We start from the raw sequence: 72089 nt of genomic DNA, 5'->3' as shown, positions 1-72089 counted from the left end.
GCTACGTATTTAAGACATGTGGTTTTCAATTGCCTTTCAGGAGGCCTTTTTTCAATTTTTATTCTTTCAATTGCCTTCCAAACTTGAATTTTTTGACAAACGCAACGTATAAATTGAAGGTATAAGAAATGGTAAAATACTTCATTTTGAACTCAAGTACTTGGTAGCTTTCAAGATTATGCTGAAGTTGATTAAATTTTTCTAGAATTGAAGATAGAAAATAAAACTTGAAGTGCTTGCAAAACCTGGAAACTTCAACGAAAGGCGTGAACCAAGTTAGCAATTCCTGTGCTCGAAAAGCCACACCACATTGTTGCAGTGCAGCTTATATCAGAAGTATTTTCGCTTAAGAATATTTCCATGGAAAGTTTGAAGCTTTTTAAAACCGGATTTGCAGATTTAGATTAATTCTCTGCCTTGGCCACGTGATGGTAAAGTTTGGATTAAATGTGTCAAATTTAAGAAAACTTAATCTTAAAAGTTCTTCATTAATCGGCCCTCTAAGTGGATCTACAAGATTCAGCCGCATTTTTGATAATTGATTGTAATAATTATGATTGTTAGTAATATTTTTTTTGTTTATTGTTTATGGCTCGTGTATGTTTTATTGCTTCATATTGTAAGTAAAGGTCGTCGGACAACTCAGAATGCGACAACTCAGCAAGTGCTTCAACTCAGCAATTACATTTCAGCTACTGCCAAGCCAGCAAATGAGATTTACGTGCTCACGTCGAACTTGCTTGATCATCTTTTGCCAAACTGAACTTGCTGACTTGTGACATGCCAAGTAATGGCTTGCTCAGTTGTTAAGTTGTTACTTACTCAGTTTCATCATTTACCAACTTCAGTCACTTGCTGAAATGTTGCTAGCTTATAGTTGCCACTTGCTCATGCAGTTGTCACTTACTCAATTCACAACTGCTGACTTGTAGGAGACTTAATTAAACTGCATCTTAGAATATTGCACTTGCAGCAACAAAAATAGTCGAAAAACACAACTGCTAGGCAGGCTCTTTATGACAACACCTTTAACTTTTTAAAATGCCTGATAAACAAGGCCGCTTGTGTTGTTTTTTCCATTAGAATATTCATTGCCAAGCAAGAGTGGTGTTATTTTTTTCCTCAGAAATGATACGTTGATGTGGCAATTAAAAGTTTCAGTAAACAAGGAACTATCATACTGTAAGACTTATCAAACTATGTTTTATTATGGGCCTTAGGCATCAGGGGCGGATCTACCGGGTGGGCCTGATTGGTACAGGCACACCCAGATTGACAGTGGGTCCACCCAAAATCAGATTCCTAAAAAAGAAAACATATTAATGTTTAACACTAGAACAACCAAGTGACACTAAATTGTCTGTGGCATCACTATTTCACAGCATTTGTAAGAGATATTCGGTAACACCAAGTTTTTGTATGCTGGCCCGCGTTGCATTACTGGTGAAGGCCCACCAAGATATTTCCTAGGCCCACCCATAAACTACTTTCTGAATCCGCCACTGTAAGGCATGTAGGGCAACAATGACAATTTATCTCCTCCATCTTTCCTGCCCTGTGTTCAAGAACTCAAAACGATTGTGACGCAATAACGAGTTGGCGTCCATATTTTTCAACCCCCTGAAGTATATTTCTACTTAGTACACGTTTATTAATCAACCCACTAGGATAGTGTGGGCTAAATATCGCATTTGAATAACCTTGCGACGCCCACCAAGAACTACAATCTAATTGGTCGGTCGGTGGAATCGTATACAAAGAAAAAATACGCTTCCCGAAAAATATTTTTATGTTTTCATGCTCTTTAAATCGCAAGAAAAGTATTTTGGTTAAGCTTGGACGATGACGCTTTCCGCAGGCCGTACATGGCGACGTAGCACGTTGGTGACCCCTGACTAAAAGTAGCCTAGCAGATTTGATAGATCGCGATTGTAGCATGTTTTCGATCGGTAAGTCGTCGAAACAAGGCGAGATATCAATGACCACAGTTGAGATTTAATTTGTCACCAATTTCGATGCATTGTTTTCAGTGCACATGCCAATCTCACTGCGCTTGGTAGGCTAGTTACATAGTCCAATAGCTGCAGTGCCTGGGTGGAATAATCTGACTGCTACCATCTTATACGCAAGAAGAACTGCACACATTGCAGTAAGCTTCTAAAATATTTCAGTTTTACAAAGTAAAAGTGTTGCAGACTTCAATAAACATAAAGTAGGTCTAATCGATTTTCTATTGAAGCGGTTTAAAACAATTGTTGCATCACACGTACTGTATGTGCTGGTTCAGCTGCAGCTCAAACAGGGTATCTTTGATGTCTTACTCTTGTTCGTCATGAAAAATAAGTAAAACACCATTTTGATCGGAACTGAGTCATACTTTGATGATTTTCATTTGCTTTGGTGTTTCTTAAAATTGTATTTACTTGTAATATCTTTAAGCAGTGGTGGCTGTTGTGGTGTTGATAAAATGATATCATTCAGCCATTTGCTAACAGAGGTTTTAAGATATCACCGTCCTTGAGTAGTTATGTTATGTCACGTGATTCTAACTGTGGGGGTTTCCTTGTTTTGTCTGTTTATGTTTTCTGCCCTGCAAATCTTAAATATCTTGACAGAGTAACAATAAAACTTTCAGCAATGGATCTAATACAACCATACAGCTCTAACTTGACTCACTAAATGGTTATTTGTAGAAAGCAGATGAAAATGTCAGTAACTAATGGCAAAGTAGTTAAGTGCGTTGCTCTTGCAAAGCTATAGCCTATTATTATCAGTTTTCGAATTGACGGGTGAGCATGTAAGCTTACGTGCACCAATTGAAATTGCACATTTGTATCACTAAGTCTAAACACTATATTATATTTGTATACACTACGTATGTTAACCTTAGCACTGTATTTTGTTATTATTTTCTATTTAAATAAGAATAAAACAATGACCATGCTTTGATATTTGGTTCATACCCAATGCAATTCGCTCATACCAAGAAGCTTCTTTAAGCAGTCTATTGTGCAAAGCTCATACTTAAAACTCAGGTACTTTATGTTACATTTTTACAACTTTTTTAACTTGTTTTAGGCTTTTAGTTCAATTGAAAGTATTGTAGCAAAAACAGCATTGTGTTGTGACTTGTGATGCTAAAAAAAGACGGTAAATATTTTCTAGCTTGATACGACAATTCATCGGACAACTTTTTACCAAAACAGCGATTCAACGAATTAATTTTTGCTCTACAATTTACTGAAACAAGGTTTTATCAAACTGAATATTTTTGGGCGAGGTTGTTGACAACAAGTAGCCGGTTGGCGTTATTTTTTACACAAATTCGGTTTCGATTTCTCTCCTTATTGTTTCTTTTTTCATATAAAATTGACGTTAGAAAAACATTGGCATTAAGCTACTTGTTGTTTAATCAATTGTTGCAGTTCCGTTTTTAGAGGTGTCTAACAAAATCGTTGTGCAGATCCATAGTTTACCGAGGAAAAAAACAGTAATTTAGCTATTTACTGTACCCTACAGTACTTTTGATAGTGCAGCGGGTAAAGCGCTCGCTTTCCCATTATGCAATCCTGGTTCGACTCCCGGCTTATGCTAGTTGTTAACAAACACCGCTCACCTCTACTCAGGGTGTAATAAATTGGGTGGGCGTAGTTGCTGAAGTAAAGGCGGCCCAGTGAAAGGAACTGGCCATCCTACTCTCCTTAGTGCCGAAAGCTTAGTATAATGAGAACGTTATCTTCTCATCCCCCGATGCTTGGATTCAGTGCTTTGTAGTTTTTGATGCTTCAGAGCATTTGGTTCGAAAAAGGCAATTAGGTTACCTTGTTTTTTGTTACAGAGAGGCTGTTTACATTTTTGTAGTGGCCTGCAATAGATTTAAAATCGTTGGATGTGTATATGTAGCAGACTTGTGTAACTCATTTTTTTCATCAACAACACCGCAGTGGTGATAAGTGTTTCTTTACAAAGTTTCAAGAATTTGTGTAGGAAGTTTATGTTTAAGATATTTATTATGTATCAATTTTCATGAAAGCTTGTATTTCCATTTTTAACTTCAGAATCTGTAGATTTTGATTGCTTTTCTTTCTTAAAGTGGTCAATATCGCACAAAGTAAGTGAAAAAAAACTTTGACTCGTGTGTTAATAAAGAAAACTCTGCTATGGTTGTTTTCTTGCAAATACAAGGAACTTCTTATAGACGACATCATGTAAAGTACTGTAGCCTAATACCCCGCTCGTTGGAAAAGCTCCAAACAACATCAAAGATCTGTCAGACGTTCACAAGATTTAGCGGCATAATCTGAACGTCATGTTTTGAGGTGAGGTAATACAAGGAACAAGAACGAAAATCCCCGATTATATTTTGTTATTTTTTTACAGCAAATAATTGAGGTCGCCTGCTGCTGCTCTGCTATGTTTTAGCATCACATTATTATTGATTAAATTAAGCCTATTTTATCCGGTTCACGAATGCTGTTGCATAAATCTTGTAGTTATGCAAAAGTGCAAGAATTTCCTGTGACATTTCAGCGTAAAAACGTTTTGATTAAAGCTAACGGGCGTGGTTGGACCGACTCAAAACAATACGACATTTGTCTGTTTCAAGGCAAAGCAACACCAGCTTCAATTTTTCACAAACCCATGGTAAGTCTCTATACACCACCAGCGCATGGCACCTTTTGTTTATTAGTGGTCTCAGATAAGAAACTTGCAAGACAAGTTCAACACACCAAATACCAGATTAAAACAAATTCCTAAACATTTGAACAAGTTTGAAGCAATCATGCAATGACAACGTACATGGCTTTGGACCAGATTTCGTAAAATATAATTTAGAGGAAAACTCTCGCTTTATCAATTTGTGTAAACTCAAAGTACAGTATTTTAGGCCTCATTTTTCCCTGTCTGATGATCTCTGTTGGTTGAAGGTTGCAAGCTAGATAGGTTTTATTCAATATTCACGTTCCAGATTCCGTTTTTTGTTGCTTATGTCAAGTTAGTCATCGATTTCGAGATCGTGACACCGTGTTTAGCACATTGTAAAGCGTTTCGACTTGACCTGAAAACATTATGACAGTTAACAATTAATCTGACCATATTTTGTTCAAATTTGATGGGTATAAGCTAATCTTCTGCAGCAAGATATTATAATTGCCGTTCGAGTTCGACCGGCCCTTTGTCTAGCTTGAGTTTACAACGGATTCTTATAAGCTGCTTTCTATGCGAATTTACAGGCTTAAGCTGAACGCATTTCTGACGATTCAGTTATCAGCGGTTGCCAATTTGAATATTATTTTTCGCGTGATAGGTGCACCACCAAAATAGACGTCAAGTATTTTTATGTGTTGTCGTTTATGCTGATAAGTTACACGACACATTGTTGATATTTCAGCCTACACTAAAATGTCTCTTAAATACACAACCGAAAAATCTTTCAAATAGATATACAGATTCAAGTTTTTGTTTGTTTGTCGTATCCAGGTTACCCGGTGGTTGAAGATTTAGATTAAATGAACGGGAAGGCAAGAAAGCCAATCTTCGTGTCCACCTTCAGGCATGCCTTTAAGTGTCCTGTCAAAGACACAGTCGCATGCTCTTGAGCGGTGTCGAACCGGCGCCCTTTCGAGTGCCGTGCCGTTCCAGGGCTTTCACCGCTCGGCTAGGGCTCTCACCGCTGACCCCTTGGGGGTTCGTGAGAAAGCATTAGGGGGTCCGTGATTACCTTGATAAATTTTGGAAAAAACAAACTTTGTTCTATATGGACAGATGGAGCACCAGCAATGCTCGGCAACAAATCCGGATTTGCTGCTTTAGTAAAAAACGAAACTCCTCGCGTGGTTGTTACCCATTGCTTCTTGCACATGTAGGCCTACGCCTTAGCAGCAAAAAGTTTACTAGCAAGTCTCAAAGAAATTCTGACGAATTGCGTGAAAGTCGTTAATTTCATCAAAAGCAGAGCTGTAAACCACCGTACTTTTAAAGCGCTCTGTCAAGAAGTAGGGTGAGATGACGGAGTACTTTTGTATCATTCTGAGGTACGTTGGTTATCTAGAGAAGTTTTAAAATGATTGCAGCAGCTAAAAAATGAGGTATCAACTCTTTTGAAAGCAAAAGGAAGTCCCCTTTCAAAATTGTTCGATAGTAAAAGTTTTCTATAGGGCATGGCCTACTTAGCCGATAGTTTTGGTCATATTAACAATTTTAATCGTGGTATTCAAGGATCAGGTGTGACAATAATTGATGCAGCTGAAAAACTGACAGCGATTTCAGCCAAGTTGCCGGTTTGGAAACGCAGATTGGAAGCAGGGAATTACGCTAACCACGGCGCTAACTTTCCAATGTTGGAAGATCTTATCTTGATGGATGAAACTCAGAGAATGTACTCTTTTGATCTCTATGAGAGAAAAATTTTGTGCACACTTGAAACCCTGCAAATCTCATTTCAACGTTATTTTAATTTAGAACACCTGCCGAACGAAGTGGAAACATGGATTCGAAATCCTTTTGTTTTTGACTTGAACAACATTAGCGATGACGATCTCAGTAAAGATGACCTAATTAATTTGAGATCAAAAGAGTTATTACGCATTGTGTTTCATTTAAAAACTGTGGAAGAATTTTGGTGCTCACATCTGCTGCAAACCTACCCATTCTTGACAAAGCAAGCGATTATTGTTTTGTTACCATCATAACCACTTAACCTTTGCGTGGCAGGATTCTCAGCTCTTGTTACAATAAAAACAACATCGAAATCGCCTGGACAGTGGACGTTGAAGATGACATGCGTGTTGCATTGTCAAAAACTTAACCGCAGTTCAGTCGTTTAGTTCGGGAAAGGCAACAACAACCATCTCATTAAATTTGCTTACCCTGAAAAAGTTTCGGCATGGCACTTTGGGTCACCTTAATATTCAAATACTGCTGACATTTCTTGAACAATCCATTCATTTTCTTATTTGAACAACTGTTTAACCTGATATTTGCCGCAGGTGTCATAGCGGCAATGCAATATAACACCGTACAGCAGTTGAGTAGCATAATTATTACCATAGTCAAAAGTATGTTAATTGAGTTTCAGGCAAAATTTAGTTAGGGGTCCGCAGAATTAACAATTTGTCTAAAGGGGTCCGTGACAACAAAAAGGTTGGAAACCACTGGCTTAGACAAATGGAATGTTGTACTCAGCAGCGAATAAAAAAAAACACAACCTTTTCACACGTAATTTAAAGATTAAATTACTATAATTACATATTTTAATGACTCCTTTGCATAAATCTTACTTTAAGTTACAAGAAGATTAATGAAAAATCAGTGTTTTTTCTCGTTAAGTTCTGTTAATTTAGACCTGTCCCCGATTTAGACCTAAGCTGAAGTACTATCGGGTAAAATTACAATCTAAATTTTATTTCAATAACGAGCTGAAAAGGCTGCCTTTACGGTGGCAAAAGCTTTACCGATAAATTATACAGGTCTTCAAACCTAGATGACTTTAGTTACCGTACTTGATGTGTTCAATCGTACGGCTTCTTCCGTTGATGGATCTTGAATAACTTACAATTATCCGTAAAATCAAGAAATGGGAACAAAGTTTGAAAGACATCTTTACGAAAAAACGACTTTGTTAAAAGACACCACTTTATTACTCAACGAAACGTATACTGTGAACACAATCGTAACATACAGTAATTGCCTTTTGTATATATGTTTTTATGCGATTCAAACGTTTGCTGTTCTTACAGTATATAAACTCTAAGCAAACTAAGCCTGCGACTGACCGCAGCATTATGTTGATGGACCAGAGTCAGATTTGAACTCTTGTGAGGTAGCCTAAGTTACAGGAAAACCTTGAAACTAAAAAAAAAATGTTTGGTCACTTTCTGCAACCCAGCACTAGGCATACTTTCAAATGTGTATGCCCTCATTGGCGCAATTAGAGGGCACAACTGATTGGGTATGGAATTGTTTAAAACAACTTTTATTTCGTCGAAGCACCAAAATCGTATGCAGAAAATTGGTTAAAACTTCTTTTAATTAAACTGTTTAACCGCGAGTTGTTTTCAACCAAGAAGGTCTACAAGATTTCAGACTCGTTTATTATGACGTAATCGATTATAATGGCTTTCTCGTTGACGTCACTAGAATCTACGTAGTAGTAGGTTCATTCTTTAACCATCCCAGATTGGACATACCCGGACTAGACTGAGTCTTTCCAGACTGCACAGAACAGCTCCTGGAGAGCAACCAATGTTTGGCTTAATCGTTCAAGACACGCAGACCTTCTACTCTATTTGGTGTAGGCTACGTAGTATGTCTCTAAGTGAAACGTGGCTCAAGAATCCATACTTGAATTGTGTTTAGTTGAGCACTTTATGGATATTGCCATACGAAGGTTAACGGCAAACAAAACCAATGCAAAAGCATTTTGACTTAAAACAAAGTTTGTCTCTTTTCGAAACACTTTTGTTTTGAAAAGCCGAAGTGCAGTTTATGAATTTTGGAGTGTCACCATCTTAACCAGTAGATTTGACAGGCCGATCTAAGAAGTATTTTTAAGGCCAGAGACGAGATCACTTTAAAAAACTTTTTAAGGGGTTCGGAACCAAAAACACACCACGTATTCTTTGGTTATTGTGTTTTTGCTTCCAATGCTTATTTTTAATAAATAACTCTTGATTTTTGAGGAAAATTTATCTCTCCATTGGCATTTTTCTTTTTCTTGAAGTAGATTTTTTTTAAAGGTGTGTCTTTTCAGAGATATGGTTTGTTTTTAGGGCTCGTCTTTGATGTTATCGAAGTTATTCTCTCAACGTTCCTGAATTTTATTCCACTATAAGCTGTAAAAAGTCATAAATTAAAAGCGAAAAACTTGTCATTCTGATCAGTGAATACTTGTGAGAGTTTTTATCCTCGAATCTAAGAAGTCTTTTTGCTAGCTTAATCCTGGCAGTTATACTTGTAAAGACTTTAAACCACAGACTCAGGCCCGGTCATCTAGATTGACCTAATAAAGTTGTAGGTGCGTTGCTGCCTTTAAATCATTTCATGAATTATATGTAGTGGTCACATTATAATTTGCATTTAAATTAACATTAAATTTAATTTTCTACCTGACTTATGTAAGCTACTTCAGATAATATATTGTAGACTACTTAAATTTAATGCGTTATTTCTGTTTGAATAAATGAATCACTGTGCTTTTCATACAAACATACCGCGTGCAATTATAGACAACTGTAGAACTTAAATGCGACTATTTCAAAAGCTTCGTAAATGAATAAATAATATTTACAGGTCATCTAACCCTCATGGGAAAGATATAGCTTGGTAAGGTGGAATCTTGATCATTTAATAGTGGTATTATGCAATGTGCAGGTTTGGTTGTCTTGTTTAATTGCAGACTGACGAGTTTCAGACAAAACTATAGATTGCTGTTGTATTCAGAGTAACTTGGGGGAAAAATGACTAATTTTAGACCTGACCAGCCATTTTTTTGCTAGCTGTATGACTCAAATATCTAAAGTAAACTTTTAGAGAAATAAATGATTGCGATCGGGTATTACTGTATATCTAAAACCTGATACAAACGAGATGCAAAATATTTATCTCCTTTAATAACTTCATCTGACAAAGTTACTATTTCTAGTAGCTTGATGGGAATTTTCCTGGAACGGTTCTATCTCGTAAATAAGCCACATCCAATGTCGTACTTGGTAATTTCCAAAGGTCACCTTCTTCAAGCAACATGACGCACAATCTCCATAAAGTAACACACGTACAGTAAGCTGCCATTTTGATAAAAACTCAAACAACAGGTGAAGGTGTATAATATCAAAACAGGAAGTATTGCCTATTTTGTTTATTGCTTATCATTTATTGCTCACATTATTTTTCATCCCTTTGCAATCTTCACGTTTTTGATATTAGACGTTTACGATGATACAGTGACATTTACTCATTTTTTAGCATTTCCTAATTGGAACTGTAACATTTTTTGTATCTTGGGTTGCTTTAAATGTTACTGTTGTCAAACAACACGAGTGAAGTCACAACTTAATGCAATATAAATTAAACGAATTTCATTTGGCTTCAAAGTGAGTTAAGTGACTTATTGACTGGTGTTCTTATGCTTGTGTCTGCTATTCTACCAACCAGTCTACTATTTTTTTTCCAACAGTTCATGGATAGCGGCTTTTCAGCAAAAGACGACTTACAAAGAGCCAATCTTGCCATTCAACTTCTCCGTCAGCAGAATTCCTAAAAATTAGAAGTGTCATTTTTTCTTTATGATTTGATAAGCAACAAGTTAAAAGCCTTGTTGCAAAAAGAATTAACATCATAACTAAAGTTTACACAACTTTACATTTTTTTCTTGGACTTGGATTTTGCCCGATAAGCTGCATAAAACAGAAGGAAACTGATAACAACATAATCGACTTTCTGTGTTGATGTTGTCAACTAAATTGCAAAGCATAAAATTTACTAGAATATTGAAAATGCATTGTTTGTGTAAACCAGTTGTAGAAAAATGCGTTGCAAAGATATTTAGAAAAAACGTAAATACCAAAAACCCCATTACCCAAAGGTCAATCAAAAAGCCATGAACGTATATCGCTTATCTCTTATTACAGTGCAAACACCAAATAAACATAGCCCAGAACACGGAGATGTCAATCCTTTTTTCATTGTAGTCGCACTTTTTCTCAACACCAACTACATCAATGAGTAAGCACATGTTCATGTTAACCTTGTGAAATTCAATAGACTTCATCTTAAATCAGTTCGTCACAACTTAGTCTACTCATTATCACAGAAGTGCTGACTACTAGCTCATTTAAAGTAAAAGGTCCAAAACAATTAAACTTACATGATGCCTTGATCTGGTGAATATGGAAGAAAGTGGATGCTTTTTTTACCAAAACGTCTGATCCACTTCATCAGTGTTGAGGCTGATGTACAGTAAAGCATCTCATTGTCGTATTGTAGCAAGAATCTGTGATTGTCCAGACTGGGGTCCTGATTATAACTGATATTAACTTACTGTAGAACACTATTAATAAATTTAAAGTTCATCAAAGTGGTAATACTTATAATTGTCTGCGTAACTCTCACAGTTTTGAAAAAAAATCACACTAAACAAAACTTTGTCACCATTTTAGAAATTGTGAGTTTAAATAAACAAACTCTTCGAAGTCTTTTTACAAACGTACCACAATTTTAAGTGAAATTAATTAGTTGCACTGCGAATGTATGTGAATGTACCAACTTAAGTAAAGTTGCGTGATGATGCCCTTGCTTAACAAGTCCTGGATTCAGCGTTCCATTGGCTCTTCTCTACTTTGACCGCAACGACCACACCCACCACCACCTCAGGCAAAGCTCTGCTACTCGATTGTATCTCTATCTACAAAGTAAAAAGATAAAAACATGTTCAAGCACAGAAAGCTTGCCAAAAAGCAAAAAAATCAGACCATTGTTTAAGATTTTGAACAGTTATCCACACAACCACACTTTTACTATTTTAAGACAAGTTCAGAAACGTTACGGTATCAAACAGATACCCACAATCATATTTTCACCAGTTTTAGACAGATTTCAGAATCATAATTTCCCGAAAACATCGAACAATGTATCAAACAGAAACACTGCAACATTTTTCAAGCATTTTCTCTTGTTAAGTTTGCAAAAACACAAAAATATTGTAAACAAAGGTGTGAACTATGTCCATTAATCCGTCGCAAATTAAACAAATGCACCATAGGCGAAAACTAGGATAATAACATTCCTTGTTCTTCTTAAATGGTACTGCAAGGCACAATGAGATGCTGTATTTTAAAATAATTTTAATTAGACTGCAGTACCAGACAGACAAAATAGGCCAATTTTTAAGTTGTTTCAATCCACATCCAAATGAAATACATATTTCCAACATTAGCGATGCAAACTTTGTTATAGGCTACTATTGGGCCTAAGCCTAGGTGGTTGAAGCGGCCAGCTTTTTTTCATAAAAAATACATTCAGATGGCCCAATTGACTTAACTTAAGTAGCTGTCGATGGGCTTGCAAATTTGAGTTTTTTATTTTGAACATTGTCTAGTGCAGCGGTTCTCAACCAGTGGGCCATGGCTCACTGGTGGGCCATGGAGACTTTTTGAGGTGGGCCACAGACCTATTTAAACAAATGCTGGATTCATGAAAACATTTAGTCACAATAGTTAATTTTACACTTGTGTGTTTGTTTAGTAGTTTTTATTATAGTTAGAACGAATAATGTCGCTGTTTTTTGCTGCAGAGTGGTAATTTTCATTCTAATTATTGACATAATCGTTTTGGTGGCTTGATGCAATCAATCAACTCCACCTTCTATTGCATCATATACGGACATTGATTTTAAGTTACTACAACGATATGGTTCTCAAAAGAAGTCACTTGGTTTCCTAAGCAAAAATTTGTAACTTGAAAAAAGAAATAATCATTTTGGGAGATATTTTTAAAACACTTTATGATGTACTTAATAGACAACTTCGTGATTTCACAGAAGCCATAACTGAAAGCGTAGCCTACTTGAACTTCTGCAGATTTGTTTTTAGTATTTTTTTTTTGAATTAGTGGGGGACCAATTCATAGTAATTGAGGCTGTCAAAAGCGGAATATGGCATAAATTTTAAAAACCACTGTAACTACAAGATGCATGTGCTGTGTGCTTCAGGTTCAGCTGCAGTTATACAACTGATAAGGAAAACTTCGTTTGCATGAAACAAATCGTAGGCCACAGAAATATTTGCTTGATGAAAATGGGCCACAAAAGAAGAAAGGTTGAGAACCACTGGTCTAGTGATAGTTTCAAGTAATTTCAAAAGGTGGTCAACTGAGCTGTAGACAAAGATGACCCAGCCGTTTAAAAAACTTTCTGTGTTTCCATTTGCTATCTTGGCTTTATTTACAGTGGTACGGTAAGTAGCCTAACTCTTTGTTCTTCCAAACACGCTGATGATTTTTGTTGAAGGTCTGAAGCAAGACTGATTTCGAGTGATGGCAGTTTGTGCTTTCGCATTTAAAATGTTAAAACATTAAACTTCTTTTGTGGAATGAGAACTGTTCAAACTAATCGGACTTAAACATGCTTAAAAAATTTACGTCCATAGCCCAGTTTGAAAGTTTTTGAATGAAGTTCATCATAATGATAACAGCATTGGTTTTAGTTGTGTCTATTGCGATAACGTACAAAAGAATGTAATTTTAAATGGAGCCTTTCATAAAGGACAGTTGGAAGCAGCGAAAGACAACGCAGTTGTTGAGTCAGTTCTTCCACTAACTATACAGGCTACTTGTCGTAACTCGTAATACAATGTTCGCATTACAGCACAATAAAGCACAAAAAAATTAGAGACTCAAAAAAATCTTCTTTTTTTGTCACTAGCTATTAGGCCTACATGCTTCTTTGCTGCCACTTTATCATCCAATCGCTCTGGCACTTTGTCTTCAGACAGTCGAACATAATTCAAAAGTAAAACCACATCGCCACCTTGTAAACTAATCGAATATAAATTTATGCCACTAGATGGCTTAAATATTAAAACTCAAAAAACAAACATGGCATTTAAAGAAAATAAAAAGCTTTTGTTGTGAGTTTTGCCGCAACAGATTTTTTTGGAATTGATGTCTTGCTTCAATGGACTTGCATTACAGTAGCAAGCTGATGCTTACGGATCTTGGTTCTTTTGCTCACCTTGAAACCTTAGTCCGACAACCCAATTTTGTGAGCAAGAAATCGTAAGCATGGACGTCGCTACAACAACATCTGGACAGGAAGCCAAATGCTGCCGCCCAAGGTGAGGCCTAAACAGGATTGCCATATTGGAAGTTTTAAAGTCAAATTTCAGAAATTTCGCGTTTTTTAATGCGTTTTGCACTTTGACATATTTTGACTTTTTAGCACTCTAAATAATTTAAAAAACTCTGTTTTATCAATTCGCAGTAGCCTATTCACAAAACATCAGGTTTGAGAAGACAACTTTTTCAAATCCTGATGATGCTTTTCATAGTATTGCTTTTTGGGTTGATTATATCAACAACATAATTGCTACCATAGCCCAAGGTGTTGCGACCTGCCATGTTTTAACCTTAAAATCCGTTAAAAATAAGCCAAATTTCTGATATTTTGCATTAAAACCGTCAATATGGTAATCCTGTTTAGGCCTCAATTTGGACGGCAGCATTTGGCTTCCGGTCCAGATACTATTATAGCGACGTCCACGTCGTAAGATAAGAAAATAAAAAAAGCAAAAGTTCTACTCTTGTGGTGTGCTTCGAGGACAGCTCTCTATTCAGAGTCGCCTTGTAGGTGGAATTTTGGAGACTACACACACTGACGATATGTTTATCTGGCTAGTGGCTTCTGTATTTCACCTTTAAATCATCTACTGCTTCAGCTCATTATCATCATTAATGTCCGTCAAAAAAAGGCTGTTAGGCCTACATGTATTCTAGACTTGCGTGTTATGTAGGTAAGTAGGCTATTTTGTCATTGCGTCCTCTGGGAGCACGAGAAAGCAATAGCATTTTCTGCACCACTGGTCTGGTTGTGCACTCTGCATGTTTTTATCCTGGGTAGCATAAACATTAAGCTTATATCCACGGTGCAACCCGGTACAAATATAATCAAGTCTGTCCCAATAGCTCAGTTAAGCTTAGGCTAAGTAACGCATTTACACTACTCTCTATTTAGCAGCCGAGTGGTGAAAGCCATGGTTCGATGTTCGTGAGACTGCCGGTTCGACACCACTCAAGGGTACGTGGCTGACTCTTTGCCAAGACAAGTAAAGGCAAGCGGTCGATTGCAGAGTGGCGCCCCTTCGACTATAGCACTTGATTTCTCTCATGTATGAACATTACGTTGCTCTATAAAGCAGTGGTTCTCAACCCGTGGTACACGAAGGACTTCCGGGTGGTACGCAAGTATCTTGTGATATCAAAAAGGCTTTGGTTTATGAACAGCTCTAGATATGAGTTATGAACATTGCAAATTTTAACAACAAGTTAGTTGAAATTGGCCTGTCTCAACTGTTTTAAGCTCTTTTGTGAGGATTTTAAATTCGATTACACGATAGACCACGTTCATTCTGTCTTGACAACTAAACTTAGGATCGTTTTTGAGTAAATGATGAGTTTCTTAAATTCGTATAGAGAACTACATTTCTTAAAACCATCCGACGGGAGAATATTTTGTACCCAGATTGGCTTTTTGTAACCTCAATTACTCAGTCATTTCAAGAAGAACACTATCAGACTTTGAATGTGTGGATGTGTCTTTGGATGTTGAATCGCTGGTTAAAGATCATGAAGAGTTAGTGCTGCGGAAGTTAAAATTCTTGACAATCCTTGAAAACACAATGACACATTTTTCCAGAAAGTAGGTCATCATGCTCGTTGCTGAACGGGACATAATGGACTACTTTCCTGAGGTCATGCATTTTGTTGCAGATGAGAAACACATGTTGTTTTCAATGCATCAATATAATTAATTCAACGTTGTCCTTGGGTCTGGGGTGTATAAAAAGTTTATGTACTCAGTCTGGTCAGACAGAAAGAACGATACACAAGAGTTGTTCAATAAACTTGTGAGTTTACTCATTGCTTTCTTCTTTTCGCCGCTAATTTAACACTCCATTTCCTTGCTACTGATGTTCACTTTTACAAATGCAAGCAGGAATTCTCAACCTTAATGACCATCGTGTTAAAATAATTGAAGCCAACTTGTTCTACCCTGACATAACTGTTAATGTCATGTCTTCATATTTCTAAGCATTACCTTGTGATAAGATTTAAAAGTAAATGCAGTCAACTCATTCAGACCAGTTTTGTGCTTTGCTGTTGGGTCTATCCTAGCCGTCAAATCAATCACTTTTTATATTCACCATCTGCAGAAGTTGAATCAATGTAAAAAGTGATTGATTTTCTGGCTGGAATACTGTTCTGTAAAAATTATAGTATTTAAATGTTTATTCGAATTATTTTTTTCTGAAATAAGGTGGCACGCGGTGACTGCCAAGTGAACTCCTAAAGAACTCCCAAGTGGTACGTAATCAGAAAAGGTTGAGAACCACTACTCTAGAGAGAAATGCCTACGGCCCTTCTTGGGGCTGTGACCTGCTAAACTGAACTCCATTCAGCAGCATCTGGTGGATAAAATAATTCACAGAAAAGAATATGATAACAAGCAAAAACTTTACGCTGTTAATCTCAGTAATTGGGTTTGTGTCAGGGGTTGAAAGTTTTCAAAAGTATGCGAAAGTGCCAAAAGTACGGTTCCAAAGCTTTTTCCATCCGAGGATAAAGATTTCCACAATTAATCAAACGCTCAGTTCTACACTAAGAATACGACATAACTTGATAACAACAAATACTTTTGATACAACTCAGGTACAAAAATACAGAAAAGGAAAAAATGTAAAGAAATAAAATACGTAGGTTTTTGAATAGTTTGCCGCTTTATATTTAGCACTTCTCAGCACTCTCTAAATTTAGTTCCAGACACCTCAGGGTGTTAGCAGTTAGCACTCTCGGAAACTATGCCATGCGGAGCGTTCATGCTAATTCATTAAACTAATCAATGACTAGCTGGGCTTTTCTAGAGTTAAATGCAATCAAATACATAACTCCAGCTTTTGTCAAAAGAATAGTGCAATAACTTCCAATAAGTCCAAGCCACCAATGATGTTGGATTGTTGGCTGGTGAAAATTCTTAATATACATTTAATATAACTAGAGTTAAACCAACCGAACCAACATATCAAAAGATATTTTCACCAGTATCTTACTAGCACTTTCTGTGGAGTTCCGTGACCATGTGCCATATAAACTACTTTTTGCGCCAAAAGCACAAATAGAAATAGCTATAAGCTTAACATGACATCAATAGCATGCTAATTGCTAAGGCTATATCTCCACTTCTGGAAAAAAAATTTGGCTAAACAAAAACGTCATGAAGATTTCGTCATTGAGAAATGATTGATGTTATAAAGCGCTAGAGCCATGTAGAACTCCACACCTTTGTCAGGAGTGATTTCCAATTAGAAAGTAAAGGAACAGCGTTCTTGGCCCGCAACTGCAATGGTGATCCAAGTCGAACTTCACCAGCTTTAACACAACGTACATCAGGAGAGGATACGTACAAGATTGACAATAAAACAAATAAACTCATGACTATTCAATTCAATTTAAGATTGAATATGTTGTCCATACTTTCATCTGCCTTCTTAGCTTGATGAAACGCATTGTTTACGTTTAGGTGGCAAAAATAATAATAAAACAAGCTGCAAAAAATAGAAAATTTCAATTTCTATTTATTTTCGTCCATTCATAGTTTGCGTTTTTTCACACAAAGCCTTGAAAAGAACCAATGTCAGTTGTACTTGATACATATTTTCTTGCTCATACAAGTAGGGTATCTAGAAAATAAAAGAAGTTATTCTTATTTTGTGTAAAAGAAGATAAAAGTAGTTGTACTTAGTATTTTAATATTTGATGATATTCTATTTGAATAAAAGTATTCTGAAAGTCCCACAAAGGGTGAAAAGAGACCTTAAAGTATTTTAATAGCAGTAATTATATTTGTCTAAATGCGAAGCTTGTTGCTTGATATTAAGACCTCTTTTGTAGTGTTGATAGCATTTATTGACTGTATATTGCTTAGTATTTACAGGACGTAAATGTATGCTGAACACTTTATAAATAAACATACAAAGCTAGCTTAAACACGCTTTAACCGCCTGTCTAGGACTCGGAAAGACTTATTTGAAACGGAAGAAGATTATGCTCATCACTGAAATTAAGTTTTTGTCAAAATGTCAATAGTCAACCGCAAGAGGACGCCAATGGTTAATACATAATAAACGATTTCAATTGATCACAATCTCCTTTAAAGCTTAAGCTACTCTGCACTTCGAATGTTTCATAATATATTTATCATTCTTTGATTTTCGAAATATCTGGGGTCTGATATTGATGGGGTGGGTTTTGGGTCAAAATTTAACACCCAATTTTCAGATCATTATGACGTCATAAATATGTGAGACGCTGCGGTTGAAAATTCGAATATCTACCTATTGAAACTTTAAGTTCAACAAGTTGGTTGTTAAGACAGTTACAGTCGATACAAGCGACCCTAACAGTTTCAACTTTACATGGCAGGAGTCATACTAATTGATTAATTATATTAACAATGAATCAGGTTCTTCTTTACTTACTGTTCTAAACATTTTTCATTTAGAGTAGGCTACTCCTGTTAAAAAATAAGAGTTTGGCCAATCTTTCATTGCACTTTTGTCACAACCCTTTCTCTTTTTTTTCCGATGCAGTTTGCATACTTACAACAACATTTCAAACCTCGCGAGTCGCAGGTTTCTCATCCCTATACCTCCGGGAAGTGTTGCCAGATGGAGGAATCCGTCCTCAAATTGTGGACATTTTAAGGTTATTTGGGGGGAAATTTTTAATAAGAGATAATGGGGTTGTGCGATCCACTCGGTGGCGCTACAACTGGGTCCTAGCAACACGCTCGCAGTGATTGCTTCAAGCTTTAGCACGCTTTGCGTAACGCGCGTACAGCTGATATGGGTGGGATGGGAGTGCAGTGTTCTGTTGATGTGAGGGTAAGAAGGTGCATATTACAAAGCTTGATACATTTTAGGCTTGATTTAACGTTGCTGTGGCTATAAAAGCAATTAAGTAAACAGGCTTTTCGAACACATTGCATGACAAGGTATCGACTTGTGGTGTCAGGCAGAGAGGGAGACAGAGTAGTTTTTGTAGCTATAATCCTTTAATAATGTCCAGGGATTCAGAATAATGTCCTTGAAGTCTATGATTGTGCTGTCTCTTCCTTGTAATAATAAATTGAGATGATTTAACTCCGTAAACATGTTAGTTAAATAAGCAAGATTTTCTTCAAAATTATTAGCATTCATCACATCAATCAATTTTTTTTCAATCATGCCATTTTGTTTTTGGATTTGTTTGGCAGTTTGCTTCTTTTGCATTTCACTATCAATTTTATTCTGCATAAATGCCTTTACTTCTCTTCTTAGCTGAAATAATCGATTCAAAGCATTGCCTTTTGATTCAAAGCATTTGCCTTTTGATGACATTAAATAAAAACTCTTCTTTAATGTCATCTTTTATTTTGTAATGGACGTAAACTAGCATCTGTGCACGAGATCGAATTCCAGTGGACTCATCCACTGCAATGCTGAACAAGCCAGATTCTTTAATTTCCTTCACAACAGTCTTCTTAACATTTTCTGCCATTTCAAAAATTTGTCTCTGCACTTTTGTTGGATAGTGAAACTTGCATACCCTGCCATCACCTTTTATATAGGCTACCAAGTACTTATAGGCTACTTGCATACCATGCCTTAACCATTTATATAGGCTACCAAGTAGCCTACTTGCATGTTTAACTGTATGATGATTGATGAATCAACCATGTTTGATGGGTGTGCGGAGCACACACTCTGAATATACGCCACTGCAATATCCAGGGTTGCTATCGACATGGACTCCAAAATAAGGACAACAGAAAAATTAAATTTTTATACAAAATAAAACAAACGTTTTTGAACAAATCTCAGCATTTATACGAGCCATTATATATCACATGCCATATTGTTTGCCGGAAACAATGTGTTCCAGCAACTCATTGTTCGTAAAAAAATACCTTGTGCATCTCACGACAACTCAGGTCTAGGTTTACTTTTACTGTAGTAGGGATTTGGCTGTCATTTTACTAAGTTTATTCACTAATTGTTGAAAATAAGACAAAATAAGGACTCAAATCAAAAAGAAGGACATTTCCTAGCAATAAAAACAGTAATATTTTCTAAGATAGAGTTCTTCAAAATAAGGACAAATCTTCGAAATAAGGACGGTATGGCAACTCTGGCAATATCCCTGGAATGGGGTGATTTACCGATTAGGTCCGTGTTGTGCACCGTCTTCCTGGCGTTCAATTAAAAAATGGTTTTCGATTTCGCCATTTACTCGACAAACCTCCTAAGAAACTCGAGTTGCTAAGCGATTTGTTTCCGACGGCCCTCCCTACTGTACACTTAGTTAATTACATAGCACTTTTGCAACTTTATGAGAATTCTGTAACTTTATGAGATGTTTTTCTTATTTTTGTATCACTTTGCGTTCCAACCTTCTAAAAACAAACATGTTTTGATAACTACAATGCATATCCGAATCATATTTTAAGTTATTCTTTTGCCCACGCGTAACCAAGCGCTGTACAACGCATCGTCTATATGCTGCGCAAGGCTAGTTCTCGTCTAGAAGGACCCAGTTGTACCGCCGCTAGTGGTTTCGTGGTATCCTGTCGCACAACCCCATTGCGATGCTCACTTGAAATAAATCTTTTGATGGGACACCGTAAGACTTTACCGCTTGAATAAAGTAATTGATGTTTTCACGTTCCAGCATTGCACGCTTTGCCTGGTAGAACAACAAAGCAATTATTTCAAGAAATGACGACATCGTCAAAGTCAAACAATAACGTATATTTTATACATTTATCAATCAACCATAGCCTACAACAAAGACAATTTTATGAAACAGAGGTTAATATTGGCAAAGCGTTGACAGATTTTTTTTATTTGCTGAAACAACACCCAAACACTGGAGTGACAATCTTCTCAAAATGGCATCAAGGTAAACATGAGAATTATGTTTTAACGTAAAAACAACACAAAAAATACATCTGGAGAGTTGCTGCTTAAACAAAGTCGGTCTTTTGTTGTTGTTGTTGTTTTGCATGTGGCTGATACGTACTGTGCTAGAAACTATCCAGCAAACAAATTAGCATACTTTAGCGTCTGCAGAAGTTGATTCAATGAAAAAGGGGCTAGTTTGCTTGCTTGGCAAAGGTTAACCTTCAGTTTGTGTGATGAGAAAAGCGACTCGTGAAACTAGTGAAACTCACTTGTAATTTACTTTTACTTGGTTCGTTGGGAGTGTAAGCGCCTGGATTGACATGATTCATCAGCTGGAAAAGGACTTGACCGTCTTTTAGCCATTCGTAAAAAGCCTGAAATTGTCAATCAGAATTGTTTTTTTCCATTTTATGGCAACAAATATGTTAAATTTTTTATAAAACTGTTGTTTCCAGTATGTGCAATGTGGCTTCATTGCGTTGTTAATTTTTCCCACATAGAGCGCGAATACTATTTTGTTGCCGATTTTTGTTGTGAGTCACTTTACGAGGGAACGAAAGCAAATAGTGCTTCTAGGTGAACGCATTTCACTGCAATGGCTTTTTTAACGCCAAACAATTAACGAGATTTAAACAATGACTAAAATGACGTCATTTTCAAGCCACACTAATCTCTTGTGTCATTCATACAATAGTACTTAGTGCTGGAACCCTCCAGCAAGCAAAATCTGTCCTATTTACATCAATTTAACGTCTGTAACAAAGGCGAGTTTCATAAGCTGGGCTGTCGAACTGCTTGGTACGAACAAATTTGTTCAAACAACATTCAGTTTTGTTTGAAAAGAAGTTTTTAAATGCTTTCGACGTGCGAGTTTACACCACCATTTCTGCCAATGCATGGTGAATTTGTCATGCATTTGATGAATGCTTGCGCAGAGAATTTTGGAAAAACATTCTCTATCAAACAGTTTGACAATTTTTGTAGTCACTTTCTCCATTGACAATTCCGGCCATAAAAAATTAAGGCTTCAGTGAGAATTCCATTTTATCTAAAACATTAGGTAAAGATGGTCCCATTCTTAATTCAAGTGTCGGGTATGAGAAGATAAGGTTCTCATTGTAACTAAGCCTTCGGCATTAAGGAGAGTAGGGTGGCCAGTTCCTTTTTCTCGGTCGCCTTTTCTTCAGCAATTATGCCCACCCAATTTATTCCACCCTGGGTAGAGGTGAGAGGTGTTTTCAACAACCAGCTTAAGCCGGAAGTCGAACCAGGTCTACATTATTGAAAAGCCGACGCTTTATCCGCTGCGCCATCCCACCGTTTAAACTTTAAAACATTACTATTACAAAAATTAAAATGTAACCAAATACAAAAGATTTTACACCTTGAAATTTTACATAATTTGCGAGGATAATTTATAAACGCATAAAGACAATCAACAGAATTTTAACAATCAATTTTGAAAATCAATTGATGAAAATCGACATTTTATATTTCAATTAGATGTCCTCTATAACAATAAGAAATTTCTTTTTTTTTTTAAAACAAAATTGAATTTTGTACAATGCTAAGTATGGAATATCCATCTTTGCATACCAGACCGAAACAGGAAAATCCGGTACATAAACTTAAAAGCAATACAGAAACGCATGGGGCTCTCAGATAAAGAGCTGTCCTTGAAATCTTGTTTATCAAACACATGCTCTGAAAGGTAAAGAACTAAAAATTGAACAATGATTGCTCAATCTCAGCGTTTCTTCTGCAGAGCCCGGTCCTTATAGGGTTAAAAAGGTGAACGCTAACTTTTGTCATCGTAACTCAAATGTGACAATTCTTTGTATCTGGACTCTCTTGTCAAAACAATGTGGATGTGATTGTATCAGATATCGCAGTACAAAGGTCGACAACGTATGAAAGTATTGTGTTGTAATTAGCCTATTTGAACTCTTCCTAAACCGGTTTACTACAAAAGTGGATACATTTTATTTCTTTGTGTGTTTATTGAAAACACATAAAACGATTGTTTCAAAATTATGATACAGATAGTTCAACCTCATGTAGACTTAAATTAAGAAAAAAATTATGTTTTTAATATCGCATTGTTTCAGCTGCATTGCGCACATCTAAATTAATTCTGCGTTGCGCCTGCCTACTAGCTAGGACCTAGTATTAGTGCGTACACGCACGTATGCAAGCTACACAGCATTTAAACGTAACGACATGAAAATGGTTAAGTAAATTTTTTTAAGGGTTGATTATATTCTGACTATTCTGACTGAACCCGGCAATACATATTTAAAATGAAAACTGGAAACCCTTTCCTACCAGTAAACTGATAGATTTTTTTACGTTTTGCACTTGTCTGCTACAACCTACAGTAGTCGAGTTGCAGTATTTCGAGCGGTGACACAATAATGACTTGATACTTTTTAGCCCTGCACTTAATACAGGGTTATAGGTAACCTTTTATGTATAAATTTTTGTAACTTCTTTTTTCGAAACTACAATAGGTGTTTTATTTTCAAATCAATAAATGCAACGCAATTCGATAAAATTTCATGGTCGATGGTATCAAATAACCAACAAATTAAGATAGGTTTCTCCTTAGTGTTTGTTAAAACGTAAGCTACTGAAGCATGTACTGATTAACTATGACACTACAAGTATACACACTATACAAGCTTACAATCATCTAATTTCGTTTCTTTTCTGGTGTATAAGAAACAATACGGTGATCACAGGGCCGGATTTAGCTGATGGGGGGCCCGGGGCACTTTTAGATCGGGGGGCCTCGTGCAAAAAAATTTTTCGCGCCTACGGCGCGACAAACCACCTCTACTACGTCTACAGTACCATTAATCCAGCGCTGTACAGCATTTTGCAGAAACTTCAAAGGCTGGAAGAAAAAAAAAAACACAAAATCGCATTTTTTCCACGTAGGGGCCCTTTAAAATTCGGGGGGCCCGGGGCACCTGTACCCTCTGCCCCTCCCTAAATCCGGGCCTGGGTGATCAAAAGGTTAGGTGAGCCAAATTTTGAAAGATGCTACATTACCTGCTGTCCAGATACTTTTGGTTTTGAATTTACTATTTGACTAATCCAATCCACCAACTGTTTTTCATCTTTTTCTGAATACTTTACATTTGGTTCAAATTTGTCTTCTTTTTCAGGCGTCTCAGAAATGCGGTTTGTTCTCTCCAGCAATGACATAGTTCTGCACAAACTGAACTGGAATGCAACACTTGCTGCTATTCAAGGCAATCCCAAACTGCGACAGACAACCTGCAGAACTGAACGATTTGCAGATGCTCTTGCCCACCAACGCTAAATAATCAGCGGCAAATATGCAAAACACTAGTAAGATGTTGTGCTTACCCCTGCAGATTAATTGTTTTTACAAAATTACTTTTCAAATATTTGCATTACTGTACAGTGTACATTCACGCACTCAACCTTTCCTAGTTAGTAAAAAATACCATAGGAGCCCAATCTAGGGTTTCTAACTCCCAAAGGTCCACGAGAATATTTCCAGAGGTACTTAATTAGAAGTAGGCTTTCGCATGTCCCTGTCTAATACCACTTCTGGATTGAGATACTTATTTCATTTGCAACAAACAGGCACAGTCTTCACACTAAAGTTCAATATATGCAGCTGAATACTTTTATAAAGTGCTGGTTATATGCGTGGTCCTTTTGTATAAGTCATTGAATTTTAAAATCATCATGTTATTATCCTTTGTATAATAATTTTTAACGAGTTGGTCAAAATACTAGGCTACCATTTTAATAGATTGAGTTTCGCTTTTAGCAGTGCTGGTCGTTGTTTTAAATAAAACAACTAACTCTGACTCCAACACCACTGATAATTGCACATGCACAAAAACAAATAAACTGAACTAAACTGAATAGTTTCTGAAAGTGATTACATCACTCTATATTTTCGCAAGCGACCTGATGCTTGCAGTAATATCAACTTAACGCTAGATAACGTAATCTCTGCGGGACAGCTTAAAGTTAAATTGCAGGATTACGTGGGTGGTATTGGACAAAACAGCTCAGGTTTTTAATTCTTTCTTTCTGCGCACAAGTCTCACATCTTCAAGCTGACAGATTTATTGCTCAGCGGGCAATCAGCTTCATCGGGCATTATGAGCGGCAAGCCAGGGCAAGCTGAGAGGCTCCAACAACAGTGTAATGTTGTTTTATGCAATTAATAACGTTGCGCAAGCAACATAGCAAGGCGATCTTATTTTAAAAATTGATTATGCAAATTCGCCAGCGTACTGTTTTCAAAAATAATTCAACAGAAGCAGCTAAAAATAATTTAACGAACACATGCTTCATTCACTTTTCACATGCCATTGAATAAATTCCAGTTTTTACTTGCTAGATTTGATGCTATAAAATTGTGACGATTTCAAATAAGTTTAAAAACAATTCTTCAAAAAATCATGAGTAGTAAAACAAACTTTTGTGTATTATTGCGCAAGTAACGACAGTCCAGAACGAAGTCCTCCTCATGACATTCTTCACAGCACTGTCAGTGAGAGTGGTGTCACAAACTAATTAATTGCCTAGTGACGTGTTTGCAATGGCTTGTCAAGGCAAACATTAGCTTACAACGAAATGATAAACTCTGCACTAGAAGCCACTGATTTAATGTCTGGGAAGTAATTGTGAAAACAAAGTTTCAGATTTATAACCTTCATTGATCGTAGGCTATTGATTTTTCTAGCGCTGAAGTGGAAGGCGTAGGCTAAATCTTCAGGAAAAGAAATGTGCTTCTGCACAATAAAGCAAATATTGGACAGAAAAACAAAACAATAAATCCGATTTTAGATTTTGTTTCAATGTCCAATAGTGTTATCACATACATTCTTTTGCTGTTTTGTTCATGATTTTTTTCCTAAGTTGTCAAAGGATTGCTCTTCTGGGAACTTTTCGTTCTGTGTAGAAAATTACTGTATCTGACGCTATGATCATAACAGTGCTGATGCAAGGTAAAAACTAGGTTGATGGGCTATTTTCTTTTTGCAAAATTGCGCAAATATTCATGTGCATAAACTTCATATTCACCTTTCATCGATTGCATATTATTGTTTGTCGTTCTTTCGTTCAAAAGATGGCAAGCCTCCTATTTGTGAAGGGTGGTTGAATTTTTACACGAGCTTGTTTAAATTGAAGCGCTGTGATTCAGTCATGTGAGTCCCTGAGGAAATAACAATACGAAAGCACTTCAATGGAAGGTTCGTCTAACTGGGAAAGCAGCCTACCACAAGCATAACAGCTACTAATAATGCAAAAGAGAAGTTTTGATACGCTGCCTACTTGTTAATTGTTATGCCAGGCTTCTTTGATGCTTACTTCTGGTTAGAATATTGAAACCAGCAAGATGTGCTGTTGCCGTTGGAAGAATATTAACATTTTCTCGAGTTTTCCAAAATTATTTTGTCTGCAAAACCTCCAAACGTTTCACAACTTAGTTTACCTACTGCTCAGCTGTCTACTATGCAGCTTACTAACCTTAGCCTATTGTTGAAAGAAACAGATGTGCAACTACTTGCTCAGTTAATATATAAAATCTGCATAACAGCTTTAAAATACGATGTAGAAAACGCAATAGTAATGTTACTGTCTTGGATGATTGGATCCCTTCAGTATCTGAGACGGTGTTTTTAAAAAGAAAAAAAATTGTAGATTTAAAACTGGCTGATTTCTTTGACGCTTCATTCGCATATCGCTGAAATGTTCCACGCAAATTGCAATACCGTTAGCTTTTGCAATGGACATTTGCACTCTATTTGATTGCGACTGAAAAAAAGTCAACAATTCTTGTCTGTCGCAAAAGTTTTTCTGAAAGCATTGACAACACATCAAAATAACAGCCTAAGGCTGCATGTTACTCAATTAACTTTTCAACTAATCTTATTCGCTTGTAAGTGTGAAACAGCTAATTTGGTTTCTTTAACTTCACAAATTGGGCGTCTGATAACTTGTTTTGCAGAAGCTATAAATTTGGCCTAACGCTTTCTGTACTAGAGGATTTTAATACCTAAAGTATCTTTTTTAAACAGAACAAAAGTAGAAAAATAAAGATCAAGCAGCCTAAATAAAATCAACAATCCTGTAACCCAAGTGACTCTCTTCTGTTTCAGTGTGCCGCTGTGCACCAATGGCAAAACCATAAATCATCACACCTTGAAAGGAAACCAATTCATTCACCTTGCATTAATTCTTCACAGCCAAACGTTAATTAGATGTAGGCCTACTGTGATTAACGAACAAGTCACTGAGAGTTTAAGCGAGCTTCTAAATTCGTGATTACGAAACTTTCTTGTCCACTAACTATTCGACAAATAAGGAAAATATATCGCAAAGCAACACTGCGTGATCTTTTTCTCTATATCTGATCATACTTTGGGTACTTATAACTTTTTTGACGAAGTTGATTATATACCACTGAACATTTTTTCATCTTTTTTTAATCAAAGGTGGACACAGATAAGGCTTGGTTGTACAAAATAGCTGTATTTAATTATTCATGAAGACACATTTCATCTCGTAATTTAATTTCACAAAGTTTTTAGCGTTTTTTTGGACCACGTGAATTCCTTTTGCACTATTAACCTCCGCAATTTCTTGGCACTATACTCGCAAAGCAAAACCTTTTTCATTTTGAAATTATTCAAGTGTGTCGAGTGACGAATTGTGAGGAATGTTTTTGTTTGTTGGCGAGCCGACAAAAGCACAAGAGTTCTTGAAAGTTCAGCTGGAAACTATTTTGTTGCACATGGCTTTCTTCGGCGACTGGACTTCGGGTTTCTCAAACTAAAAACAGTAAAATTAACAAATTTTCACTTGGGTTGTTGCATGGCTACCTGGAGATGCGGCCTGATGCCCTGATTTGTTAGAAATGCATTAAAACAAAAATAAACCCATAGAGTTTCGGATTAAAAATGCAAAAAAAGTCAGCTTTGTTCAAAGAATTTGAAATAATGAAAGTGCTCAATGCCAAGCAGAAAAACCAAGCACAACTGATTGCATCAAATATGCCTACGGTTAGGCCCTACTACTTTCTAAAACCTCTGCAGCCTGTTTCACCCTTACTGGGGCTGGGGGATCATCAGAAGGTCCTTATTTAAATAGAATCTATTTTAATAAGAACCTTCTGAAGATCCAAGTAAGGGTGAAACAGGCTGTAAAGGTTTTAGAAAGTAGTAACTGTATTATTTTGATGAAATAATATTATGTTGAACTCTGGTAAGCTCCATTATTTGGTTGAAGATATGCCACGAGGTCACAACTTTTTTAAATGTTGCTGCCCTTTTCTGGTGCGATTTTTGTGTATTGTTTTAGTTTAACAGTATTGCTGTACGGTCGGCCTGATATACGTAAGACAATATAGGGCTGTAAGGCTGCAAGCAAGTTTAAAGTGTGTCATTCTACATGCAAACTTCCAACAATGAAAACATACAAAACCATTAGAAATCTGACTCTCGTGAGTCTTATTTGAAAAATCACTTTTTAGAGATCAGAGGCTCCCTGTAATGTGCATCATAAAATAAAAGTAAGAAAGAATGATGGCATAGGCAAGAGGCAAAAAGCTTAAAAATAGACACGAAGAAAACTCCCGTTTGTTCTTGCAAAGCAACACGAAAATCACAAAAAAGAATTAAGCGCGTACGTTTCTCTGTCGCCACCACGTGATTTTTAATAGTTGCGGATATTTGTCAAGTGGTGGAAGTAAAAACAGCTGAAAAAGTCTGTAAATGTGTTGAGTAGGGTTTGACTAGTCTGTATGGTTGAACTGAGAAACTCTCTTGAAAAATTTAATTCGTAGGCTACTGTTTTGACTTTGTAGGTAGAGGCTTTGGACCACTGACATGGGCTTGATCACCAGGGTTGATGATACATGAATATTGAATTTTATACTGGTAGTTAGGTTGCTCCTCCAATCTATCCACCAAATCGCGTCCACTGGATAAAGAGATGGCTGTCTTCGAAGTGTGTTGCTAAAACGTAAACGCTGAATGAACGGTATTCTTTTGATATTGCCAATGATTAATTTTTCGTTGTTCTCAGTGCAAAAAATGGCCATTAAGCTATCCCAGCGACGTTATTTCATTTAGCTTACCCATTTACCTTGTCTTTGATGGAAAGAATACTGAAACAAATCTTATTGTTTCTTGTTTTGTCATAAGTTACCCTAAGAAATGCCAGTCATTGCGTGTGATGCCTATAATAAGTTATTAATTTTTCACCATCAAGAATTCGCTAAACGGCAATAGGAAGTTGGCGAAAAGTTCTAAATTTGCAGAACACAGCCTTATTGAATAATTACAATTCATGACAATGACTTGCTTTCATGCTGTGAGTTTTACGCTTTTGAATAGGTTTGTAATAATTTATTGGAAATTTTGTAGTGATGTGACATGGATTGCCTGCCATGCAATGAAAACGCAGCTGGATGCGTTCGACTTCGCTGTAGAATGCAACTTACTCGTTTTTTCGGTTCGCTTGAAAATGAAACAAAAAAATTCAGCTTCGTTCACAGAATTGGAAATAATGTTAAACAATAAATATTATTAATGCTGCTAAAAGTGCTCAATGCCAAGCACAGCAAATTACATCAACAACGTTTAGCACCTAATAATTTTGCTTACTTGAACTCCATCAACATCATTGAGCTGTGCTAACGAATACAATAGACCATAACCCAACCATGTACGTTGGCTTTGTCGTACAAGTTGCCTTCCATCGATCGCCCAACCTGCGCCGGTCTTGAGCTCATCTGGAACGAACAAGTACGAAGACATTTACAACACACTTCTAAATCGTGGTTTATGACATTTTGACAAATTATCGGATGTCGCAACCTACTTGAACCTTTCGGTGTTGATCCAGTGGTAAGCTGCCATGAAAGACCTTACAAGAATTTTTAATACTTCAAGCGCAACAGGCGGGAATGATGCGATGTGTGAATGAATGTAAGGCGTGAAAGATCCGCCCCAATAGTTCAGTTGACTTCGTGAACGAAGAAGCCTCAAAATTAAGCAGCGCTGGTTCGACTTTCGGGGGTGTGCGCTTGAGCAACGCACGTTAAGGACTGCTCTCCTTTCAGCGGCATCTAACGGATGGAATTTTTTCCCGGCAACAAGACTTTAACAATCGGAAACGTTACTCCGTTAATCTCGGTGACCGGCCCTGCGTCAGTGGTTCAAAGCCTCCATAAGTAGCCTACGCAAAACTGCCAAGATTAAGCTCTCAAAAAAAGCTTTCCCAGTCCGAGGATAAAGATTCAATCAATCAATCTGCAGCTTCAACCTAAGTTGAATCCAAATTCAGTTCCCAGTTTCTGCAAATCCCATCGCTTCCCAGGTAGTGCAGAACGGGGTCTACAAGACAAAGAATCGCCAAGCATCCCGTCTTGTCGCAAAAAAAGTATCTGCCCTGCTGTGGCGAGTGGAAACAACTCCAGACGAAACAATATCCAAAGACTTTACCCCAGAAGAGTTCACAGCCGCTCTCCGCCTAGTGAAACCACACACGTCTCCAGGGTCGGATCAGATCTGCCCTGAGCTTGTGCTCCATGCTGGCCCTGCCTTCAATTCCTGGCTATGTAGATTCTTTTCTTTCTTCTTGCGCCACCTCACAACCCCAAAAATCTTGAGAAGAGCAGTAGTTGCCATCCCTAAGCCTCACAAGGCTCACAAGTCATCACAGGAGCCACGGAGCTATCGTCCGATATCTCTTTTCTGAGTTCCCTTCAAAATCCTCGGAAACGTTTATTTATACCCGCGTCAATCCAATCATCGACCAACTTCTCCCAAAGGAGCAAGCTAGGTTCCGGCGCAGAAAATTAACCGTGGATCAGGCCATACTCTTGGCCGAAGTCATCAAGATAGCATTCAAACTAAAGCGCATCAATATGACATAAATAATACAACTTTCTTGATCTTACAGCTGCCTACGCCCTCGTTTGGCACGACCTTACTTGCACATGGTCCATATGATCATGGAACTTGTCAAAAACCGAAGCTTCACCCTCTCTACTGATAACTCAAGGCGAAGCAGACTAAGACGCCTGAAAAAGGGCGTCCCACAGGGATCAGTCTTGGCTCCACTTCTCTTTAACATCTACACCCACGACCTGCCAAGCACGGTCTCCGCAAAATATGCATACGCAGACGACCTGACAATTCTCCACTCCACGAAGTCGTGGAAAAACGTTTAGCCAGGACATAAAAATCCTCTCAGCTTATATCCAGAAATGGGGACTGAAACTCAGCAAAACCAAAACTGTGGCAGCGGCTTTCCATCTACATAACATGGAAGCTAATCGTGAGCTGAATGTCCTGAATAAGGGAAATTAGCTGTCTTTCTGCCTGAACCAAAATACTTCGGGGTGACATTAGACAGATCGTTCACGTACCCTATATCGTCATCAATTCGATGTCACTGCACAAGAAACATTCATCGAGCGCTGCGCTGCTCAAGCGCTTAGCAGACTCTAGCTGGGGAGCCAGGACTGACACTTTGCGTGTAGCAGCCTTCGCCCTTATCTACTCCTCAGCAGAGTACAGTGCACCTGTTTGATGCCGCAGTGCTCACTGCCATCAACAGCACTTTGCGCACAGTGACCGGGTGCCTGGGTCCCACACCATTGGACAATCTTCCCACTCATGCTGGCATCCCACCTGCTGGGCTTCGTCGCGAAGAAGTCACTCTGTCTCTCGGTTGACAGACATTGGAGCCCAACCATCTCTATTCTAAGATCTCTGCTCCTCCAAGAGAGCACACTCGATGACTGAAATCAAGACACCCATTCGTGCCAGCCGTTCAACTTCTGATCAACGAAGCTGATGGACAAAGCATCTCTGCGGCTACTTGGGCGGACCATGAATGGAACTCTCAATGAAAGTTAGACACCACCAGACTCCATTCGTTTATCTCCGATTCCGACACCCGTCCGATGGGCCTGACACTACAAAGACAGGCGTGGATGCACCCAGGGGCTCTATCTACTTTTAGAATTCGGGGGGGGGGGGATTTTTAGACAGTGGGCTAAAATTGTCTTAGTTATTCCAAACCACTCTAATAAGTGGGGGGGTGATCACCCCCCTCACCCCCCCTTGGATACAACCCATGGATGCACCCCAACCCTCTCCATAAGAGCGTTGCGCTTTTCCGCTCAACCATGCACCAACCAAAGGGGAATGGCTTTGTTTGTTTGTTTGTTTGTTTATCTTTATCCTGCATTGCGGGAAAGCGGACTTGAGCGCTATGCATCGGTGTACGCCTTCCGACATACACCTGACCCACGCTGCAGCCGACGGCAAGGTCTGTTTCCGGTTGTCTACTCTACTTATGACTTAAATTTGGTACTACCCATTACTCGAAATCGATCACTGGGTAGAGGCAATTATCGTAAAGTTTCTTGCCCAGAGAAACAACAGCAAGTGCGGGTGGCTGGAGTCGAACATGCAGGCTCTCGACTGCGAGCCCAACGCGCTAACCACTCGGCCACGGCTGCCGACACTCGGCCACGGCTGCCGACTTGTGAATGTGTTGCTGAGGAACAGACTGTAAACCACATCATTAACGATTACACAATCTTCAAGACACCTAATGAAGTGGAACGTCAGTGTGTCTTGGATGATGAAACAAAAGACTGGCTTCTTTCTAATAGCCTTAGGTTTACTTTAGCTTACGTGAATGATAGAAATATATGTTTGAAGACATGACAAGCTTGTTGATAATCCGCGGACAATTAGAGTGAAATTTCACATCAAATCACGTTTTCTCATTTTTTACTGTTGCCTCAGGTGACATGAACTGTCATAAGATTACCAGATGGTGACAGTGACAGATGGTTAAATACGACTTTTAGAAAACTGAACTCCAACTGTTGGCACATGTCTGCAAAAACTTGATAAATCAGGCCGCATATTGTAACAGATCACCTACTGTGGTCGTTGCTCTTTCTTTTCTCCTATTTTCGCTTCAAATATTAGAATATTTATCTATAAAACACTGCCTGATGTCTGCCAATGGACATCAGGTCTTCCGACATCAGGTATGGTGTGGTCAGTACAGTGGGCAAGGCTTGGTGATGTGATCTGCCGTCTGAAATTCTCCGCACCTTTGTCAAGTAGCACTCTTTGTCAAGCCCTGGTTATTCTGATTGTTTTTTTTTATAAACTTGTTAAAGGAACTGTGATAATCGTCGTATGTACCAGATGTTAAGATCGTAAATATCGTGCAGCACCCGGCAAGTTAGTATTTTTTACATTGATTCAACATCTGCAGATTTTTTGTTACTGATATAGAAAGTTGGCTATCAGGTGGAGTGGAAAATTTCAGTGGTTTAGTGACCTCAGGACTACATTAAGTTGTGGCTAGATACTCAAGCCAATTATTCGCGTAGGTCTGCATTTTTTTTACTTTTGTTTCATCCTGGCCAAATATTTGAAGAAAAATTACTCTTCACTAATATTTCCGGATCACTGATTATGTCACACGAGGTCTATTGTTTTTAAATCTTTCTCCTTGATAGTAGAAATTTACCCCCCAAGGTAAGTTTCCCTCACGTGAGCACCTTTAAGTAGATAACACTGGGTCTTCTATTAAAACACATAGAGAATAATCAAGAAACTGAAAACACAAGGTAAAACATGTTTCAAATGTTTTAATCTGATTTGTTGAGGTTAGTTTCTTGCATCCTTATAAGGCTTTGACAGCTGCGCTTAGCTGCTTTTGAAATCTCTCAAAACTTTTGAATTGTTTATGCAAGCTGTGCTGGTTGGATTCTTGTGAGGAGACAAAAATAAACTCTTACAATGTGGTGTAGAGGAATTTTAAAGAGCTTAACATAACATTTGCATTAATACTAACACAGGACATCAAGCAGAACGCCAAGTTTGCATATGTTGAATCAACGTAAAAACGATTGATACAATAACTGGACCAATGCTATAATACGTTTAAGAACAAGGCGAATGTATGTTTAACTCAATTAGACCATTGGTCTACAACTATACGTGAATCGAATGACGAAACAAGGCGATGGCTGCTGTGTTAACACTTGAGTTTTGTGTTGAAATGTAATAAACTGTTTTGAAATCTGCAAATAATGTACTTTTCAAAATTCAATTTCAAACAGTTGTAGTCACGAGGCGAAAATATAAAAGTGAATTTTTACTATACCAATGGTTGATAAATAACTCAGCTGTTAAATATAGTGTGTTTGAGAAAAATTTGCCTATGCATAGGTACAATAATTTTGCTTTGTATTCAATTTTTTTAAACCTGTATTTAAATGGTAAGGTAAATTCTCGCTAATCTACTTACATCACAAGAAGGTCAGAAAAATAACATTTTTTTTACATAAGTCATTTGTCAACCAAATTTGTCTGTTTGAATTTTTGTCTTCGTTCTCTGAGCTTTTGATATCAAGGGCCTATGTTTTCATCAACAAAAGCACAGTTTTCTTCCAATGTTCTTAACCTTCGTCCGGCGGCATAATTTTACAACGCTAACAGACAGCATAGATGCAGTTGTATCTTCTGAATGTTGCATGAAAATCAGCGCAAGCATAGCCTTCTTTTTGTATGGTTTTGATTGGTCGGAACGTTTTAAATACGCCACTTATGCATATCCTATTATGATTGTTGCAGTGGCGTAGCCAAAGGGGGGGGGGGGGGGGGTTTGGGGGTTACAACCCCCTTTGGCACGCGTGTGACGTCACGATATTAAGAATGATGCTTTCAGTCTAATAAAAAATTGCCTAGTTTTAAACAAAATTGCATTAAAAGATAAGAGTTTTGCCAATACCAAACATTCAAACATCTCAGCCAGGAATTAGCAACAAGAAAACACAGAGACTTAGCTTTATTTCCGAAAAATGCCGAAGAAAACATGATCTTATCCTTTTGCTATGCTACCAGACAGCACCATTTTACAGGAATATTCGTACCCAGATTTTTGTTGAAAATGCTCTCAGAATGCACCAAATTTAAAGTAATTTTTCAAAATTTTCTGGGGGAGGCCCCCCAGACCCCCCGCCGCTGGGTGGTCAAAACCCCCCCTTTCAAAATTCCTGGCTACGCTACTGGATTGTTGGCAGTATCTATGTCTGCCGAGATCAGAAGCGGAAACAACGTAAAACTGTGAAAAGCTGTGTGGTTTGCGTCCAACCTGTTTGCGGCGAACATTCACATGCAAGGACAACGTGTGTTACTTGTAAAAATAAAAAGAGCTTCCGAAATTATCGTTGAAATTCTAAATAATTTGTGTTGTATTTCTTTATTATAACAAAAATTATTTCTTCAAAAAAACATTTATGTTTTTTTTCTTGCATTAATTCCATACAAAATATGCGAAGGCAAAATTGTACTCATGCCGCCTGTTAAGGGTGTAAAAACCAATTGGCCTCCTATCCTGGAAACAGATAAAGATCTTCATCTGAAATTTGATCTACGCAATCTAACTAAAAAATATAGAGATCTCAGGAAGTTTCAGGTTAATACAACTTCTAGTAAAACAGTTATCACAACTTAGAAAACCAAACTTAAAATTGTACCTATGTTGCCGAACAAAGGTTGAGCCGCAGTTTATGGTTAAGCGGTGGTTTGGCTATAGCATGCATCATCGGCTAGTATTGCTATGATTGAAAAAGATTTGAAACAAAAATTTGGAAAGTAAGTCTTTTTACTATAAAGTTATTGATACTTCTCGCATTTACACTTTAAAAAGTTGCTTTCAAGGAGTAACCACATATCGCACAAAGTGGTTTTTCGCTGGCGTAGTAGCCGTGTTACCATTTTAACTTAGTAACTACGTAATTTTATTTATTTTCAGCTGAAATAGCGATAAACGAAACTGATGAACAATAAAAAGCGCAGCAGCTCACATTTCGAAGTTGATAAGTCAAATTCCAGTAGCTTAGGCTATTTCTACTATTTTTACAAAATTTTTTAGTTACCTGTGACAAAATCGTTATTTTAACATTCATGATCTTTCATACTTGCCAAATCAAATTTAAACGTTGCGCGAAGTTCAAGGAGAAATTTGAGAAAACTTATTTTTTAAGAAGGTTTCTTGTGTACAATATTTCAAAACTGAAGGCAAACGGGGCGAAAAATCCCTTCCGGTTCCTGATACTATTAAATCAGTATTAACTAGGCTTCATCGAATGACACAGCTTTAAACAGAAACAATTTAAAAGCTCTGTTAGACTGCTACAAAAAATGATTGACTTGAAATTGACAACCAAAAAAGAGGAAATAACAATTTATTCACAATAAACAGACAACTGACAGGCTACAGTCGGCTACTACTAAACAATTCACATTTCGAGTAGAAACTTTAGTTTACACAACTCTTGAAACAACGGGTGAAAAAAAGTGTTGCACTAAAGAATTTACTTAATGGATGCCTGGGTGGATAATATTGTTTGCAAATCAAGTGATATAAAACCGTGTAGAATTCATGCAATTGCACCGAAATCTACAGAAAAAGCTTTATACACTGGTAGAATCGAACACCGTGTTTTAACTTATCTGCAACATAAACAGACTTCATAGAAACAAATTCATTTGCTTTTTATGTGACACACGATAACAGACCAAACATAATTTTGAGATAGCGTCATAGCAACGTTTCATAAAAACCGATCAAAGACTGTCGTTGGAATCAAGTTCACATTTTGTTGCCAAAGTTCATAAGGATTGCATGGTTGTTAATTTATTGCTTTGTTTGAGTTGTAAGTTGTCGGCCAAGCCCGTACGGAGTCATGCCTTCTTGTGACGCAACTTGGTTGGTTCCCATCTACAATAGATTTGAAGTCAATGCATAATAATAGAGCAACTGCAGTTTTTCAACTGAAAATAATTCTGTTGAACTGTTTCCTATGAATGTGTCGACAGTAGGCTATATGCAATTTCCTAACAAGCTTTTTAAAGAACACTTTGTTGTATTGCAGGCAAGATTTAAATGGAGATCTCTCTTCGCTGTTGAAAGTTTACGAAAAGTTTAAATAAAAAAACGCCAAGTTAAAATGTTTTTGCAGAACATTATAAATATTTACTCCAAAAAATAATTGGACAAGTTTTTGTTGAAGTTGTGATTAATTTGCAGTAAGCTTTCGTGAAAATTGAGTTTTATTTGAAAGCTTGGGAGTAGGCTACAATTAGGACGAGGCAAATTTTTTGGCACATTGATTTAAAGACGAGACAACTTCAAGTATTTGCTTGTAATCGTGAGAGAGAGGCGTTTGCTCGTTACCTGAAGGCCAATTACGTTTCGTCCTTCTCTTGTTTTGTCTTCATCATGGTCTCGAATATTTGTATCTGCAATCTTGACACCAATTTGAGGTCCATCGTAGCCTTTCTTCATAGCGACTGAACTTAGTTTATACATTGCGACTTGAACTTGAGCGAGATTTGTGGCTTCATACAAATCCACGGTCTAGAACGGAGAGTAACGTTGCAGATAAAAGAATACCAGTTTATGGTTTTCGTTCATTTATAAAAAGGTTAACATCTTTGCGTTCTGCTGTTTAATTTCTTACATGAGTGCTTCCAATGGAAAAAGTACATCAAAAGCATTACTTTGCGGATCTGTTAGTAAACTTTTTGTTACCATGGCCGAGATAAGAAGAATATTAACATGTAGTTTATTTTTCCTTGTTGAAACAACGATTCATTTCAAAAGTTAGTTTCATAGCAGTATGAGCCAGGGAGCAGGGTAGCAGCCACAATACATGGGACACGTTGATTGCAGACACTCACTAAATATAAAATGTTTGAATCTGATTAATACTTCTGTGAAACTTTCCAAATCAACATAATTCATCAGCTGCTTAAAAACTAATTTTGTTTATTCATAGGCCTCACAAATGCAACATGTTCATTTGGGCAGTCGCAAAATACGAGGTAATTTCAATCTGATTAATATTTCACAAAACTGCCCAAATCAACATCATGAAATTTTTCCAAAATTAATTTTGTGTATTCATGCAACTGTAACATGCTAATTTGGCACTCACACAATATGAAATTTTTGAATCAAATTAATCTTTACATGAAACTGTTCAAAGTGACATAAACCAGTTGCTAAAAAACTAATTTTCCTTAATAAAAAAAAACAATTTTCTTTAATCATGCAACTGTGACATGCTGATTTTGGCAAGCCTCAAAATATGAAAATAATAAACGTCTTGTCAAAATCCTTTGCGGTGGAGCGGTATTGAACCCACGTCCTTCGAGCGTCATGAAAATGTTTTCACTCGGCCAAGCGGCCAAACACAATGGTGTGTTTTGTAGCCTACCGAACACTTCTGCAGTGCGGCTATAATTTCTAATCATAAAGAACCGCATCAAACGGAATCAATGAGTCAAATAATCACGTCTGCAGTTTGCTTAGGTTAGGACAAGAGGTTAATTCACCAGATAATAAAATACTTTAAATTGACATATAAATGTCAATTCAGAGACAGTATGCGTTGTCTTGACCTGATTATGACCATAATACATTTGACTAAGACTAACCTGAAAAAGATCAAGCTTCTTGACACCGTAGTCTTCAGCTGCTTTCAAAAACATTCCAATGTTTTCCATCTCGAGGTTCTTTTTCATAGCCTAAGATAAAAAAACCCGTTTATATTGCAGCTTCCCTTTGTTCAATAAATGCAACGATGACGTGTTATTTTATTATCATCTTTATTACATCGTAATTTCGTTCAAAGTTCAACCAAAACTGTAAATTTGGGAGAGAAATAATTTTGATTTTTAATCGCAGCACTCTGATTGATCAACACGTCTAAAGAAAAAATTAATAACTGCAAATAATAATTGTAAAAAAAAAAACGTGTGGCATACGTATTACAATAGATTTAAATCAAATCTTTTTAAAAAAAATTACAATTTTTTAAGGTTAATGCGTGGAAACTTCGTATTAATTCACTCACTTTGTATTGAATCTTCTGCCCGCTTGGCATGATTATACCTGCCTACTGAGTTGCGCCCTATTCGGCTGCGCTGACTCTGTCTTGTCAACTTTTTAATACGCTAAGAATAGTGCTTTCTACAGAAACACACATTATTATTATTATTATTATTATTATTTACACTAAAAACATCACTTCAAAAAACTATAGTCTTAAAAAGTCTAAAAATTAATATTTACAGGTATGGCGTGTGGATTCACTGGATTAGGCTTGCAGCTTCCTTTCTCGAAATTATTCATCAAACTACAAAGTATCTGACCATCCTGCAGCCACTTGTGAAAGGCCTGCATAAGACATAGAAATACATGTAAACGAAAGATTTCAAACGTTGTAAAAAGATTGAAATAGCATAAAGATGCAGAAAGATATGGAGCTGTTTTTAATTAGCACATTTTAAAAGGTCAACATTGAAATAAATATTAAACTATTGATCTTTATCCGCTGAGACAATAACTAAAAAACAATTTTGGGTACGGAGCAAAAGTTGTAGCCTCACAATCTTTTGGGCTTATTACAAACTTCTGTTGCGGTGTATAGCCTATATACTTTTGTGACTTTTAGCAGTTTGCTATTATAAAAAAGTTGAGAACCATTGGTCCAGAACATACGTCTTTTCCATTACTGACACTTTACATAAAAACTTCACTGTGGAAGACAGAAATCCGGCATGTTTTAACAGTATGATGTTTACTATTTAATTTGAAAAACAAAATTAATCAAGAATTTAGAAATAAAGCAAAATAGAGGTATGGTTGTGTCAGAGAAATATAACAAACCACCTTTAAAAAAACTTACAGAGAAATTACAAACTTTAACCACCGGAATAACAAAGTTCAAAAATCCAAATATTTTTTTAAATTTAAATGTTGTTGAAATACTTACAAAAAATTGATTGGTTAATGGTTATATGTTTGGCCTGATTTAAAAAAAAGTTTTTACCTGTTTGCCGCGTCCATCAGGTCCATCATCATCTAATATGCTTGTGATCCACGCAACAACTTCTATTTCATCGTCGTCGGAATATTTGGCATTGATTTTGTTGCTACATTCCTTGCTGTATCCGTATCCTTGGGGCCGGTATGACATTATGGAGTTTATACTTAAAATTTTAATTGTAAACAAAATGTTTGTAACCTTACTGCCTGTTGAAAGCAAAGATAGCTTAAATTTTTGGTATCTATTTTTTTTTCTATACAATAATCTATTTAGAGTATCAAGAGACCGCAATGTCCAATTAATCTTCGCTACATAGCCTACCCATAAAAGGAGTTGGTTGCAATTTACTCCTTACCTACCTGCTATCTATTGATAGGAAAAAGTGCTGTCAAATACTGCAATTTTTAAATTTTATATACAGATTTTAGTCTAATCTGTAAACATAAATTATAGGTTTAAAAATAAATTTTGTACTTGGCATGTGAAACTAAGAAAACTTAGGAAAACCCAAATTACGATTAAAAGATATGCAATATTTTTACGCCACATGTGCTTAAACCTGTAATATCTTTTCAGATTATTATCAGTTTGTTTTTCGTTAGCAAGTTGAATTTGTAATAGCTGTTACTTTGAAGAGTTTATAGCAAATTGCCGGGGTTTAGTTTAAAGCTTGCTTTCAATAGGCATTTCTTTTTTAAAATTGTACTTTCGATACTGGCAACTTTTTTATTTGACCCAATCTTCTCTTACTAAGAAGTTGTACATTTTGTACTTTTTGAAACCCCTGCATCTAGTCGCTTAGTAGGCTATCAAGATTTTACCAATATGAAATCTTTTAGATGGTAAAAAATCAATCAGTAATTATCATAATGAAAATCATTCAATATTTTAATGGCTTGTTCTTACTCTCACTGATGACTGACTAACTGGAAACAATCGTTCACTAAAATGTAAACTCTTTAGAAAACCATGACATTAGCAGAAACAGTAGCTACTTACTATAGGCTATTAAGGAAATATTTTAAAACTATTTCAGTCTCTTTCTTCCAATCATTCAGATTGTTTTTTTTTTCAATTTGTTCAAATAGTCTTAGCACAAGGCTGTAGCCAAAATATATCTTCTAACTTTGTTGGGGATAGCTGCTGAAGCCAATGGAGGTGGCCTGGAGAATGAAACTAGCCATGAATAAAATCGCTTGTCTTTGTAATCTAATTATTTACCGTTAAAGTTTGGTGAGTATTTTCATGCAATGCTATGTCACGCTCAGCACAGTGTGGAGTCCGAGCGCTCGAGCCTCATGGACAGCATCTGATCTGACATCTGAGAGCCCTAGCTTGGTACCTCTGCCAAGGGCTGTGTGAGCACCATGTTAGCCTCTTTATCTCCCTCAAAATCCACTAGTGGGTCCCTATATGTAGTGATGGCTCTTAAAAATAGGACAAGAAAGAGTTAGGTTACAGCCGTATTAAATGTTAAATGTTAATTACATATTAAATGTTACATGTAAAATACCCGAAAAACGCTTCACGAACTAATAATACGTGGGCCTCTAAATGTAGGTATAGGCCCTCAGCCGGGAGGTTTGGGAAGCAGTAAATACGACCTTGCATGATTTAAGCTATTGATTAATTATCGAGCTTCTGCAGCAGCCCTAATTTCTTTTTTAAACAGTCAAAAAATATTAAACAAACTAAAATGATTGGGCCACCAAACAGAAGTGGGCCCTCCCGGTTGGGGGTCACGGAAAGCAGTTAACACGGCCCTGCCACTGCCTTAGAATATATTATTGGGTCGTATTTACTTCATCCGCTTGCTAATAGTATTTGGAACCATTTGATGTAAACTAAGTGATAATGTAGGAAAGCCAATAGCTTTCGATGTTTTAAGTTAGTCAATCATTGATCAATCGTTTTTCAACAAAGTTATATTTTTGGAATTAACACATGGCCTACTGTAGTTTTTCATAATAACAGTATTCAAACAATGCAAAAATGTTTGATACTTTTGCGTTGTTTAAATAATCTTATGTGCACAAAATAAGAGAAGAAATCCACCATCTAAAATTAAATAAACCAGCAGGGAGTGATGGTATCTCGCCTTATTTCCTTCGAATCTCTTCGAGCATCATAGCTTTGCCTCTATCCATCCTTTTCGACCACGCATTTTCAAATGGCATATTTTCAGGTGTTCTCAAAATTGCTAAACTCATTCCAATTTATAAATCTGGAAGCAAACTTGAAACTAATAATTATAGACCAATTTCTCTCCTCTCATGCTTTTCAAAGATTCTAGAAAAGTTAATGTTCAAACGATTGACATCGTTTATAAATAAGCACTCGATCTTAACGCCTACTCGATATGGCTTTCGTGCCAACCATTCAACGAGTCATGCTGCTTTGGACATTATTACCTCCTCATATGAGCAAATGCAGAACAATGAATTGACTGGACTTATTTAACTAGATTTTAAAAAAGCCTTTGACACAGTTCATTATGAAAAACTCTTGCATAAACTCGATCATTATGGCATTCGAGGAGTTGCCAATACCTTACTTACTTCCTACTTGAAAAACCGTAAACAATTTGTGTCTATAGGACAAGAAAATTGTACATTAAAAGAAATAAAATTTGGTGTCCCTCAAGGATCCATATTAGGACCACGTTTCTTTTTACTATACATAAATGATCTATCTAACTGTGTTTCTTGTGTTCCTAGATTATTTGCTGATGACACTTGTCTTGTCATTAAAGCCGATGATTTATTAAGTCTTCAAAATTTAATTAATCTTGAACTGAAAGGAATCCAACGTTGAATCACTGCCAATTCACTCACTATGAATGCTTCTAAGTCTAACTTTTTAATAATTGCACCCAAGACCAACCAAATATCAACAAATGTTGAAGTGTTTTACGGTAATACCCAACTAAAAAACGTTGACACTGCTAAATACCTTGGTATCTTCATTGACAAAAATCTCTCTTTTCTTTCTCATATTGATGCTCTTTCTTCCAAACTCTCCAAATCTGTTGGCATACTCATTAAATTGAAACATTGTTTATCAACCAAAGCTATGCTTCAGCTGTACAATTCTCTGGTGCATCCTTACCTAATATACGGACTGACTATATGGGGGTCGTCATACAAAACACATATTGGAAAGCTTGGTGTTTTGCAAAATAAGGCAGTCAAAGCTGTTGCGAAAGGCAAATGGGCTGACCATGTCACACCCTTTTATAAACAACTCAATATCCTGAAGTTAAAAGATCTGTACAGGTTTGAAATTGCTAAATTTATGTACCAGTTTAGTTTTAATTTATTACCCAACACTTTTCAAAATTACTTTAAAAAATGCTACGAAATTCACAACTTTACTACTCGGAACTCTACCAACCTAGATTATTATTATTTTCGATACACAACCACTAAATTACAACGCTCTATTAAATACTCTGGTGTAAAAATTTGGAATAATATATCAGTTGAAATTTGCAAATCCTCCTTCACAACTTTTAAAAGAATGTACAAAAAGAAAATTATTGACTCATATTAGGCAAATGCTAAATTAACCTACTAAGCAGACTTGCAATTGTAATATAGGGAAGGTTGGCCTACCTAAACTGTTCTTTTTTTTTTTTTTTAAATTTCTTATCATCTTGGACAGCTTCACCGTTATTTATGTATTATTATCTCTTTGTCTCAATTATTCAATTATAATTATCATTGATGAGATAAGGGTGGCTGCTTGACTTGAAGACCTTGAACGGTCACTTCGCAGCCTCCCGCTGCTGTGATGCTATCATCATTTTTATTCGTTTTTTTTTTTACTGTAATCTGTTCAACAGTTTTACTGTACATTGTGTTTGATTTATTGTACATCTTTTTTTTGCAGCGGCCAATAAACAACTATCTATCTATCTAATCCCATGAATTTTTTGTCTTTTATAATTTGTAAATTGTAAAATTACTTCTCCCAAAGTTGTATTTAAGTGAATATTGCAGCCATGACGTAGACCGAAGGTGGCATGAAATTCTTAAACTTTTTCCAAAATTTATCCTTTCAGATGGTCTAAAGGCAGATATACTTATCTCTACCAATGTTTTCTAATTAGGTTTTTGGCGTTTATCATGTACTCTGTCTATTTTGCTTTAGCAAATTTACTAGCACTCATATTTGAGTGCAAGTCTAAAAACCACAACATCTTGCAAACGGTGGCATCGTTGATGCTCGTTGACCTTTTAAATCAAAGATAAAGCAATGGAGAAGTAAAATATATATTAAAAAAGTGTGGTTTGTATTTAGACTTTTTGAGATTTTTACTGCCAAACTTGGACAAAAATTTTTGCTTAGATTTTCCGCGCTCGCTTCAAACGAGAGAGCGTTACCGTCTCGCGCTAGAAACTGTTTTTTCAGTGTTGCCGATTTCAAACATTTTATTAAATTTCAACACGAAAAGAGCTGAAAATTTAGCTTTTATTTGGGGTTGAAGTGAGAAAAGTATGAAAAAAAATGCAGATAACTTTGCGAGGTCAAAAATTAATTAATATAACTGTATAAAATAATCTTTTTACATTTTTGAAAAGAGAAAGAAATGCTCTTCGACATTCAAGGGGGGGTTATTGAGGGGGGATTCATACATGAGGTATTTAAGGCCAACAAACTCGTGATCACTCATGCGTGACGGTAGGGTAAATTTTTGGTGGTGGTCAAAGGGTTGATGAATAAAATTAATTCTCAAAAGATAAATTTACCCAGAACTTGGGCGTTGCGGGACAGTCGCCGCATTTTTAATGCCAAACGCGACAACATTGGAAACTCAAACTTTCGCTCTGAAAATCATGCTTCAAACCATAGCGACCTACAGCACATAGGCCTACACAGTACACAAGCCTTACTAGCATGATAACACTATAATAAATAATGATTGGAGGCCGATGTAATTTTGATGTTGAACTCTTGGCTAAATGTAATTTGTATCTCTTAAAAATGATAGTTTTCAAAATTCAAATTGCCAAAATGTATTCACTGAATCTCAAATCACGGCAAAACTCCAAGTTTTACGTTACAAAAATGACATTTTTTTCTTTGTTGCAGGTGTTGCGAGGTGCTTTTCGAATTTCCAGCGTAAGTACAAAAATCTAATCTAAGTTATTATTTGTATGGTAAAAATAGCACAAAATTAACTCAAAATACACACAAAACTGTATTTATCAACTAGCCTACTGCTCAAATCATCAACTGATATTAGCGATTTTGACTGCTATGAAGCATAACAGATCGGCCTCTAAGTTAGTCAAACTTGAAGCTCGTGCGTTGGTACGCCCTGTGTCTGGGTTTATTTTACAAAAAACAACTTTTTAATTTAAATTTAAAATTAACTGAAATCAAGCAAACATGAGGAGTTGCTAAAAACATACCATACTTTTCCAAATTGTTACAAAAGCAAATTTAATCTAAATTTAAAAGTTTGCTCTCATAACTCTACGTAATCAATTTGGAAAAATATCTTTAAAACCATTAAACTATTTCAGCTTGTCGCGATGCTTCATCTCACAGAGAATAGTTAAGCATAACAAGATCTTCAACTGCCTTCATTAGCTTGGCATCAAAGTCTCCGCCCTGTTTTCGTGATGCCGTACAACAATTAATCAGATTGCATTTTCCACATAGAAGATTGAGAATCTTAAGCTTGGCTCCGGGGTACAAACACTTTTTTGCTTGTGATAAATAAAAATTATTTACGTGCTCAAACACTCCATACAAGGAGTTTTATAGACAGATTAGGCAAAAAAATGACTGGAAGAGATGTTGCAAAGACGCGATATTTATACATTGAAGTATTGATGAGTTTTTCAGAAATAATAATTCTGCACCATAATGTGTATGCACATATTTTGAATTCTTAACCGTGAAAATAAATAAGTTAGTCTCAAAAGGTTACTCATGCTTCTGTCATCTCCTAATATGTCCAATCGGTAGGCCTCGGTCCAATCCTATTTCTCACAAGATGCCGAGGTGGCCATTTAATCCGGACATATTTTTGCATCGTTAAAACGCAAATTTTATTATAAAACTGTTCATAAATCAAACTTGCCATCACATTATGAAGCATCAATACATGCAAACGGTCATTGGCATTTATACAGTTTTTATAAGGATAAATAATCGATTGGTACAGGCAATTGCAACCAGGCTAAGTTTTAAAACTAGGCTACGGCTATTATGTATGATCCGAAAGCTTAACCGGAGTAGCCTGGTGCTGTAGGTTTAGTAGTAACTTATTTTAAGTTTTCGAAATACTAGTTTGATTCCCACTTCTCAAGCAAAAATTATCTTTTGCATGATAAACAAATGAAAAAATGCTTTTATATTATTTTTGTTGAGATGGTTAGCCTAAACATGATAGGCCTACAACAAAAATAAAGTTGAAACTCAACTGTCTACCAGTTAGGTTTGTGGTTGTGTGATATCAAGTTTAACATTGAGTGATTGGTGGTTTCTTAATAGGTTAAAAGGAGCACACTGCTTGATGGAAAATGAACGCAGATGCCAGCCACCATATGTTTAGGGGTGCTGCAATTTGAAAAAAAACGTATAAACAATAAAAAGATACACTTTTTACATCTTAGGAATGCAAAAACAAGTTTCATCCAAAACAAATTTTCAACCAATCAATCCTAAACCGTAAACAGCTCCAAAACTTTATTATTTAGCATCTGAAAGTTTAGCTGGTTGTTTCCAACGCGTCAAAGGACATTAGCTTGCTCATTTAAATGAAATGATTTGATGTTTCGGCCTCAGATAAGTTTGCGCTTGAACCACTCTAAATCACATTAGAGCCATCAGACAAAATTCATATTGGAAAACTCAGCAAGCAGTTTTGCGATACGCTGCAGCCATTCATGTCCCTTTTGTTGGAAAATCCTTTTCTATTGTTTTTTTTACACGAGAGAAATGTGTGAAATTTTAAAGATAAACTGCAGTTGGATCTATTCTTAACAGTCTGCTGCACTAGCTTCTTATTTTTCTTGAGATCAGTGGTTTACTTTTAATTTTGCTTGAAAAACTTTTTCCAGTAGTCAACTTGTTTGGCTACCTTATAATTTGGACAATTTTGATAAATGCTTGGCTGCATTGTAATTCATTGATGTAAATTCCAACAAACAAAAACAGGAAAGTTCCATTGAAGCAAAGACGTAAAATTAACTGAAAAAAAATTGTCATCGTCATTGCTTCCAACATTTTTGACAAAACTAAAACTGTCAACATTTACATGATGTTAAACAAAACCTCTTTTGGGGCCAAAAGGGTAAAGCTTTGTCAGTCAAGAATGAAATACGATTTTCTTCTTATATTGCCACATTTGCGGAAACATGAATCTTTAGATGTTGATGCATACATTTTCGCAAATATGTTGCAGAAAAGGCAATTTACACAAAATTAGGTCCGTTGAATTCAATTTGATTACGTAACAAGACGTAACTAGACATTCATGCATTACAAAAAGGTTTTGAAGTACTTTTTGTAACAAAAAAAATGCAAGTTAATTTATTTTACATGACCTGAGTGAAAATGAACTGATTTGCAATAATGCAACGAGGTGTACGCAAGATTTTATTGTAGGAGAGCATTTCATTTTTTCAGTCTATTTACTGATACTAGTTACCGCATGGTTGCTACACCCATCTTATATACGCGATATCAATTTTCGATTTTGCAACAGCTAAGCTGCTTCGGATTGATTTTGGACTGAAAACGAATAGTGTGATAGCAGACGGGATAACAAACTGGGCTACCTCTCGACCTAACATCCCTTATCTGGTTTTGCGCCTTACTTGCACTACTAAAAAGTATTTTTCGATTGTGCATAGTGAAATTTACAAGTGATCTTCATTAGTAATTAGATGGTTAATTGAGATTGATGCGAGCCTCACATTGAAATAAATCAGTGGGATGGCAGTAAAATAAAAAGAAGATGGCAATGATGTGCGACTGATCTGTTCCATGCCAAATCAAGGTTTGTAGGCACTAGGTATGCTACCTTGTGGGCACTTGGAAGCACAACAATTGCTTGTCAATTGCAATCAAGATTATCTCATCTTTTGCCTTCTTGTTCTTGTGAAGAAAGGTTGCTGTCACAGCACCAAGCTTTGGTTTTCATTGATCATGTTGTTCTGATAAAGGGTTGTCATGCCTTGGCTAAGCAACAATTCAAGTTTTTGAACATGTTTACTTATTCGGTTTTCTTGTCTTGTGTCTTTCAATAAGGTTGCCAAATTTTTGCATGTCTGCAGCGTTGTCATGTTGTCCAGGTAAAAAGATTCGTCTTTACAAATGACACGTTAAGTTTAGTTTAAAAACACTCGCCTCCAGTTTTTAGGTGGCACTGCGCGTATTTTAGTCCGTTAATGTAGTGAGCCAAGATTTGATGACGTAGAAAAGTTGTGAAAATCTTTTTTTTGCGTTTTGAGATTGTAGGATAGTTACTAACTATTTGCAGACGACAGAGAGCACTCAATACAGTAAAAAAAATTATAATCTTGTTACTCGCAAAACCTGCAGGTGAATAAAAGTTGCTCAACTCTAATTGAGCTCCTTGCAGCGGGTCCTAAAATAAATCTTTTGTAATTTTTGCTCTCATGTGAATTCTAAAATAGTAAAAACCCATGATCATTTGTTCTCCGACTTTTAGTTTGAATATGTAGGCCTGACTGTAAGTATAAGCCTACTGTCCAAACTTCGGGGTTAATGGTTTAACTTGCAAAAACTTTAATACAGCATTAAAGTGTAAGCGTCATTTTAAAATCATTAAAAACTTAATATAGCATGGCGTTAATTATGTTAACTTGGTTACTTTTCCAAGTAACATCTTAAAGCAACAATGCAGCAGTTGTGATTACGTGACAACATCCGGGTGTGCAACATTGTAGGTAATCCATTGCCTCTTCTTCATGCTGTATACGAAGTGGCGCTTTTTGCTTGAAAAAATAAGAATCAGTACAAAAAATGAACAACAGCACTAAATATGAAAAGAAATGAACTGCTTATGAAACTTAATTTTTGTTTTTCGGCCATTGCTTTCTAGAGTACGTTGTGTATAATTTAAACTATATAAGCTTACTTAAAATTAAAGCTTAGGCTTACCAGTTTTGACTATCAATCAACCCACTATACATGAATTAACATACAAAAAATTAACTTTTTGTCTTAATTAATTCAAAAACGTCAAAATAAGTTTTCTGCTTTGAATGTGTATTTTTATTTTGTCAAAAGGGTGTCACTTTTCGTTTCGAATGTCTTAAACCTATTTCAAATGAAATGATTTAGCCTATCAAGTCTATCAGACTATGTTTACTTAAACATAGATTTGTTTAATGGTTACCAGTATTTAAAAGATGGTATGATAAAGTTATTATTTTTGTGCTAGCTGTTCCTAAACAATTTCAGTGTTTCAATACAGTCAAAGGACTGTTACAAAGTTTCCACAACCAAACACAATAAAATGAAATATATTTACATGACATAAAATTACAAATCATAATTTTACAAATCATTTTATACTGAAAAATAGAAGTTATAAGAAAGTTTTTTGCTAGATGCTAAACTGTTTTGTCTATTTTAAGCTTGAAAACACAGAAGAAAAAATAACGCAAATAAGCAAATTTTAAGAGAAGAAACTATGCATATCTGATTTTATAGACACAAGACTACAGTTCAAAGTGGTATCTTGAGGGTGCAAACTCTCACTAAAAATTAAACCTGCATTTTAGTTTAAGTTCTTTAATACATAATGTATACTGTAAACATTTTCTTGATCTTGAATTTCAAACGAATTAATCTAGTCGTTTTGGGGGGTGAGTTGTCTGCCAAGACCATAAGCAGTCATTCCGCTTTGAGATGCCACTTGGTTGGTTCCCATCTGCAATATAATAAACACGTTTACAATAAGAATCAATCAATTTCATCAATTTATGTTTTTTTTTATTAAAATTGATGCGAAAATCCCAAAGTTTGACGGTTTTCAACTTTAGAAAAATTTGTTTGTTTAATGGTCACCATAACAGGTCAAATATCTATTTTTAGGCAAGGGTTAAAGTTTCTATCGATCAATAGCCTTAGCTAAGGCGGCAGGCTAATTATGTGAAGGTAAATCAATAGCATGCTGCATTTGTAGACTATGCTGGTGCGGGCTATGCTGTATTATACCGTGTTCTGGTGGCTATCCGTTTTCCTTAGTGCGACCTTTTGGACGTAAGATTTGCGACAATTATTATCAAACATAAGCTTCTGGAATGTTACCCTCAACAATGAAAATTGAAGCTCAACAAGAGTAAGACTGTCATGGCAGCCTTTCATCTCAACAACAGGACATTAAAGCAGCATTGATAACTTTTAGCAATGAAACTTTTCTTATAAGACCGTACATACAGTAGCCTATGTATTTTTGAGACTAGACAAATTATTGCTTTGCAGTTGTCACTCAAAGTTATTACACAAAAGTTAAAATTTAGCATTGCTTTGCTTGGGTGAGAGTAGCCTATTTGGAAGCAGATGATTTGGACCGGTACCTTGCGCACAGCAAGCATAGGTTTGGTCCACGCAAACGAGGAGTAGACTACTGCACACCGCAGTATACTGTAGATGCAAAGTATTTACACTCGACTCATTCACTGTCCACTTTTAATAACTCAACGTATTGATGCCTGCATCCAACTCTAACAAAATTATTTATCAATATTAACAAGCACCCAACCAGCTGAGCTTTTCCGATAGAAGCATAATTCACAACTCGACTAACTAATAGGCTGTGGAGCCGGAAGTGGAGTCAGAAACTTTAATTCCGCTTGCCGTTGGAACCGAAGCAGGAGCTGGAGCCTATTACAGCTTTTGCTGCGGAGCTGGAGCCACAAAAAATGTAGCAGCTCCGGTTCCAATTTCAACTGTGAAATTCATGCCACATGCGGATGGACATATTGGTGTGTCGATAGCATTCCATTTATATCTGAATTAATTATTTGTGTATTTAATAAATATGCTGACTCCGGTCTTGTTACTTGGTATTAGTACAAGGTTGTTATTTCTATCAACCAACAAGATAAAACTTATGACAAAGATAGTTTTCAGAGCAATATAATAATTATCTCAGATGCAACAGTTTCAGAGCTGAAGCTGGCATTAAGCCACCAATGCAGGTTAAAGAACGCCGCCGTAGATAGCAAGCTTATCGAAAACTAGTTAGCTTACGACGTTGCCATTGCAACAAGCATAATACGTTACTGGCATCGCGTATCTTCCTTTCTTTAAGAAAAGGGAGTGCTTCAGTTTAAATAACGTTAAATTCAAGAGGATCAATTAACTTTCAGAAGAATGACAGTTCTGCTTAAAAGTTGGTCAATTTTTTTTTTGGTGTCGGCTCACATGTCTACAACTACTATAATCATAACCCAAGTTGGATTTCAGATACACATGCCCTCTGGATACCCTGACCTGCCCTAATGGTTACCTTGTTGAGGGAAAAAGATCCACTTGTGATAAAAACTAAAATCATCAAACTTATTCCATCAACTATGAAGCAGCTTTTTGAGAAAAGAAATTTGATAATAAAAACAAAGATAAATTGGTAGTTAAACACAAACCTGTAACCCAATAACGTTTCGTCCTTCTCGCAACTTTGCCTCGTCGTACTGTCTAACATTTTTGTCAGCAATTTTAACTCCGATAGTTGGTCCAGAATACCCTTTTTTCATTGCCGCTGAACTCAGCTTGTACATTGTCACTTGTACTTGGCTCAAATTTGTGGCTTCATACAAATCAACGGTCTGCAAATTCAACATGTTTAAAGAATAGCCTACTATAAATTACAAATGTGATAATAGCTCATACCACTTCTCGGTTTATTTGCATACCATGTGAGATTACTCGGTCAATGTATTGTGTCAGATAAAATTAGAAAACTAATAGCACAAGCTACCGTTTTTAAACGTACTAACATACAATGCTTTAGCCATTGAAAATACCTTTGCACCTTTTGAAAAAAAACTTCTTGTTCCCTAAAATATTGAGTCTGGCTACGCCACTGTCATGCAGTCACCAAAGATATCTTCTTGTTGGTCTGTGATCCTACTTATTGTTAGTTAACCTTGTCGTAAATGCCGTTGGAAGAGTTCTCACATTTGGCAGTCAAAATGTCACTTGTTATTGTTCCCATTACGTAACACTTTTAATTTAAGTTATTAAAGAAATGTTGTGGTTTGTTAAAAGGCTAATTCTAAGTCTAAATATTTTTTGCAAAAATCGATGAAGTTTTATTAGGTCAATTTAGTTATAGAATTTTTAATAGAGTAACCTAAATACTGTAAAATTTTCTTAGTTAACCTATTGAAAAACAATTTCGGCTTCTTTGCCTCTTGAATTTGTATAAAATCAAGCCATTTTTGTTTGCTGACAGTCATGGTTACCCGTTTTTAACCAGTTCTGGTATAGTGTAAACTGTAAGTTAAAAAATGAATGCACAATAGCTGGCATATCTTCCAGCCTAATTCTTTGAAACTTTCAGATTAGAAAATAATTTAGCCTACAAAAAATCGTTTTTTTTCCAAAATCAATTAATTTACACAAACTTACGCATGATATTCGCTTGTTTCAAAATTAGCTTCTAAAAGAAATACAGCACAAACCTGAAACAGATCAAGTTTTCCTACTCCACAGTTTTCGGCAGCTGTCAGAAACATTCCTATATTTTCCATTTCTTTGTTTTTTCTAAAAGCCTGTAGAAATAATATAAAAACGTTGCAACAAAATGCAAGAGTTAATCATGTAGCTGCGTAGCACGTGGACGTGGACAAAGGACGTGGGTTAGACCCCGCTCCAGAGCACGCGACTGTGTCAAAGACACTTAATGGCAAAGACACTTAATGGCAAAAACACTTAATTGCAAAGACACTTAATGGCAAGCCAAAATAAGGGAAGCAGCTGACTCCAAGACTATATATGTCACTTCGCTGCTTCCTGTCGTCTGTTGCATCGCATCTGTCATCGCAATGAGCGCAAATAAAAACATGATTATTGTTATTAGCTTTTACCCAATACTTTTGACCCTAGCTAACACCAATAGCTCTTAGGCTTATCTATCGCAAGTGACAGCTGTGTAGTAAGTACAATGATTTTCAACCTTTTTGAGCCACTAAATCAGTGGTTTTTAAACTGGGAGGCGCGCCCCCCTTGGGGGGCGTGTGAGGCTCACAAGGGGGGCGCAAGAAATTGAAAAACTCTGCATGAATTATGACTAAACATGTTTTCACAACTACGCTGGACAGTCGGTTGTTGAAGATGAAACTTTGTTTTACAGCAGTACCAGTGTTTGTAGAGCGTGTTGTTGTCACATCTCGCATTTTTTGTGATGTTTTAGACGTTGCTAAATATTTCTGCGACGCCTTAACTCTCGTAACATAACGGTTTTCTGACACAGCAGCCTCGAGCTCTAATTGTAATAACAATGGCAACGACTGACTGACGACTGACAGCGGCTAGAAGTGCAGCAGTATCCCCAACTCTACAACACTAGGCTACCATGGGTAAACTTTTTTTTTAATTTTAGCATTGATTTAAATAGGTTTATTGTTAATTAATCAATTCTATTGACATAAAATGAGTGGAAAAAAGAGAAAGTATGACGAAGATTGTCTGAATTTTGACTTTATAGATGCCATAGTAAATGACCAAGTTGTATTACAATACGTCATATGTTTTCAAATCTGAGCAACGACGTTTTGAGACCAACTCGTTCGCAGCGTCATCTTGAAAAAAAAACACCTTGATCATCAAAATAAACTTTCAGCTTTTTGCCAATGCAAGAACGACTCTTTTAAAACATAAAGATTGCAAGTAGCGAGTGCTTTCGTCAATCGTCGTCGGCGGAAGTTGTAGAAGCGTCTTTCGGAATTGCTCACATGATAGCTCGGGAGAAGAAACCCCACAGACAATTTACAAGAGGAATTCTTGGAGCTAAAATGAAGTTCTGCTGAATAGGGAAGACTTTGAAGCAATGCCACTAACTGAGTTCTGGGTGAAATATGTACAAACACTTGCAAGAGTGTGGGTGCTGTGGCTATACGCACACTTCTTCCATTTTCATCCACTTACTTGTGCGGAAATGTTTTTTGTACTCCTGTCAACATAAAGACAAAATCTAGACACAAACTTGACTGTGAAGCCGATCTGAGATGTGCCTTATCTGCTACTAATCATCAAATTAAACAATTGGTAACCAAAAACAGTTACATCCTAATTTGCATTAATGCAACTTACCAGGAAACGAATTGCTGTTCTGGGTAATTTTTTTGATTTTGAAACAAGGTGGGGCGCGAATTTTGTTAAAATTGTAAAAGGGAGGCGTGTCACAAAAAGTTTAAGAACCACTGCACTAAATATTTTATGCATTAAAATAATCTTGCGGAACGCTAAACGAAATGTTATTATGATGCAACAAAATAGACAACACAACAATAATTTTCTCAGTGCGATATCTGGGCTTGTTTGAATGAGCACAAAGTTGATATTCGAGCAGGAATTGCTGCAAGACAAACGCGAAGCTCTTGTGATTTTGATTTTCGACCGGTGGTCAATAGAATACGAGTCAATTAATAAACTTTTTGCGGAACATCTGACGATCTTTCACGAAACACTATTGTACCGCGGAACACCGGTTGAACATCACTGGTAGCCTATAGTATAATGCCTAAATGTGTCGCTCATAGTTAGTTGGAAAAACGTTGATAAAGGTAAAAAGTAAAACTATTTCATGTTGTTACCTCAATTGAACTTGAATTTGGTGGATGCGGTTTACAACCTCCGCTTTGGATTTCATTCATTAATTTGCACAACACTTGTCCATCTTTAAGCCAAGCATGAAAACTCTGCAACACACAAAGTTTTAGTATGAAAAAAAATTGCCTCGAGTTTCATGTGTTAAAACAGCCACTTTTTTCAATAGCCTGCTTACAAAAGCAATGTGATAAAAACCAAACAAACTGCAAATTACTTTTTACAAAGAAATTATCGTTTTTAAGCAGATTGGCTAGGTTAAAGCATGGCCACCTAGAGATGCGGCCTGATTTGTCACATTTTGCAGATTTCGATTACAGCTACTGCTAGTGTTTGACTGACATTTTTTGAGATGTTTTTACTTTTTGCGGTTTCCTAATGACATAGAACTTTTTTGTTGCCTTGGGGAAGCAGTACCAAATGAAAAAAAGTAAGTTGAAAAACGCAAAATCAGACTGTTATTGAAAATTAACAGTCTGACTAAAATCTTCGAAATCAATTTTTTTTTTGTTTTTCAACATGTGAAAATGTTAAAACTTATTGTGTCATCTGGGGAAAAGAATAAAAAAAACGTAAAATCTAAGTTTTAGAAAAATTTGTTTAAACGTTCGCCCAAAGTTAGAAAAACCTGAAAATTTCTGCAAAATGTGACAAATCAGGCCTTATCTTTAGGTGGCCATGGTTAAAGATGAATGATAGGCAAACTACTTTCTAAACCTGAAGTCTAAACCCGAAAGATTACCTGTAATACCATAGAAGCGCTGAATTGCGCGACTCTCGGCTAGGGCAGTGTGAACCAACTTTTTTTCAGTTAAAACGAAGATAAATTCTTCACATATAGAATTCAACTCCAAAGGAACCAATGCAAACAGTTTTGCGTCGAAACGAAATAAGATATTTACAAATAGTGAAAAAACTTTGAAAAAGCTAAACAACTCACATGTGCTTGCCTGAATAATTCGCAAATGGTTCAGTTTTGAGGTCACAACAATGCAAAACTGCTTGTCTTCAGAAACGAAGCCAAGACAAGAGTTTTACGTTGAAACAAAACGAAATATTTGTTGCGAAGTCTAGTTACATTCTAGAACTTACTTCTCTTCCAACTCCGTCCGGGGAGGTTCCTGTAATGCTTGAGATCCATTCTACAACTTCAAATTCGTCTTCGTCAGAGTATTTAGCATCCATCTTGGATGCGATTTCTTTTGAGTATCCATATGCTTTTCCACGGTTAGCCATATTGTTGAATTCAAATGAATTTTAAAATGAAAAAGGTTGCTTAAATTTTAGTACGAATAAATAGCCTCAAGTTACCTGTTATAAAAACATAAAAGTTTATACACAGTAAACAAAAGATTAAAAGTGTATAGGTCTGTATAGTTGAATTCAATTTTAATTAAGTGTGTTTCAAACAAGACGCAGCATATTTCAAAATTCTGTTTCGTTTGATATAATAATCACAAGAATTATGGGGACTTTAATAATTTTTGACTTACTTTGATCTGCCATAGCGTAAAAGCAAACCGCTACATAGGGCATTTAAAATACCATTTTTTTTTTCTATAATGTAACTTTTACGTAACAGGCTACATGTACAACGTCTTCGAACTCCATAAGAAAGACTGGCCAAATATCTCTGCAATATTTGTGTACAGTGGACTGCATTGATGCTAATTTACGTTCTCACTTAACCAAGAAATTTACATATTTATCAACAACAAAATGTTGGTGAAGCTTTTCGACCATCTTGTAGCCATCATCGTTAGCACAATTACAGGACTATGTTTTATGACCTGTCATTGAGCTACTTTCGTTTCTGCAGTTAAGTAAATGTAGGTTATCATAATATAACGCAGTTTCATCAGCTTTTTTTTCAACGCCGCTTCCTTCTTATGAAAATTTTCTACGTGCGTCGCTGTGGGTGGTTGGTAGTAATTTATTACGGATATCAAAACGCTGTGAATGTTTTTTCCGCAGCGTAATCAACTCACCATGAATAATAATCAATGTACAGTATATATTAAATGCTTTCATTTAGTTGTTTTTAATCCATAATCCTGTTCAGCAAAAGAGTATAATTACTTGTTTCCTAAATATGTTTTTCTAACACTCCGAAAATATTCCTTGCAACAGAATCAAGACAACCTTCGTACTAACAATTGCATTTCAACTTACATCCTTCAGCTTATTGTAAATTCATCGACTATGCTAATGCACCATTCTGAATGGAATGTACCATGTTGTACAGGGGATCTAATACATCACTTTCAGTTTACACCATTGCATCACTTCTTATGATTCAGTACACTTGCGGCCTCTAGCCTGGGTTAAGCGCATATGACAGTTGATTGCCTTCTCTCAGCCTGCACAAATGAGACCTGAATCTTTGGTTGCCCGTGTAGAAGATATTAAATAAAGCATATGGTATCGCTGGAACAAAAAAACATGAAGGTTTAGAAGCAAGATATCCCACTCGTGCGGAAAAGAATGACAATATAATTATGTAGACAACTGCCAGAGCACAAAAGCTACGGAAATGCATGATGCAACTTTCACTTTGCAAATCAACGTAATCATCATATGACTTTTTTTTCGTTAACGTCTATCTAATGCTCCTTACTGACACACCAAGCAAATAAAATTGGTTCTTTTTTCCTTTTCAACTCCTGGAAACGAGGATCTATTCTCTTGCCACTGCCAGTGCCGGTCTTTGGGGTGTGCAAACCGTGCGATCGCACAGGGCCCGCAAATTAGGGGGCCCGCAATTTACTTAGACAATGCAGTAATTTTTGTCATTTCCAATGGAAAAATCCAACAAAGGAATTAGCAACAAGAAAACATAGAGACTCAACGGGTGCAACCTATTTCGTCCCCTGAACATTTTGCATCCTGAAAAGATCGAGAGAAAAAAACAACAGAGCCGAAGTCGCTGATCGGAGTTGCCGCAAACATTTCAAAATTTCTCTTGATCTTTTCAGGGGACGAAATAGGTTAAAATTCGATTTTGTTGACAGCGGACGCCGGACAGCACCGTTTTACAGTAATATTCTTACCCACATTTTTGTTGAACATGCTCTCAGAATGCTCCAAATTCAAAGTAATTGTTCAAAATTTTCTCGGGGAGGTCCCCCCAGACTCCCCGCCGTTGGGTGTCGCCTTCGGCAAACACGCCATCAAGCATCGTCCGCCGACCGTCAAACCACCCCCTTCCCTTTCAAAATACCTAGCTACGCTATTAAATTGGATCATTGTCATTGGGGCACGCAAAACATATTCCGCACAGGGCCCGAAATACCTTAAGACCGGCACTGCCACTGCACAGTTACGATGTTCTCGGACTACATTGGAAGGCTACTAGAGCAGACAGTCTAGTTTCATCATCTTTTCTAAAACAAGCAGAACTTCCACTCCGTTAGGTGGACTAAAGATAATGCAATTGTTGATGATGTGATAGGTCAGAGGTTCCCATACTGTGTACCGCGTCACACTGGTGTGCCGCGAGAGGCTTGCAAGTGTTCCGAGAAAGCAATTAAAATATTGCATTCTATATATTGAAATATTGAAGGTAATTCAAATATTGAAGGGTTATTCAAATATTGAAGGTAATTTAAATATTGCATTCGTAAACGCATCGTTGCAGCAGAAGTGAAGCAGGAGTTCAGAAATTCTGACTCAGTAGGCTACACCTCTGTTGCATATCACCGCCTTGAAATTGGTAGCCTAAAAACAACTGTTTAAATTAAGCATGTATGCTCCTCAGCCTACAGCCGAAACACAATGCAATGGATACTGGTCGTTTTTAGATGAACATGTGTCAAGAGCGTCCTCAATCCTGATATTGCTCGAAAAGTCAATCGTATTTTTTTACTATTTACCACAGCTTACTTGTGCGAATCGGCATTTTCTGTACCGACACTCATCAAACCCCGAATCAAGACTCCTTTTGCACAAAAGTATACACACCTTTCATTTCAGCGTAGCAGCTTTGATCAAGAAGTAGCCAAGTAGGCTAGGGCAAAGTTAAAAACAATATTAAAAAAAAAAAAAACATTCACGTAGCGAGTCAATGTACTGTCGCGGGTTTCAAATCAGGCCCCGTGAGCTTTAATCAGGCCCTGGCGAAGTTACTGAGAATGCTAGGCAAAAGTTGAGCACTGCTACTCAGCATCGAAAGCGATTGCCAATAGGGGCCCTAGTGACGATGCGGAATCGTTATTCCAGTGATGTACGCGCATACAAAAAATATTGACGCCGTCAGCGTAAACGCAAACGTTCGAAAAACCATACGCCGTATGCGTCAAAGTAACTTGTAAAAAAAAGTTGGTGGCGTCAGCGCATACACTAGCGTAAACTAATTTTGTTTGCTAGGTGCCAAACATTCACGCGGTATAAACCACTCGAAACAAACAAGTTTTATTTTGAATTTCCACGAAGAAACACAAGCATCTGAAAGTGTTCATCTGACATTTTGCTGTGTTTTGGTTCCAATATGTCTTTGCCCATTGAAAACACTCTTTTAACTGCAGCGCTGGAAGGTATTGGCGTGTTGCAGTGAAAAAAATACATTAAAAAGTATGCGCTGACGCTATGCGCTAAAAAAACGCGAAAACTTTACGGCGTAGCCTCAAGCGCAAACTATCCAAAAAAATGTGGCCGCAAGCGTTAGCGTAAACTCAAAGTCTACGCCGCAGGTGTGCGGCGTAGAATTTGCGGCGTATACGTACATCTCTGCGCATGGCCACCTGGAGATGAGGCCTGATTTGTCACATTTTGCAGATTGTGATTACAGCTACTGCTAGAGCTTGACTGACATTTTTTGAGATGTTTTTACTTTTTGCGGTTTCCTGATGACAAAAAACTTTTTTGTTGCCTTGGAGAAGCAATAGCAAATGAGAAAAAGTAAGTTGAAAAACGCAAAATCAGATTGTTATTGAAAATTAACAGTCTGACTAAAATTTACAAAATCAAATTTTCTTTGTTTTTCAACATGTGAGGATGTTAAAACTTATTGCGTCATCTGGGGAAAAGAATAAAGAAAGAGTAAAAATCTAATTTTTAGAAAAGTTTATTTAAACGTTCGCCCAAATTTAGAAACACCTGGAAATTTCTGCAAAATGTGACAAATCAGGCCGTATCTTTAGGTGGCCATGCTCTGCGTTATTCTATTTAGCAATCGTTACACAATTTTAAATCGTTTCTCAAAAATAACAACTGTGCTCACACTGGAACAGCTTTCACTACCTACGCCTACAGTGCTAATATAAAAAAAATTGGGGGCCCCCAAAACCAGGGGGCCTGAGACCTGTGCCTCGTGTGCCTCATGGTTAATCGGGCCCTGGCCTTCGCCATCGCTAATCTTATCTTCACTTCATTTGTTGACTTTCCATTTTCATAAATTGTGCACCTCGTTTTCTATTAGATCGGGAAATTATTGCATTATCATTACGTAACAATTATGCAATAATGTAACAAATATGTAACAATTAGATGTGTTGTGTCGCATTACCTATTTCAGTACGTACGCCAGTACTAAAGATGCCATAATAAAGATGTCATATCTCATTGTGGTCGCACAATACAACTTGCATTAAAAGTGGGTCGCGAATTGAAAAAGGTTGGGAAGCACTGCTCTATAGCCTACAGGTATTTTGACTGCACACATACAGTACGATGGCTCAAAACTCAATCATAACAGCAATTTTTTTTAAGTTGGCTTGATGGTAGCCACCTTATTAGTTAATAGTTTAGTTTATTGAATTTCAGCACAAGTGTATCAGCGGTTGTGGCAACTAGACGCAATGTTGTTCAATGAACGGTTGTTTCGATATCCTGCCACTCGAAACACTGTCGTTCATTCATACAACCTGTCAGGTCACAGTTACAAAATATTAACAACATGTAACTTTTCCTGTTTGTTTTCTATCGGCTTCTTGTTTGTTTTTCTTAAACCATTTTGTTTCAGCTACGCGCAAGTTATCATTTGTAATGGCCAATGGCGGATCCAAGGAGGGGGGGGTTGGGGGTTTCAATCCCCCCCTTTGGCACGCGTGTGACGTCACCATATTGAGAATGATGCTTTCAGTCTCTTTATGTCTCTAAATCAAAGTTTGCCTAATTTTATACGAAACTGCATTAAAAGAGCGAGTTTTGCCAATACCAATCATTCAAATATCTCAGCCAGGAATTAGCAACAAGAAAACATAGAGACGTACTAGCTTTATTTTCGAAAAATGCCGAAGAAAACATGCTTTTATCCTTTTGCTATGCCACCGGACAGCACCATTTTACAGAAATAATCATACTCACATTTTTGTTGAAAATGCTCTCAGAATGCACCAAATTCAAAGTAATTTTTCAAAATTTTCTGAGGGAGCCCCCAGACCCCTCGCCGCTGGGTGTCGTCTTAGGGAAACACGCCGTCAAAACCCCCCTCTTTCAAAATTCCTGGCTACGCCACTGACTTGTTGGATCTGCCCTTGGTAAGGGTCAATATTAAAATTTACTTTGAACATTGTTTTTTAAGTTGAAGCTTTCAGTTTAGTTTGTTTCTATTTTTACTATCGCAACGAAAAACATTATATGCCAACACATAGCTGTAGTCTAAAAAAAAGAATGAGCTACGACTAGGCTGCTTTAAACAAGCAGGCTACAGGACTTATTAGTTTTTTTTACCTGGCGTTATACGTTTGCGGTGTATTGTCACTAAATTGCATCGTCATCTGGTGTTATAGCCTATGTGTTATACCCGATGAACATTTATAAAAAGTATAGGGAATGACTGAATGGTTTACTTTCATAGGCTCCCTAATTAGACGTCATGACTGACATATTATTTTAAAATTGCCAAGGGATCAAAAGCTTCCATTATCTTTCAACCAAGATGTAGACACTTTAGAAAAATTTCTTCAAGTTTAAGTTTTACCAATTTCTGAAAAAGTCTTCTTCAATCTCTGTAAATATGCTTTCTAAAATCACTGTATTTCTTGGGATAGTTTATCACTACGTTAATTTACGAAACACTCACGCTGAGCCAACACATTACATCTGTGACTATGTTTTACTGAGTTCATGTTAGAACTGTTTTGTTGTTAGGATTTTATTGCAAGAAAGGGTCATTACCGTACAGACTTATATGCAGTGCAAGCTGATTGGCGAAGACGCATAGAATATACGTCACGTTGAAGAACAAAATGATCAGGTTCCTGCAGTTGTTGGTGCTGTGCAGTAGAATCCATAAATCAAGTTGGAAGCACAATCACTTTGCCCTGAAGCTATAAAAGCTAAGCCTGAAACTAATTAAAAGTTACATTTTGACGTTAAACAAATGTCGTCAAATGAATCAAAAAGTACTTTCATCCGCCGACTCCAAATATGGTTACTTGTGAAACAACACTTTGAGCAGTCACAGATCACACATTCTTGTGGTTTAACAACAGTTTCTTTCTTACATTTTAGGTACCGTAGGGGAATTTAACTTCTTCATTTTAAAACATCTTGGTACGTCTAAAAGCATCTTAACGTTTTGCATCCCATTATCAAAACGAGAAAATTAATGTATGCACACAAGAGGAGTGTTCAAACATAGCCGACTTTCACTGGCGTGACTTTATGCTTCATCGGCAATTGGTCACCGAAGAACATTTAATGGAATTGCAGCGACAATCTGTCACTTTAAAATGTTAAAGTTGTCGAAACTTTCAGTGAAATGTTTGACATAGGTTTTCACAGCAAAAAAATAAAAGTTTGTAGAAGTTTAGGACAAAGAAGTTAACGACAACCTGAGGGACATTACATGATCTAAAATCTCTACCTCAAATGCACATTGCGGATAAAAAAAAATTTTCAAACGTTTGCAAAATACAACTTTCCCGTTATCAAAGAGTTACTGAAAACCAAAATAACTAAAAAAAAACAAAAAAAACTTAAACTCATTGAGCCTATTGAATACATAGCCACATAGACTATCGATTGTAATCACCTGCGTGCCAAGTAATGCGAGCGTCTGCACGGAGTTCGGAAGAACCTCTGTTTGATTCCTGTACAAAGCACGCGGCGGTCTAGTTGGCAAGACACTTCTTAACATGCTTGAAAGAAGGCAGGAAGAACACCGTACGTGTGTGAGGAATTTTAATCACCGGGCATAAGAATATCAAAAAAAACCTCACATTAATGAGAATTTATAAGATATTATCTCTGCGTTTTCAGCTACTTCTGCTTTTTTATATTGTGTTACAAACGCTTGCTGATCACAAAATACAACGTCAGATGCCATTTACAATATCCAAAATTAGCAGAAAAGTTTTCAAATTTTGATTGAATTTATCAAGCGCCCTCCGTACCCTCCGACCGGACGCGAAATATTTTTCCCACGAGATTTCTGTCTCATTTACGTATTTTGGTAAAAGTTTGTATTAAAACCGTGTGAATGCAACTTTTTCTCGTTGGCACGGTTGGTTCAGTGGTTTCATCCTCTGCCTAGTGATAAAACAAGCTAAATTCTGCTGTTGGCGCTACAAAGCTCTTGCGTTGTAAGCGGCCCCGGACTTACGTTCGAAGGGGGCCACGTTCTTTGTTGCTACGGCCCTGTTACCCTCAGACCTGTATCAAACCGTAAAGAGATAAGACCTTCTTTCGTCTAAAAAAAATTCATAAAAATAAGAGTTTTAAAATTATGATGGCTAGTTTTCAATTTTAAAACAACATTTTCGGATAATGTTTTGAAATGTTTAATTCTTGCAAAAAAAAAAGTTCAAATATAATGACATTACATTAATTTTAGTGCAAAAACAAGCCCTCCATTGCCAAGATACGTGTCAGTCGTTATTGGAATCTTATCCAAAGTTCTGGCCAAAGGAAAAGCAAAAACTCATGTCAAGATATCTTGTCCGCAAAGAGGATTACAAAATGCAAATTTGAAATGATGCTTCACTGGTTAATCAATGTCAATTACGTCTGGATAATCTAAAACTCCATCTTGCAGTTGTAGAAAAAAATCGCAAGCGGTACATTGCAAACCGCTTTAAATGCATAAATGATCTCTTTGGTCCACGCTTTTACGGACTTTAAGCGACAAAACACAATATTGTCTGAAATGTGTCAGCGCAGCTAAATTCAAGGTTTCTTTCTATTAATTTTCACTCATGACTGCCAACTTTAAAAACTTTGAATTTAAAAGAGTAGAAATGTTTAGTTACTTGATACCACAACTGTCGTTGCTTGTTTACAATTATACAACGTTACTTTATACAGAGAAAACATAGTTGATCAAGAAAATATTATAGTTAAAAAGTCTTGGAAATAATCTTTTGGAGTTAAGAAAAGAAATAGAATGCTGGATTGTGTTTCAACACAAATTATCAAGGTAGGCAAGTATAGCTCTGAGAGGAATGGCGGAAAATTCCCTCCAAACAATTTTATCTTGTCTTGCAAAAGAAGATATGTTTTAAAACTAAAACATATCTTTCGTTACTTTTTCTCAGACCATTAACCAGGGCCCACAAGAGGGGGGGACAACCGGTGCATTGCACCGGGGCCCGGTGAGTTCAAGGGGGCCCGACAAAATGTCTAAATTCACGCGATAAAAAGATTGATTTCAACGATTTTGCATAAAATATCGTTTTTATATTAGTTCCGTATGTCGAATGGGGCCCCCTTATGGAAAGCCTAGGCTATGCCCTTTTTTAAAATTACAAAATTTTCAATTTTTTGAGTTTAGGGGCCCGACAAAATGTTTAAATTTGCGTGCTCAGGTCGATTTTGCATAAAATATTGTTTTTTATATGAATATTAGTTTTGCATTTTGAATGGGCCCCCTCATGGGTATGCCCTTTTTTAGAACAACTATATTTTCATTTTTTTGCGTTCAGGGGGCCAATAAAATGTTTAAATTTGCGTGTTAAGGACAATTTTGCATAATTTTTTTTAAATATTTTGAAGTTGGTATTTCTTATATGAAGTTGGTATTTCTTATATTGAAGTTGGTATTTCTTAATGTCATGAACAATAGCAATGCATTCATCCTAAGTTTGCTACCCTAGTCTCCGCAAATTTCAAGGTCAGAAATGATATTGTAAGTTAATGTAAAGCTGTAAGCATACATATGCAATGCACGACCTACTAGAACACGGTCAAATATGTTGCTATTTGAGGAAATTTCTAAGAGTCTGAATTGTTACAATCATAGCTATGACAAACCTGTCATCTTCCCATTTCCAGAAGTAAGTAAAATAAGCAATATTTACACCCAGACATATGTTTGGCTTGTTTAACCGGAGATTAGGTATGTACCTTGAGCACAATTTACACAATAATAATGTAATATGTAAGACTTTCCAACTGCACCCTGGAGGTAGTAATAATAATAATAGTTTTTTTATTTGCGCCCATTGCGATAGCATACAGTACACTGCGATCACAGATGAGATACAACAGACTACAGGAAGCAGCGAAGTGACATATAGTCTTCGAGTCAGCTGCTCCCCTTATTTTGGCTGCCATTAAGTGTCTTTGCCGAGACACAGCCGCGTGCTCTTGAGCGGTGTCGAACCCATGTCCTTTCGAACGTCGCGCAGACGTTCTCACCACTCGACTAGGCAGCCGACAAAGTATGGTTTGGTGTATCGCTTTTGGTGCAATTCTACAGTATGTTCTATTTAAAATGTCAAGGATTTTTCGTGGATTCTATGTTGTAAACTGTTCATTTGACGTGCCAATTTAAACTTTAGTTCGTTTTGTTTTTTGCCAAGGTTAATTTTGCAAGTAAAGTATGGCTATTTGCATAAGATCCTGCTATACAGTACAAAAAACCTAAGAACTGTATGATGAGACTAACCCCAGGATGCAGTTGGAAAGTCTTACATGTTTTACATTATTATTGTGTAAATTGTGCTTAACATACATATCTAATCTCCGTCAAAACAAGCCAAACATATGTCTGGGTGCAAATATTCCTTATTTTACTTACTTCTGGAAATGGGAAAATGACAGGTTTGTCATAGCTATGATTGTAACAATTCAGACTCTTAGAAATTTTCTCAAATAGCAACATATTTGGCCGTGTTCTAGTAGGTCGTGTGCAATGCTATGTCAGCCATGTCGGATAGTATTGCAATTTTTATCTTCGAAATGGCTGATTTTACCCACTTGTTGCTATGGTCACGATCAGGTGTTGCCAGAGTTAGGAAAGGTTAGGGTTTTGATTTTTGCCCAGGACTAAAAAAATATCCAAAATACAAGTTTTTGTTTTCAACAGCTATAAACTTTTTTTCAAATTAGGGCAGAATTCCATATCTGACAACGCTATTGAGGCTATATTTACACTATGTAGTGTTTTAGCATTTTACAGCATTTTATCTTTGTGTATAACTAATGTGTATCTGTGAATTTAAAGTTATATTTACAATAGTGCATTGTTTGTGAAATAATGGAGTGTTAATACTTTAACCTAATATATCCTTTGTAAGAACGCGCACCGCAAATTTTGCTTGTGATTGGTGAGATATCACGCGCTGGGGGGCCCGGCAGCAACATCTGCACCGGGGCCCGGCAGGGCTCTTGGAGGCCCTGCCATTAACAATATCTTGCAGAAAATACGTTTTCTCCCGTAAAACTGCTTTGTCTTGATAACCATCACTGCATCAAAATGGTTAAAAGGAATGCTACGTAATATTCATATATTTCTAGCAAGAATAAGTGATGTATGGAATGCAAAAATAACATTGAAGCAACACTGTATTAATTAGGTTGATAAAGGCTACTCTGTGCCTGTAGCCTAATGATTGGTCAAATGCACTCGAAGTGAGAAAAGATGAAAACGACGCTTTGCACATAATGTAAATTGTAGAAGAATAAAGGCAGTGGGGCCACGCAAGGATCATATCCCACAAAATTTCAATCTGTGTAACAAAATTAATTCATTTCATGCAAGTAAGATTTTATGGTGTTTATAAATCACTAGGTTATGCAATTTCTTATGACACCTGATCACCAGCAGCCAAATACTATTATATCATTTATCGTTGTAAATCCTGGAAGCGATGCGGCGAAAGACGTGTTCTTTTATGAACAAGCTCACAAATACAGGTTATAGAGCAAAGCGGAAATGCAGATCGGGCATTATGCATGCGTTATTCTGATTTGTATTGGTGAAAAGCAGCAGTAGGCTAACAGTTTATTTTGCGCCATGCCAAGTCTTGTTACAAAAGGCTTTCCAAAATCAAAGATTACTCATGGCAATAGGAAGCTATCCTACTGCCAGGAGGAAGTTTACTGTTGTGGGGTGAGTTGACGGCCGAGTCCATATGCGGTCATCCCCTTTTGAGATGCATTTTGGTTGGTGCCCATCTGAAAAGTAAGATCTTACTTTTTTGTTCCTTTAGGTTTAGTAGAATTTATTCACTATAAAGTGAATCACCTGGACTATTTTGGCATATGTTACTATGTGTAGTTATCTAAAGGTATTATTCACATAGTATAAAGTTCAGTACATCTTGGTTGGTTGGTTAATTTTGAATCTTTATCCTCGGACTGACAAAGCCTTGATAAGTTATTCCTGGTAGTTTCGCATACTTGTAGAGGCTCTTGACGCAGGGCCGGTTACCGAGATTGACAGAGTGAAGTTTTCCGATTGTTGGAGTCGATAGTTGCCTGGGAATTATTCCATTTATTATAGGTGCCGCTGAATGGAGAGCAGTCCTGAAATGCGTTGCTCAAGCGCACACCCCGAGAGTCGAACCAGCGCCGCCTGATCTAGAGCCGGGCACGTAACCACTGAGCTATCGGAGCGGACTTTGTAGTCTGTAAGCTCATTTTACCACTTGAAGAATTAAAACTATAAACTATAAAAGATACAAACCTGAAGTCCAATAATGTTTCGTCCTTCTTTTAGTTTTTGTTCATCCAGGTCTCTTTTATTCGTATCTGCAATCTTGACACCAATCGCCGGACCATTAAATTTATTCTTCATGGCTGCTCCACCAAGCTTAAATAAAGTTGTCTGAACGGCAGCCATATTTTGATCCTCGTACAGGTCAACAGTCTGCAATGTTTTCCATAAGTATTTGGTAAGGTTCTTTATGAAGTATAACGCTGCCAATGCAGGACGCAGAAAAAAAAATTTGTAGTTTGTGTATCGCCACCACACCACAGAATCAAAAGAAATGCTATCCATCAGCACTGGAAAAACTGCCAGTTTTGAAAAGCAGAAGTCTTACTTGAAACAAATCGAGTTTGGATACACCATAATCTTCAGCGGCCTTTAAGAAAAATGATATATTTTCCATTTCTTTATTTCGCACCATTGCCTGTAAAGCAAGGAAAATATTGTAAGCAAAGAAAATAATTGTTTAAACCAAATGTTATTAACCTAAGAAGTGACATCTTTTCTTAGAAGGTGCTTGGATGCAGAATCACTTGGTTTAGTTATAAACTAGCGCATAACCAAACTCTCATCTTAGATTGCAAGTGATTATTACTTTTCAGGCTATCCAGAATGAGGTGCGAGAACTGGTTGGTAACAGAGTTGGACCAACTATACAATTGGTAATTACAGTTGAAATTGACCCTTTTTGTTGTTGTGTAATTGTAATTTCATAAAATTGTGGTCCAAATTACAAATAAATTTGGTAAGTTTGTAAGTTGCACGCATGATATCAGTCCTTTTGTTGAGCCACTAGCTGAAGTACAAAAGAGACTTCTACATTGCAACCTAATCTTTATCAAATCCAATTCTACTTGTTTTTGATAAAATCAAACTGTAAAAAATCATTGATGAACATAAATATTGAAACATTTAATTTTTGTAATTAAAACGTGTAGTTGATTACAATTGAACGTAATTGTAATTTGAAAATCTCAGAACAATGTAATTGTAATGTAATTAAAATTTTTGATGGTGTAGCCTAATTGTGATGTTACTGAACTGAAAATAAAGCAATTGATTTAACTTTGATTGGTAATTTTAAAGAGGTGCCAACAAGAAAAACGTTTAAGAACTTCTGTTGTAGACACTGAAAACAATCTGGGAAGGGGCCTAATGTCAAGATAAGCTTTTCAAGTTGAATGTGAATATATTTATAACTAAAAACCAGTGTTGTACGCGTCAATGAAATAAATTGACGGCGTCAGCGCGAATTGCCTAAAAGCTTTACGGCGTAAAGTACTGCGTAAGCTCAGAAATTGACGGCGCCAGCGTCAGGGCTAATTTTTAGCGCTATTTTAGCCAGGGTCTCACAAAACGAAAGTATTCGACTTCTAACGAGTTTGGCTTTTGAGACTGTTTCGAGCTGTGAAAGACGATTTCGTCTTTTCTCGACTCAGATTAACCCAGGATACGATAAACAAACTTGAAACTGCATAACTGGATAGACGAACAGCTGCCACAAAAAAGATTGTTCATTGCTATCAGTCTGAAAGTCAAAACGTCAAACAAAATTTAACTCTCATAGTGAAACGAGATTTTCCATGCAACGAAAAATGACGCATGGCGCTTGACGCTTAAAATCGGTAAAATAGTTGACGGCGCTATCACTTCCGTCAACTAAAAAATAAACTGACGGCGCTAGCCTCAGCGTCAACAAAAAGTTGACGTACAACACAAGCACAAAAAAAAACTTTTAAATAAATTTAAATAAGCGTAAAAAAGATGAATAAATTATTATAAGTGAATTGTAGCCTAAAAATAGCCTAATGAAGAAATCAAATGAAGATGAAGTTTAAAATTAGCAAAACAATTGTCGAGTACTGTAGACAAATAACAAGCCACGCAATAAACTTGACCCTGTTTTTTTCACTTGTTTGTTTTACGAATCCTACCAATTAATTGTGATTTAAAAGATTTATGTCAGAAAAGTTGATGGTGATGCAAGAGTCAAAAACGCCCATAAATTCTACATGTCTTAAACCACTATTCAACAATCAGTAGCCTACTGATAACACAAATGTAAGTAGAACTACTCGTAAAACGCTACCTCAAGTGGGATAGGCTACAGTCTTGATCAAAATTGATTCTCGTTAGATATCACTAGAAAACACAAACTGAAATAGAATAGCAAAGTATTAATCCATAAAATGTTAAATTGCAGGTAGAATGGCTTACTGGAATCCTTGAGCCTTTTGTCAAGTCGTTGGGCTTACACGAGCCAGGCTTCAACACGTTCATCAACTTGCAAAGAATGGTGCCATCTTTTAGCCATTGGTGAAAAGCCTGAAATAAACAAAAATTTGATCTCACATCTCAGCAATCATCCTGCCAATAGGTAGTGTTACTAGTGTCGTTACTTATCAAAACGCATTGAAGTTCAAAAAACATTTTAGACTGTCATTGACTTGAAACCTGATCAATGATGCTGCCAGTTCAAAACCGAAGCCAGAACTACAGTACAGCAACAGCCGTAGGAAATGGAGGTGCAGGGGGAAAGTCATGCATTGCTACAAAAACGTCGCAAATTTGAGCAAAAAGGTCCATTTATTTAGCCAAATTGCACATTGTTGTGTTTTAAAAAGTATTTGCAAAGACAAAATTTGGGTAAATTTTGTTTGCACCCCTAAAATGTTTTATTCTCTTACGGCTATGAGCACAGTTATGGGAACTAAAAAAGCAGGCACCTGAACGATGCTTACAATCCATATTGCCAACATCGCAAAACTGGTCTTCAAAGATGATACTGACAAAAAGGCAATGAACTGGAGCACCTTAGCGGCTTGTGTAGTAAAATGTCATATGCTTTAATGTTCTCTCGGGTCGTTCTATTCTAGATCAAATATACGACACAGAAGTGTATATTTTAGCAACATAACTTTCTTAAACTAACTCATTCAGCAGAATCCATTCAATTACAGTATGCAATGATGAAGTTCAACCTACAGTAGGCCTACTGACGACATTACTTTGGCAACAATCGACCATGTAAACGCAATCTTAAAAGAATGTGTCCGATCAGTAGATCATGCATTTTTTATCACGGTGTAGGAGGCCGGAGACACTACCCCGGCAAACCGCACCCACTTGCTGTCTGTAATCTGGTGACCACTGCTCCATATCTGCTGTACAACTATAAGTAAGGCAGAACCAAGTTAGTTTCAAGCGATTTTGCATCAGTATGGTAATGATGAATGACTACAACCTATTTTTACCTGGCGCCCAGAGTCACTTGGCCTTTCATTTATGATTGCAGATATCCACGCAACTAAATTGCTTTCATCTTCTTGTTTGTACTTGGAGTCAATTTTAGCTGAAACTTCTTTGGAGAAGCCATAGCCAGCTTGTCTGTTTGCCATTTTTTAAGTTTGTTGGAGTTTTATAAAAAACTTAATAATCTGAAAAAAGCAAAACTATACTAACCAACTGCTGAACCATGGAAAGCATTGGACAAAGAATTAGAGATTTTTAGAAAACTTAGAAAAGGAAATTATTGAAATTTTGGTTCTTATGGCAATGTAATGAGTTTTATCTCTAAACAAGATTGAGCTGAGGTAAAAAAAAAAACGTCATTGCCACAGAAAGCAAAATTGAGGAAGACAAGAAACCATTGGCAGTTCGTATCCACAAGCAAATTCTTTGAAAGCTACAGCATGCATAAGCAATGAATTCAAAATGATAATAACAAAAGTTTTATTTGATTTTTTAAAACATCAGTAGTGATGCTGTTCGAAGCGAAATTGTTTTGAATACATTGTTTCATCTTAACACAAATTCTTGTCTTTCGTTTCGTTAAATTTCGGAATTAGTTTGTGAGTGGAGAAATTTATTTCGGACTTTTAAGCGATTTGGTTTTGGTATGCATTCGAAGCGAAATTTACAAAAACTCGGCCCTCAAAAGTCAAAACCGCACCTTGTGTAAGCCATTGACAGCAAAGTCTGCTTGTTAGCAATGCCAATACCCTTGCTTGTGATGTAAGCGTCGTGCACATTAACAAAGAGAAAATTTGGAATTTTTGTGCCAGTTCACTCACGATTTACAGCCTAGGCTACTAATCAAAATACACAATGTAGCTGATGTTAGTTGCGTCGGGTCAGTGCTGCACTAATTGTTTGGGTGGCTATTTTTCATGCTTTAACTTATACAAAATATAAAATGTAGAAAAGCTTGTGTCACCTCTCACGAAAACATGCTCAAGTCTACGCTGAACAGAATCTGATGCCGCTTAAAATTTTGAATTGAAACTAAATGGCAGTTTACATGAAGCTAAAAATTAAATACAGAATGTGAAAAAAATCCTTTTCATCTAAGCAGATAAAATCAAGGTATGACACGACATTTAACGTGATATAAAAAAAATGTAGGCTACTTTTCTAGTGTAATTAAACCGCCAAGTGATGTGCCTGATCCCCTTTGCCATGTTGTTTCAATCTTTCAGTTCCTTATTTTATTTTTGCTTATCAGTTGCTTAGATGCTTGACAATATTTGGTTCAACAAAGATAGGCCACCTTTTTTTTTATCCAAATCCAACCAAGCCGAAAAACTAATTTGTCTGAAAATTCTTCAAATGGACAAATTTTGTATGATATACCTACCACTTTGTGCTATAGAAGTCAAATGTCATCTGTGAGAAAGAGAAAAACGATTGTGTGTGCTCTGCTGGGGCGCCGGAAGCCGCGGGGCAGATGCCCCCATGTCCT

The 72089-nt window shown here is 36.6% G+C and overlaps 4 protein-coding genes across 4 annotated transcripts; all 4 read right to left on the bottom strand.

Annotated features, from left to right (window-relative positions):
• Window positions 1–16224: 16224 nt before the first annotated feature.
• Window positions 16225–24078, bottom strand: LOC145774668 (transgelin-3-like). Its single transcript, XM_082585961.1, has 4 exons — window positions 23763–24078; window positions 20978–21082; window positions 20401–20490; window positions 16225–17447 (listed from the first exon to the last, which is right to left on the bottom strand). Exons 1-4 carry the CDS (start codon window positions 23916–23918, stop codon window positions 17343–17345), a joined length of 456 nt encoding a protein of 151 aa, XP_082442087.1. The 5' UTR covers window positions 23919–24078; the 3' UTR covers window positions 16225–17342.
• An 11905-nt stretch (window positions 24079–35983) lies between these two features.
• LOC145774418 (transgelin-3-like) lies at window positions 35984–39853 on the bottom strand. The gene is made up of 5 exons (XM_082585667.1): window positions 39655–39853; window positions 38895–38999; window positions 38258–38347; window positions 36993–37175; window positions 35984–36536 (listed from the first exon to the last, which is right to left on the bottom strand). The coding sequence occupies exons 1-5, from the start codon at window positions 39799–39801 to the stop codon at window positions 36453–36455; spliced, it is 609 nt and encodes a 202-aa protein (XP_082441793.1). The 5' UTR covers window positions 39802–39853; the 3' UTR covers window positions 35984–36452.
• A 9291-nt stretch (window positions 39854–49144) lies between these two features.
• LOC145774220 (transgelin-like) lies at window positions 49145–55804 on the bottom strand. Its single transcript, XM_082585402.1, has 5 exons — window positions 55567–55804; window positions 54462–54566; window positions 52329–52418; window positions 51288–51470; window positions 49145–49570 (listed from the first exon to the last, which is right to left on the bottom strand). The coding sequence occupies exons 1-5, from the start codon at window positions 55708–55710 to the stop codon at window positions 49490–49492; spliced, it is 603 nt and encodes a 200-aa protein (XP_082441528.1). The 5' UTR covers window positions 55711–55804; the 3' UTR covers window positions 49145–49489.
• Window positions 55805–66128: 10324 nt separating this feature from the next.
• Window positions 66129–70781, bottom strand: LOC145774140 (transgelin-like). The gene is made up of 5 exons (XM_082585300.1): window positions 70603–70781; window positions 69566–69673; window positions 67683–67772; window positions 67325–67507; window positions 66129–66813 (listed from the first exon to the last, which is right to left on the bottom strand). The coding sequence occupies exons 1-5, from the start codon at window positions 70744–70746 to the stop codon at window positions 66736–66738; spliced, it is 603 nt and encodes a 200-aa protein (XP_082441426.1). The 5' UTR covers window positions 70747–70781; the 3' UTR covers window positions 66129–66735.
• Window positions 70782–72089: the final 1308 nt, after the last annotated feature.

The sequence above is a fragment of the Aplidium turbinatum genome, chromosome 7 (genome assembly GCF_918807975.1).
Source record: "Aplidium turbinatum chromosome 7, kaAplTurb1.1, whole genome shotgun sequence".
NCBI classification, from domain to species: Eukaryota; Metazoa; Chordata; class Ascidiacea; order Aplousobranchia; family Polyclinidae; genus Aplidium; species Aplidium turbinatum.
Note: the sequence above shows the minus strand (reverse complement) of the source record. Positions and strands in the feature narration are given on the sequence as shown.

What these genes read in the sequence shown, in the direction of transcription:
- LOC145774140 (XM_082585300.1), bottom strand. Translation starts at nt 70,746, where the DNA reads ATGGCAAACAGACAAGCTGGCTATGGCTTCTCCAAAGAAGTTTCAGCT. An exon ending in CAAAAGGCTCAAGGATTCCA is followed by an intron (nt 67,773 to 69,565) that starts GTAAGCCATTCT and finishes CTTGCTTTACAG; the next exon opens with GCAATGGTGCGAAATAAAGA. An exon ending in GAAACATTATTGGACTTCAG is followed by an intron (nt 66,814 to 67,324) that starts GTTTGTATCTTT and finishes CTTACTTTTCAG; the next exon opens with ATGGGCACCAACCAAAATGC.
- LOC145774418 (XM_082585667.1), bottom strand. Translation starts at nt 39,801, where the DNA reads ATGTCATACCGGCCCCAAGGATACGGATACAGCAAGGAATGTAGCAAC. An exon ending in TGAATCCACACGCCATACCT is followed by an intron (nt 38,348 to 38,894) that starts GTAAATATTAAT and finishes TTTTTATCTTAG; the next exon opens with GCTATGAAAAAGAACCTCGA. An exon ending in AGAAGCTTGATCTTTTTCAG is followed by an intron (nt 37,176 to 38,257) that starts GTTAGTCTTAGT and finishes TCTCCGTTCTAG; the next exon opens with ACCGTGGATTTGTATGAAGC.
- LOC145774668 (XM_082585961.1), bottom strand. Translation starts at nt 23,918, where the DNA reads ATGTCATTGCTGGAGAGAACAAACCGCATTTCTGAGACGCCTGAAAAA. An exon ending in CAAAAGTATCTGGACAGCAG is followed by an intron (nt 21,083 to 23,762) that starts GTAATGTAGCAT and finishes TGACAATTTCAG; the next exon opens with GCTTTTTACGAATGGCTAAA. An exon ending in CATCAAAAGATTTATTTCAA is followed by an intron (nt 17,448 to 20,400) that starts GTGAGCATCGCA and finishes TTTATTTTCTAG; the next exon opens with ATACCCTACTTGTATGAGCA.
- LOC145774220 (XM_082585402.1), bottom strand. Translation starts at nt 55,710, where the DNA reads ATGGCTAACCGTGGAAAAGCATATGGATACTCAAAAGAAATCGCATCC. An exon ending in CAAATTCAAGTTCAATTGAG is followed by an intron (nt 52,419 to 54,461) that starts GTAACAACATGA and finishes TTATTTCTACAG; the next exon opens with GCTTTTAGAAAAAACAAAGA. An exon ending in GAAAACTTGATCTGTTTCAG is followed by an intron (nt 51,471 to 52,328) that starts GTTTGTGCTGTA and finishes TTGAATTTGCAG; the next exon opens with ACCGTTGATTTGTATGAAGC.